At 34.3% G+C, this 72,089-nt stretch overlaps 4 protein-coding genes and 2 long non-coding RNA genes across 31 annotated transcripts; 3 read left to right on the top strand and 3 right to left on the bottom strand.

Annotated features, from left to right (window-relative positions):
• Nucleotides 1–23,191: 23,191 nt before the first annotated feature.
• On the top strand, nucleotides 23,192–29,106 carry LOC115971250. Of its 20 annotated transcripts, XR_004087277.1 has the most exons (11): nucleotides 23,194–23,479; nucleotides 23,573–23,712; nucleotides 24,252–24,326; nucleotides 24,477–24,601; nucleotides 24,982–25,076; nucleotides 25,277–25,420; nucleotides 25,531–25,611; nucleotides 26,746–26,856; nucleotides 27,168–27,334; nucleotides 27,476–27,531; nucleotides 28,622–29,106. It is a non-coding gene; the product is annotated as an uncharacterized LOC115971250 (long non-coding RNA). The 20 variants fall into 20 exon arrangements; XR_004087274.1 differs by having other exon boundaries at nucleotides 23,192–23,479; nucleotides 24,477–24,618; nucleotides 25,277–25,611; XR_004087288.1 differs by having other exon boundaries at nucleotides 23,193–23,479; nucleotides 24,255–24,317; nucleotides 25,277–25,611.
• Nucleotides 29,107–39,994: 10,888 nt separating this feature from the next.
• Nucleotides 39,995–41,499, bottom strand: LOC115970651. Its single transcript, XM_031090247.1, has 3 exons — nucleotides 41,058–41,499; nucleotides 40,475–40,829; nucleotides 39,995–40,307 (listed from the first exon to the last, which is right to left on the bottom strand). Exons 1-3 carry the CDS (start codon nucleotides 41,497–41,499, stop codon nucleotides 39,995–39,997), a joined length of 1,110 nt encoding a protein of 369 aa, XP_030946107.1.
• A 1,379-nt stretch (nucleotides 41,500–42,878) lies between these two features.
• Nucleotides 42,879–49,789, top strand: LOC115970056. 6 transcript variants are annotated; one of them, XR_004087108.1, is made up of 8 exons: nucleotides 42,879–43,224; nucleotides 44,504–44,592; nucleotides 44,749–44,784; nucleotides 45,173–45,223; nucleotides 45,325–45,396; nucleotides 46,237–46,277; nucleotides 47,300–48,186; nucleotides 49,532–49,789. XR_004087108.1 is itself a non-coding variant. In XM_031089723.1 (5 exons), the coding sequence occupies exons 2-5, from the start codon at nucleotides 44,490–44,492 to the stop codon at nucleotides 47,313–47,315; spliced, it is 255 nt and encodes an 84-aa protein (XP_030945583.1). In that variant the 5' UTR covers nucleotides 42,879–43,224; nucleotides 44,473–44,489; the 3' UTR covers nucleotides 47,316–48,385. The 6 variants fall into 6 exon arrangements, 1 of the variants encoding a protein (XP_030945583.1); XR_004087109.1 differs by lacking the exon at nucleotides 44,749–44,784 and having other exon boundaries at nucleotides 48,063–48,186; XR_004087110.1 differs by lacking the exon at nucleotides 44,749–44,784 and having other exon boundaries at nucleotides 48,047–48,186.
• A 956-nt stretch (nucleotides 49,790–50,745) lies between these two features.
• LOC115971728 (receptor-like protein kinase 7) lies at nucleotides 50,746–54,213 on the bottom strand. 2 transcript variants are annotated; one of them, XM_031091745.1, is made up of 2 exons: nucleotides 51,517–54,212; nucleotides 50,746–51,381 (listed from the first exon to the last, which is right to left on the bottom strand). In XM_031091745.1, the coding sequence occupies exons 1-2, from the start codon at nucleotides 54,065–54,067 to the stop codon at nucleotides 50,972–50,974; spliced, it is 2,961 nt and encodes a 986-aa protein (XP_030947605.1). In that variant the 5' UTR covers nucleotides 54,068–54,212; the 3' UTR covers nucleotides 50,746–50,971. The 2 variants fall into 2 exon arrangements, with proteins under 2 accessions (XP_030947605.1, XP_030947606.1); XM_031091746.1 differs by having other exon boundaries at nucleotides 51,314–51,381; nucleotides 51,551–54,213.
• A 2,007-nt stretch (nucleotides 54,214–56,220) lies between these two features.
• LOC115971006 lies at nucleotides 56,221–57,336 on the top strand. Its single transcript, XR_004087192.1, has 3 exons — nucleotides 56,221–56,364; nucleotides 56,764–56,887; nucleotides 57,177–57,336. It is a non-coding gene; the product is annotated as an uncharacterized LOC115971006 (long non-coding RNA).
• Nucleotides 57,337–58,867: 1,531 nt separating this feature from the next.
• LOC115971362 (receptor-like protein kinase 7) lies at nucleotides 58,868–62,413 on the bottom strand. Its single transcript, XM_031091241.1, has 2 exons — nucleotides 59,742–62,413; nucleotides 58,868–59,618 (listed from the first exon to the last, which is right to left on the bottom strand). Exons 1-2 carry the CDS (start codon nucleotides 62,290–62,292, stop codon nucleotides 59,209–59,211), a joined length of 2,961 nt encoding a protein of 986 aa, XP_030947101.1. The 5' UTR covers nucleotides 62,293–62,413; the 3' UTR covers nucleotides 58,868–59,208.
• Between the last annotated feature and the right edge of the window lie 9,676 nt (nucleotides 62,414–72,089).

Genomic DNA, 72,089 nt, shown 5'->3' with positions numbered 1-72,089 from the left:
AATTAGGTGTTGCCTTCAGCCACTCAATATCAACTATGCATTTTCACTAAAAATAGAAAATAACAAGCGTCTAGGCTCCAATAACTTCTTTATATGGAAACATTTACTTTTTTGTTGTTGTTGTTGTTGATAAGTATAAACAATTATATAGGACAAGAACTGAGCACTTGTCTTTGATTTCGACAAAAATGAAAATTGAAAGATTGGGTCAATAATATTTTTCTTTGTTCTGTGACGTAGATTTGAGGTCACATACAGCCCGAATGTCACGCATTATAATTTGATGTCACAGTGCAAATGTGTTTTCCTGAAATTCTTTTACACAATGGTGTCTATTCTAATTTCTAACATGCACCCAGCCTTTTTGTTTTTCCATGTTATATTCCATAAAATCAGGGGTACTTAAGTATATTACAATAGCTTCAACATATGCCATTAGAGTATCAATTAACAAATAGTGAAACCCATGACCAGTGCCCAGTTCTGCAAAACATATTAGGATGGGGACACATATTTAACTTTGGATACATTCATCGCTTAGCATGTCTAATAGAACTAGCTACTAAACACAAGTCATATCCATTAACAAAAGCATTATTTTACTTTTGTTTTTTTCCTAATTTCGTATATAGTAAAAATATGAGATAAGTGATAGTACTTGAAGATATCTAAGGCTCCAAGCATGTTTTGTTATTCTTTTTAGATTATTTATTTACACTTTACTCTTTCCCATATATGGACTATAGTTTTAATAAACAAGAAATGAAAAATGCTTCTCAATCTTCCGGGTGTGTCTAATTGCATATACAAGGGGCAAAGTTAGGATTGGTAATCAATCTTTCACCACGCACCCAAAACCCCAAGCCAAATATGGTTGGATCTGTCACCCTTGCAATCAAATGTTGGGTTTTAAAAAATAAAAATAAATAGGTAAAAAATAAATAATAATAATAATAAAAATAAATAAAAGGTGTTAAAAATTAGATGCCTATTTTTTTATTGAACTGATAGAGATATTACCGCAAAACAAAATTATAATCAAGGATAACATCAAATGGCAAAGCCTAGGGAAATCCAAAGGTGGTCATGGGCCATTGTGATTTGACTCATGAATAAGGACCATTTATTTGGCAGTACATTGACATTTTTATTTTTTAAGCAACAAACACATACATAAGGAAAAGGGATACCACAACTTCGCTAAAAATTAATGGTAACTTTAATGGAGAGTGAAGCACATTATACTATATTTAACACACTCTCTTAAATAACAATAAAGTGTATTCTTGAGATCCAGAGTTCGAATCTTCCCCCTCTAATCAACATTGACATAATTTGAATTGTAATAAAAATGACAATGACAACTTCCACTGGCGATAAAAAATGCACATTTTTTGTATTAAAATTTAAATTGAGTTAAAAAAAAAAAAACGAAACTCCACTGTGACTGTGGTTCTTCTAAACATCTAAAAATTTGAACTGTAAACAATAATTAGGTGTTGCTTTCAGCCACTCTATATCAACTATGCATTTTCACCAAAAATAGAAAATAACAAGCGTCTAGGCTTTTATAACTTCTTTATATTGAAACATTTACTTTTTTTTTTTTTTTTTTGTTTTATAAATATAAACAATTATATAAGGCAAGAGCAGAGCATTTGGATTAGATTTCGACAAAAATGAAAATTGAAAGTTTTGGTCAATAATGATTTTCTTTGTACTGCGACATTGATTTGATGTCAAGTATAGCCCGAATGTCACATACAATAATTTGATGTCACAGTGCAAATGTGTTTTCCTGAAATTCTTTTACACAATGGCGTCTATTCTAATTTCTATCATGTACCCAGCCTTTTTGTTTTTCCTTATTATTTTCCATAAAATCAGGGGTACTTAAGTCAATTACTATAGCTTTAACGTATGCCATTAGAGTATCAATCAACAAATAGTGAAACCCGTGACCAGTGGCCAGTTCTACTAAACATATTAGGATGTGGACACATATTTAACTTTGGATACATTCATCTTTTAGCGTGTCTAATAGAACTAGCTACTAAACACAAGTCATATCCACTAACAAAAGCATTATTTTACTTTTGTTTTTTTCCTAATTTTGTATATAGTAAAAATATAAGATAAGTGATAGTACTTGAAGATATCTAAGGCTCCAAGCAAGTTTTCTTATTCTTTTTAGATTATTTCTTTACACTTCACTCTTTCCTATATTTGACCTATAGTTTTAATAGACGAGAAATGAAAAATGCTTCTCAATCATCCTAGTGTGTCTAATAGCATATACAAGGGGCAAAGTTAGGATTGGTAATTAAACTTTCACCACGCACCCAAAACCCCCAGCCAAATATGGTTGGATCAGGCACCCTTGCAATCAAATGTTGGTTTTTCCTAAATAAAAATAAATTGGTAAAAAGTAAATAATAATAATAAAAAAAATAAATAAAAGGTGTCAAAAATTAGATGTCTATTTTTTTATTGAACTGAGACCGATATTACCACAAAACAAAATTATAATCAAGGATACCGTCAAATGGCAAAGACTAGGGAAATCCAAAGGTGGTGATGGGCCCTTGTGATTTAACTCATGACTAAGGACCATTTATTAGGCACTACATTGACATTTTTTTTTTAAGCAACAAACTCATACATAAGGAAAAGGGATACCGCAACTTCACTAAAAATTAATGGTAACTTTAATTGAGAGTGGAGCAAATTATACTATATTTAACACACTCTCTTAAATATCAAAAAAGTGTATTCTTGAGATCCAGAGTTTGAATCTTCCCCCTCTAATCAAGATTGACATAATTTTAATTGTATTCAAAAAGACAATGACAACTTGCATTGGCAATAAAAAATGCACATTGTTTGTATTAAAATTTAAATTGAGTTGAAAAAAATTGAAACTCCATTGTGACTGTGGTTCTTCTAAACATCTAAAAATTTGAACAGTAAACAATAATTAGATGATGCTTTCAGCCACTCATTATCAACAATGCATTTTCACTAAAAATAGATAATAACAAGTGTCTTGGCTTCTATAACTTCCTTATATGGAAACATTTACTTTTTTCTTTTTTTGCTTTTGTTGATAACTATAAACAATTATATAAGTCAAGAACTAAGCACTTGAATTTGATTTCGACAAAATTGAAAATTGAAAGTTTGGGTCAATAATGATTTTCTTTGTACTGTGACATAGATTTGATGTCACGTACAGCCCGAATGTCACACACTATAATTTGATGTCACAGTGCAAATGTGTTTTCCTGAAAATCTTTTACACAATGGTGTCTATTCTAATTTCTAACATGCACTTAGTCTTTTTGTTTTTCCATGTTATTTTCCATAAAATCAGGGGTACTTAAGTCAATTACTATAGCTTCAACATATGTCATTAGAGTATCAATCAACCAATAGTGAAACCCGTGACCAGTGGCCAGTTCTACTAAACATATTAGGGTGTGGACACATATTTAGCTTTGGATACATTCATCTCTTAGCGTGTCTAACAGAACTAGCTACTAAACACAAGTCATATCCATTAACAAAAGCATTATTTAACTTTTGTTTTTCCATAAATTTGTATACAGTAAAAATAGAAGATAAGTGATAGTACTTGAAGATATCTATGGCTCCAAGCATGTTTTGTTATTCTTTTTAGATTATTTCTTTACACTTTACTATTTCCTATATATGGGCTATAGTTTTAATAGACATGAAATGAAGAATGCTTCTCAATCTTCCTAGTGTGTATAATAGCATATACAAGGGGCAAAGTAAGGATTGGTAATCAAACTTTTACCACGCACCCAAAACCCCCAGCCATATATGGTTGGATCTGGCACCCTTGCAATCAAATGTTGGTTTTTCCTAAATAAAAATAAACAGATAAATAATAATAATAATAATAATAATAATAATAATAATAATAATAATAATAATAATAATAATAATAAAATAAATAAAAGCAGTCAAAAATTAGATGTCCATTTTTTTATTAAACTGAGAGAGATATTACCACAAAACAAAATTATAATCAAGGATAACATCAAATGGCAAAGCCCAGGGAAATCCAAAGGTGGTCATGGGCCCTTGTGATTTGACTCACTACCAAAGACCATTTATTAGGCAGTATATTGACATTTTTTTTTTTAAGCAACAAACACATACATAAGGAAAAGGGATACCGCAACTTCACTAAAAATTCATGGCAACTTTAATGGAGAGTGGAGCAAATTATACTATATTTAACACACTCTCTTAAATAACAAAAAAGTGTTGTCTTGAGATCCAGAGTTCGAATCTTCCCCCTCTAATCAACATTGACATAATTTGAATTGTATTTAAAAAGACAATGACAACTTGCACTGGCAATAAAAAATGCCCAATTTTTGCATTCAAATTTAAGTTGTGTTAAACAAAATTGAAACTCCACTGTGACTGTGGTTCTTCTAAACATCTAAAAATTTGAACAGTAAACAATAATTAGGTGTTTCTTTCAGCTACTCAATATCAACTATGCATTTTCACTAAAAATAGAAAATAACAAGCGTCTAGGCTTCTATAACTTCTTTATATGGAAACATTTACTTTTTTTTTTTGATAAGTATAAACAATTATATAAGACAAGAACTGAGCACTTGGATTAGATTTCGACAAAAATGAAAATTGAAAGTTTGGGTCAATAATCATTTTCTTTGTACAGTGACATAGGTTTGACATAACGTACAGCCCAAATGTCGCACACTATAATTTGATGTCACAATACAAATGTGTTTTCCAGATATTCTTTTACAGAATGGTGTCTATTCTAATTTCTAACATGCACCCAGCCTTTTATTTGTTCCATGTTATTTTCCATAAAATCAGGGGTACTTTAGTATATTACTATAGCTTCAACAGATGCCATTAGAGTATCAATCAACAAATAGTGAAACCCGTGACCAGTGGCCAATTCTACTAAACATATAAGGATGTGGACACATATTTAACTTTGGATACATTCATCTCTTAGCGTGTCTAATAGAACTAGCTACTAAACACAAGTCATATCCATTAACAAAAGCATTATTTTACTTTCTTTTTTTTCCTAATTTTGTATATAGTAAAAATAGAAGATAAGTGATAGTACTTGAAGATATCTAAGGCTCCAAGCATGTTTCGTTATTCTCTTTAAATTATTTCTTTACACTTTACTCTTTCCTATATATGGGCTATAGTTTTAATAGACAAGAAATGAAGAGTGCTTCTCAATATTCTTGGTGTGTCTAATAGCATATACAAGGGGCAAAGTTAGGATTGGTAATCAAACTTTCACCACGCACCGAAAACCCCCAGCCAAATATGGTTTGATCTGGCACCCTTGCAATCAAATGTTGGTTTTTCCTAAATAAAAATAAATAGGTAAAAAATAAATAATAATAATAATAATAATAATAATAATAATAATAATAATAATAAAAAAAAAATAAATAAAAGGTGTTAAAAATTTGATGTCTATTTTTTTATTAAACTGAGAGAGATATTACCACAAAACAAAATTATAATCAAGGATAACATCAAATGGCAAAGCCCAGGGAAATCCAAAGGTGGTCATGGGCCCTTGTGATTTGACTCACGACCAAAGACCATTTATTAGGCAGTACATTGACATTTTTTTTTTTTAAGCAACAAACACATACATAAGGAAAAGGGATACCGCAACTTCACTAAAAATTCATGGCAACTTTAATGGAGAGTGGAGCAAATTATACTATATTTAACACACTCTCTTAAATAACAAAAAAGTGTAGTCTTGACATCCAGAGTTCGAGTCTTCCCCCTCTAATCAACATTGACATAATTTGAATTGTATTTAAAAAGACAATGACAACTTGCACTGGCAACAAAAAATGCACAATTTTTGTATTCAAATTTTAGTTGTGTTAAACAAAATTGAAACTTCACTGTGACTGTGGTTCTTCTAAACATCTAAAAATTTGAACAGTAAACAATAATTCGGTGTTGCTTTCAGCTACTCAATATCAACTATGCATTTTCACTAAAAATAGAAAATAACATGCGTCTAGGCTTCTATAACTTCTTTATATGGAAACATTTACTTTTTTTTTTTTTTTTGATAAGTATAAACAATTATATAAGACAAGAACTGACCACTTGGATTAGATTTCGACAAAAATTAAAATTGAAAGTTTGGGTCAATAATCATTTTCTTTGTACAGTGACATAGGTTTGACGTAACGTACATCCCAAATGTCGCACACTATAATTTGATGTCACAATACAAATGTGTTTTCCTGATATTCTTTTACAGAATGGTGTCTATTCTAATTTCTAACATGCACCCAGCCTTTTATTTTTTCCATGTTATTTTCCATAAAATCAGGGGTACTTTAGTATAATGCTATAACTTCAACAGATGCCATTAGAGTATCAACCAACAAATAGTGAAACCAGTGACCAGTGGCCAGTTCTACTAAACATATAAGGATGTGGACACATATTTAACTTTGGATACATTCATCTCTTAGCGTGTCTAATAGAACTAGCTACTAAACACAAGTCATATCCATTAACAAATGCATTATTTTACTTTTTTTTTTTTTCCTAATTTTGTATATAGTAAAAATAGAAGATAAGTGATAGTACTTAAAGATATCTAAGGCTCCAAGCATGTTTGGTTATTCTTTTTAGATTATTTCTTTACACTTTACTCTTTCCTATATATGGGCTATAGTTTTAATAGACAAGAAATGAAGAATGCTTCTCAATCTTCCTCGTGTGTCTAGTAGCATATCCAAGGGGCAAAGTTAGGATTGGTAATCAAACTTTCTCCACGCACCCAAAACCCCCAGCCAAATATGGTTGGATCTGGCACCCTTGCAATCAAATGTTGGTTTTTCCTAAATGAAAATAAATAGGTAAAAAATAAATAATAATAATAAAATAAATAAATAAATAAAAGGTGTCAAAAATTAGATGTCTATTTTTTTATTAAACTGAGAGAGATATTACCACAAAATAAAATTATAATCAAGGGTAACATCAAATGGCAAAGCCTAGGGAAATCCAAAGGTGGTCATGGGCCCTTGTGATTTGACTCATGACTAAGGACCACTTATTAGGCAGTACATTGACATTTTTTTTTTAAGCAACAAACACATACATAAGGAAAAGGGATACTGCAACTTCACTAAATATTCATGGCAACTTTAATGGAGAGTGCAGCAAATTCTACTATATTTAACCCACTCTCTTAAATAATGAAAAAGTGTAGTCCTGAGATCCAGAGTTCGAATATTCCCCCTCTACTCAACATTGACGTAATTTGAATTGTATTTAAAAAGACAATGACAACTTGCACTGGCAATAAAAAATGCACATTTTTTGTATTAAAATTTAAATTGAGTTAAAAAAAATTGAAACTCCACTGTGACGATGGTTCTTCTAAACATCTAAAAATTTGAACGATAAACAAAATTAGAGGTTGCTTTCAACCACTCAATATCAACTTTGCATTTTCACTAAAAATAGAAAATAACAAGCGTCTAGGCTTCTATAACTTCTTTATATGGAAACATTTACTTTTTTTTTTTTTTGCTGTTGTTGATAAGTATAAACAATTTTATAAGACAAGAACTGACCACTTGAATTAGACTTCGACAAAAATGAAAATTTAAAGCTTGGGTCAATAATCATTTTCTTTGTACTGTGACATAGATTTGATGTCACGTACAGCCCGAATGTCACACACTAAAATTTGATGCCACAGTGCAAATGTGTTTTCCTGAAAATCTTTTACACAATGGTGTCAATCCTAATTTCTAACATGCACCCAGCCTTTTTGTTTTTTGATGTTGTGTTCCATAAAATCAGGGGTACTTAAGTATATTACTATAGCTTCAACAGATGCCATTAGAGTATCAATCAACAAATAGTGAAACCCGTGACCAGTGGCCATTTCTACTAAACATATAAGGATGTGAACACATATTTAACTTTGGATACATTCATCTCTTAGCGTGTCTAATAGAACTAGCTACTAAACACAAGTCATATCCATTAACAAAAGCATTATTTTACTTTTGTTTTTTTCCTAATTTTGTATATAGTAAAAATAGAAGATAAGTGATTGTACATGAAGATATCTAAGGCTCCAAGCATGTTTGGTTATTCTTTTTAGATTATTTCTTTACACTTTACTCTTTCCTATATATGGGCTATAGTTTTAATAGACAAGAAATGAAGAATGCTTCTCAATCTTCCTGGTGTGTCTAATAGCATATACAAGGGGCAAAGTTAGGATTGGTAATCAAACTTTCACCACGCACCCAAAACCCCCAGCCAAATATGGTTGGATCTGGCACCCTTGCAATCAAATGTTGGTTTTTCCTAAATAAAAATAAGTAGGTAAAAAATAAATAATAATAATAATAATAAAATAAATAAAAGGTGTCAAAAATTAGATGTCTATTTTTTTATTAAACTTTGAGAGATATTACCAGAAAACAAAATTATAGTCAAGGATAACATCAAATAGAAAAGCCTAGGGAAATCCAATGGTGGTCAGGGGCCCTTGTGATTTGACTCATGACTAAGGACCATTTATTCGGCAGTACATTGACATTTTTTTTTTAAGCAACAAAAACATACAAAAGGAAAAGGGATACCACAACTTCACTAAATATTCATGGCAACTTTAATAAAGAGTGCAGCAAATTATACTATATTTAACACACTCTCTTAAATAATAAAAAAGTGTAGTCTTGAGATCCAGAGTTCGAATATTCCCCCTCTACTCAACATTGACGTAATTTGAATTGTATTTAAAAAGACAATGACAACTTGCACTGGCAATAAAAAATGCACATTTTTTGTATTAAAATTTAAATTGAGTTAAAAAAAAATTGAAACTCCATTGTGACTGTGGTTCTTCTAAACATCTAAAAATTTGAACGGTAAACAAAATTAGGTGTTGCTTTTAGCCACTCAATATCAACTTTGCATTTTCACTAAAAATAGAAAATAACAAGCGTCTAGGCTTCTATAACTTCTTTATATGGAAACATTTACTTTTTTTTTTTTTTTTTGCTGTTGTTGATAAGTATAAACAATTATATAAGACAAGAACTGACCACTTGAATTAGACTTCGACAAAAATGAAAATTGAAAGTTTGGGTCAATAATCATTTTCTTTGTACAGTGACATAGATTTGACGTAACGTACAGCCTGAATGTCACACACTATAATTTGATGTAACAATACAAATGTGTTTTCCTGATATTCTTTTACAGAATGGTGTCTATTCTAATTTCTAACATGCACCCAGCCTTTTTGTTTTTCCATGTTTTTTTCCATAAAATCAGGGGTACTTTAGTATATTACTATAGCTTCAACAAATGCCATGAGAGTATCAATCAAGAAAGAGTGAAACCCGTGCCTAGTGACCAGTTCTACTAAACATATAAGGATGTGGAAACATATTTAACTTTTGATACATTCATCTCTTAGCGTGTCTAATAGAACTAGCTACTAAACACAAGTCATATCCATTAACAAAATCATTATTTTACTTTTGTTTTTTTCCTAATTTTGTATATAGTAAAAATAGAAGATAAGTGATAGTACTAGAAGATATCTAAGGCTCCAAGCATGTTTTGTTATTCTTTTTAGATTATTTCTTTACACTTTACTCTTTCCTATATATGGGCTATAGTTTTAATAGACAAGAAATGAAGAATGCTTCTCAATCTTCCTGGTGTGTCTAATAGCACATACAAGAGGCAAAGTTAGGATTGGTAATCAAACTTTCACCACGCACCCAAAACCCCCAGCCAAATATGGTTGGATCTGGCACCCTTGCAATCAAATGTTGGTTTTTCCTAAATAAAAATAAATAGGTTAAAAATAAATAATAATAATAATAATAAAATAAATAAAAGGTGTCAAAAATTAGACGTCTATTTTTTTATTAAACTGAGAGAGATATCACCACCAAACAAAATTATAATCAAGGATAACATCAAATGGCAAAGCCTAGGGAAATCCAACGGTGGTCATGGGCCCTTGTGATTTGACTCACGACCAAAGACAATTTATTAGGCAGTACATTGATATTTTTTTTTTTTTAAGCAACAAACACATACATAAGAAAAAGGGATACCGCAACTTCACTAAAAATTCATGGCAACTTTAATGGAGAGTGGAGCAAATTATACTATATTTAACACACTCTCTTAAATAACAAAAAAGTGTAGTCTTGAGATCCAGAGTTCGAATCTTCCCCCTCTAGTCAACATTGACATAATTTGAATTGTATTTAAAAAGACAATGACAACTTGCACTGGCAATAAAAAATGCACATTTTTTGTATTCCAAGAAATTTGGTAGCAGTTGTGAGTAGTGGGCTTCTTCCAACGTTTAGCATCAGTTAGTCTCCAGGTTTTTTTGCATTAAATGTTGGAGTCTTCCCCATGTCTTGTCACTTTAGCTTTCACGTTGACTAGTAAAAAAGGTTGGCCTAGATTGCTTCCCTTTTAGTTTGCTTAGACCGAAAAATAGAGAGAGTGAGTTAGAGAGAGACTCTTCTTCTTCATCTTCTTATTTTAGGCCAATGGTGAGAGAGAGCAACACATACATTTGGCCAAGGTAGAGAGAGAAACTGGGCTTTTGGCAAAGTAGGGAGAGAATCCAAGCTTTTTCTTCCTCTTTTTCTTGGCTTCAATAGAGAGTGAGAGAGCAACATGGAGTTTCAGCAAGGCAGAGAGAGAAATAGAGCATTTTCCCTTTCTTTCGGTATCTGATCGTCTTCGAGCCCCCAACTTTCGTTCTTGATTAATGAAAACATCCTTGGCAAATGCTTTCGCAGTTGTTCGTCTTTCATAAATCCAAGAATTTCACCTCTGACTATGAAATACGAATGCCCTTGACTGTCCCTGTTAATCATTACTCCGATCCCGAAGGCCAACAGAATAGGATTTCGAGCATCATGATTCTTGGGCTGTCCTAAAAAATCTGAACCATAATTCTTCTTTGCCTTGGCTTTGTGCGGGTGATTTTAATGAGATTTTAAGGTCTCATGAAAAGAAAGGTGGTAGAGCAAGACCGGAGGTGCAGATGCGGGATTTCTGTGAAACATTGGATGAATGTGGTTTTGCCGACTTGGGTTTTAGTGGTCAGAAATTCACTTGGTGCAAAAGGTTGGCAGGTGGTGTTATGGTTTGGGAGCATCTTGATAGGGCCGTGGCTAATCAAGAATGGATTTCTATGTTTCCGGGATACTCAGTAACTCATCTTGACACGGTCTTCTCGGATCATAAACCCTTAAGTATTCATATGGAGGGGTTTCAAATCCGAAATCAAAGACCATGGAGGTTTGAACAAGTTTGGTTGAACGATGAGGCGTGCCATTCTACGGTGGAAGCCGCTTGGGAGAGTCCTTTTTTCTCTTCCAATCCGATGTCTGTGGTGGAGACTAACGTGAAAAATTGTCAGAGGCAGTTAAAAAAATGGAGCAAAGAATCTTTTGGTAATATATCTCGGGCTATTGTGGAGAAAAAAAATCATATCAAAGTGGCCGAAGGGGAGGCGGTGAGAAGTGGAAATGGGGACCGGTTACATGTCTTGAAGGTTGAATTAAGGGAACTTCTTATTAAGGAAGAAAAGCTTTGGCAGCAGCGTTCTAAGTTGCATTGGCTTAAAGAAGGGGATCAAAATACACGTTACTTTCATGGCAAAGCTTCCCAGAGGTATAGGAAAAATTGCATCAAACGCCTAAGAAACAAAGATGGGGAGTGGGTTGATGGGGAAGACCAAATTGCTCAATTATTTATTGACTATTACAGTGAGCTTTTCACAACTTCAAATCCGTCTCAGTTGGCGGAGGTGTTGGAGAATATTCCGCAGGTTGTCTCAGATTCTATGAATGCGGATTTGGTGAAACCTTTTGTTAAGCAAGAGGTGGATGTGGCTCTTAAGCAGATGGCACCTCTGAAAGCGCCAGGCCCGGATGGCATGCCCCCCATTTTCTATCAACACTATTGGGACTCCATTGGTGATGACGTGTCTTGTGCTGTTCTTTCCTGCCTCAATTCAGGTTCTATCCCAGCTAGTCTTAATCATACTCATATCACCCTTATCCCCAAAATAAAAAATCCCGAAAGTGTTTCTGATTTTAGGCCTATATCTTTATGTAACATTTTGTATAAGTTAATTTCCAAGGTGTTGGCTAACCGTTTGAAAACTCTATTGCCATATGTTGTATCAGAATCCCAGAGTGCCTTTCAATCCGATAAGGCTATCTCGGATAATATTTTGGTGGCTTTTGAAACGTTACATCATATGAAGATCAAAAAAACGGGGAAGGAGGGGTTTATGGCTATGAAATTGGATATGAGTAAGGCTTACGATAGGGTTGAGTGGATTTTTTTGGAGAAGTTGATGCGGAAGTTGGGTTTCCATGAGAGATGGGTTGATATGGTTATGGCTACAATCAAATCCGTGTCTTACTCTTTTTTGATCAATGGGTTCCCTCGAGGTTTCATTAAGCCTACTAGGGGGATTCGTCAAGGCGACCCCCTATCCCCTTATCTTTTCTTGTTGTGCTCAGAAGGATTAAATGGGCTGCTTAATAAAGCCGTGGCTAGGGGTGATTTAAGGGGCTTCTCGCTTTGTAAGAATGGCCCACAAATCTCACACCTATTCTTTGCCGATGATAGCTTGATTTTTTGTCGGGCAAGGATGGGTGATGTGCAAGCAATTCAAGGGGTGCTATCCCTATATGAGAGAGCATCCGGGCAAAAAATAAATGGTTCAAAAACAAATCTTTTTTTTGGTAAATCTGTCCTTGCGAGCACCAAACTAGATTTGAAGAATTACCTAGGTGTGCCGGAGATTAAGGAGTATGAAAAGTACCTAGGATTGCCGGCTATGGTGGGTAGAAAGAAAAAGGAGAGTTTTATCTATATCAAGGAGAGGATATGGGGGAAACTTCAAGGGTGGAAGGAGAAACTTTTGTCACAAGCCGGTAGGGAGGTGTTATTGAAAGCTATTGTGCAAGCAATTCCTTCTTTTGCCATGAGTTGTTTTCTATTACCGGCGAACCTTTGCCATGAGATTGAGGTTATGATAAAAAAATTCTTTTGGGGTCAACGTGGAGAGAGAAGAAAGATTCATTGGAAAAATTGGGAGTCTTTGTGTATGCCAAAAAATGAAGGCGGAATGGGTTTCAAGGAGCTTAGAAAGTTCAACGAAGCCATGTTAGCTAAACAAGTTTGGCGGCTGGTTCATGACAAAAAATCTCTCTTTTATCGGGTTTTAAGGCAAAGTTTTTCCCTTCGGGTGATATTTTTTCAGCTCATGTCAAAACGGGGTCCTATGCTTGGCGGAGTATCCTTAAGGCACGACACATAATTGCTGAAGGTGCTAGATATAGGGTGGGGAATGGCCAATCTGTCCAGATTTATAAGGATTGCTGGCTGCCTGGTGATGGGTTAGGCAAGGTGATCTCTCCCCCCTCTTCGTTACCTGCTGATGCGAGAGTTGCAGATATTATTGATGCGGATTCGGGCTGGTGGAATTTGTATTTGTTGGAAAGAGCTTTTCTGCCGTTTGAGGCACAAAAAATAAAATCCATCCCTCTTTGTCTCATCCCACAGGAAGACATTTTGATTTGGCCAAAAACTAAGGATGGCCAGTACTCGGTGAAGCTTGGGTACCAACTGTTGTGTGCCAAGGAGCTCTCTGGTTCAGCGTCAGGATCATCAAATGAGGTGAATAGGAGGTTGTGGTCTGGTTTATGGAGAATGAAGGTTCCCAGCAAAGTCAAGACTTTTGCTTGGCGGGCTTGTTCGAAGTCCCTTCCTACGATGGTGAATTTGGCTAGGCGAAGAGTGGTTCTCTCAAGCAGCTGCACGGGGTGTAACAGGGGGCCTGAGACAGTGTTTCATGCTCTATGGGGGTGTGAGAAGGTGAAGGGGGCATGGGGTACTAACTTTGATGAGTTGCGGAGTGCAACAAATCAAAATTTATTTTTTGTTGATCTTTTCAGGTTGGCATTGCAGAATCCACGTGGAGCTGAAGCTTTCATCATGATCTGTTGGTCTATCTGGAATCGGCGCAACAAAATCAGAGTTAAGGAGGTAGCTGCTCCCTTTGAGAAGATCCCGGAGTTGGCACAGAAGCAGCTGATGGACTTCCAGCAACTGTGTGCAAAACCAGAACCAAAAACGGTGGCGCGGAAAGTCATCTGGAAGCCTCCGGATGCTGCTCTGCTGAAAACTAATTTCGACGGAGCGGTTTTCGACGATCTGGGAGCTGCCGGAATTGGTGTGGTGGTGCGAAATTCTCTGGGTGAGGTCTTGGCGGCACTATCTGAAGTTATCCCTCTGCCTTCATCCATCGTTGCTCTGGAAACTATGGCGGCAAGGCGGGCTGCCCTGTTTGTCCGTGAGCTTGGCTTCAGTGGTGCTATTTTTGAAGGGGATTCGGAAGAGTCTATTTTAGCAATTAAGAAGAAAAATTTTCAGCACCCAGCTGTGGGTCATTTAGTTCAAGACATTATGTCTTCAGTCAGTATGTTCCAATACTATTCTTTCTCTCATACGCGTCGGCATGGCAATGTTTTAGCACATGCGTTGGCTAGACGAGCAAGATTGTCTCTTCCTACTTTCGTTTGGAAGAATTCCGTTCCAGCGGATATTTATCGTTTTTTTGTATCTGACATTCCAGTAATAAAATAATTTTTTCGGCCTGGTCGGGCAGGCCTGATTCTAAAAAAAAAAAAAAAAATTTTAAGTTGAGTTAAACAAAATTGAAACTCCACTGTGACTGTGTTTCTTCTAAACATCTAAAAATTTGAACAGTAAACAATAATTAGGTGTTGCTTTCAGCTACTCAATATCAACTATGCATTTTCACTAAAAATAGAAAATAACAAGCGTCTAGGCTTCTATAACTTCTTTATATGGAAACATTTACTTTTTTTTTTTTTTTTTTGTTGATAAGTATAAACAATTATATAAGACAAGAACTGAGCACTTGGATTAGATTTCGACAAAAATGAAAATTAAAAGTTTGGGTCAATAATCATTTTCTTTGTACAGTGACATAGATTTGACGTAACATACAGCCTGAATGTCACACACTATAATTTGATGCAACAATACAAATGTGTTTTCCTGATATTCTTTTACAGAATGGTGTCTATTCTAATTTCTAACATGCACCCAACCTTTTTGTTTTTCCATGTTTTTTTTCCATAAAATCAGGGGTACTTTAGTATATTACTATAGCTTCAACAGATGCCATGAGAGTATCAATCAACAAATAGTGAAACCCGTGCCCAGTGGCCAGTTCTACTAAACATATAGGGATGTGGACACATATTTAACTTTTGATACATTCATGTCTTAGCGTTTCTAATAGAACTAGCTACTAAACACAAGTCATATCCATTAACAAAAGCATTATTTTACTTTTGTTTTTTTCCTAATTTTGTAAAGAAGTAAAAATAGAAGATAAGTGATAGTACTTGAAGATATCTAAGGCTCCAAGCATGTTTTGTTATTCTTTTTAGATTATTTCTTTACACTTTACTCTTTCCTATATATGGGCTATAGTTTTAATAGACAAGAAATGAAGAATGCTTCTCAATCTTCCTGGTGTGTCTAATAGCATATACAAGGGGCAAAGTTAGGATTGGTAATTAAACTTTCACCACGCACCCAAAACCCCCAGCCAAATATGGTTGGATCTGGCACCCTTGCAATCAAATGTTGGTTTTTCCTAAATAAAAATAAATTGGTTAAAAATATATAATAATAATAATAATAATAATAATAATAAAATAAATAAAAGGTGTCAAAAATTAGACGTCTATTTTTTTATTAAACTGAGAGAGATATCACCACAAAAAAAAATTATAATCAAGGATAACATCAAATGGCAAAGCCTAGGGAAATCCAAAGGTGGTCATGGGCCCTTGTGATTTGACTCATGACTAAGGACCATTTATTAGGCAATACATTGACATTTTTTTTTTTAAGCAACAAACACATACATAAGGAAAAGGGATACCGCAACTTCACTAAAAATTCATGGTAACTTTAGTGGAGAGTGGAGCAAATTATACTATATTTAACACACTCTCTTAAATAACAAGAAAGTGTATTCTTGAGATCTAGAGTTCGTATCTTCCCCCTCTACATAACATTGACATAATTTGAATTGTTTTTAAAAAGACAATGACAACTTGCACTGGCAATAATAAATGCACATTTTTTGTATTAAAATTAAGTTGAGTTAAACAAAATTGAAACTCCACTGTGACTGTGGTTCTTCCAAACATCTAAAAATTTGAACAGTAAACAATAATTAGGTGTTGCTTTCAGCGACTCAATATCAACTATGCATTTTCACTAAAAATAGAAAATAACAAGCGTCTAGGCTTCTATAACTTCTTTATATGGAAACATTTACTTTTTTTTTTTTTTTTTTTGTTTTTGATAAGTATAAACAATTATATAAGACAAGAACTGAGCACTTGGATTAGATTTTGACAAAAATGAAAATTGAAAGTTTGGGTCAATAATCATTTTCTTTGTACTGTGACATAGATTTGATGTAACGTACAACCCGAATGTCACACACTATAATTTTATGTCACAAAACAAACGTGTTTTCCTGAAATTCTTTTACACAGTGGTGTCTATTCTAATTTCTAACATGCACCCAGCCTTTTTGTTTTTTTATGTTATTTTCCATAAAATCAGGGGTACTTAAGTATATTACTATAGCTTCAACAGATGCCATTAGTGTAACAATCAACAAATAGTGAAACCCGTGACCAGTAGCCAGTTCTACTAAACATATAAGGATGTGGACACATATTTAACTTTTGATACATTCATCTCTTAGCGTGTCTAATAGAACTAGCTACTAAACACAAGTCATATCCATTAACAAAAGCATTATTTTACTTTCGTTTTTTTCCTGGTTTTGTATATAGTTAAAATAGAAGATAAGTGATAGTACTTGAAGATATCTAAGGCTCCAAGCATGTTTTGTTATTCTTTTTAGATTATTTCTTTACACTTTACTCTTTCCTATATATGGGCTATATTTTTAATAGACAAGAAATGAAGAATGCTTCTTAATCTTCCTGGTGTGTCTAATAGCATGTACAAGGGGCAAAGTTAGGATTGGTAATCAAACTTTTACCACGCACCCAAAACCCCCAGCCAAATATGGTTGGATCTGGCACCCTTGCAATGAAATGTTGGTTTTTCCTAAATAACAATAAATAGGTAAAAAGTAAATAATAATAAGACAAAAGAAATAAATCAAAGGTGTCAAAATTTAGATGTCTATTTTTTTATTGAACTGAGAGAGATATTAACACAAAACAAAATTATAATCAAGGATAACATCAAATGGCAAAGCCTAGGGAAATCCAAAGGTGGTCATGGGCCCTTGTGATTTGACTCACGACCAAAGACCATTTATTAGGCAGTACATTGACATTTTTTTTTTTTTAAGCAACAAACACATACATAAGAAAAAGGGATACCGCAACTTCACTAAAAATTCATGGCAACTTTAATGGAGAGTGGAGCAAATTATACTATATTTAACACACTCTCTTAAATAACAAAAAATGTGTAGTCTTGAGATCCAGAGTTCGAATCTTCCCCCTCTAATCAACATTGACATAATTTGAATTGTATTTAAAAAGACAATGACAACTTGCACTGGCAATAAAAAATGCACATTTTTTGAATTAAAATTTAAGTTGAGTTAAACAAAATTGAAACTCCACTGTGACTGTGTTTCTTCTAAACATCTAAAAATTTGAACAGTAAACAATAATTAGGTGTTGCTTTCAGCTACTCAATATCAACTATGCATTTTCACTAAAAATAGAAAATAACAAGCGTCTAGGCTTCTATAACTTCTTTATATGGAAACATTTACTTTTTTTTTTTTTTTTTTGTTGATAAGTATAAACAATTATATAAGACAAGAACTGAGCACTTGGATTAGATTTCGACAAAAATGAAAATTAAAAGTTTGGGTCAATAATCATTTTCTTTGTACAGTGACATAGATTTGACGTAACGTACAGCCTGAATGTCACACACTATAATTTGATGTAACAATACAAATGTGTTTTCCTGATATTCTTTTACAGAATGATGTCTATTCTAATTTCTAACATGCACCCAACCTTTTTGTTTTTCCATGTTTTTTTTCCATAAAATCAGGGGTAGTTTAGTAGATTACTATAACTTCAACGGATGCCATGAGAGTATCAATCAACAAATAGTGAAACCCGTGCCCAGTGGCCAGTTCTACTAAACATGTAAGGATGTGGACACATATTTAACTTTTGATACATTCATGTCTTAGCGTTTCTAATAGAACTAGCTACTAAACACAAGTCATATCCATTAACAAAAGCATTATTTTATTTTTGTTTTTTTCCTAATTTTGTAAAGAAGTAAAAATAGAAGATAAGTGATAGTACTTAAAGATATCTAAGGCTCCAAGCATGTTTTGTTATTCTTTTTAGATTATTTCTTTACACTTTACTCTTTCCTATATATGGGCTATAGTTTTAATAGACAAGAAATGAAGAATGCTTCTCAATCTTCCTGGTGTGTCTAATAGCATATACAAGGGGCAAAGTTAGGATTGGTAATCAAACTTTCACCACGCACCCAAAACCCCCAGCCAAATATGGTTGGATCTGGCTCCCTTGCAATCAAATGTTGGTTTTCCTAAATAAAAATAAATGGGTTAAAAATAAATAATAATAATAATAATAATAAAATAAATAAAAGGTGTCAAAAATTAGATGTCTATTTTTTTATTGGACTGAGAGAGATATTACCACAAAACAAAATTATAATCAAGGATAACATCAAATGGCAAAGCCTAGGGAAATCCAAAGGTGGTCATGGACCCTTGTGATTTGACTCATGACTAAGGACCATTTACTAGGCAGTACATTGACATTCTTTTTTTTAAGCAACAAACACATACATAAGGAAAAGGGATACCGCAACTTCACTAAAAATTCATGGTAACTTTAATGGAGAGTGGAGCAAATTATACTATATTTAACACACTCTCTTAAATAACAAAAAAGTGTATTCTTGAGATCCAGAGTTCGAATCTTCCCCCTCTAATCAACATTGACATAATTTGAATTGTATTTAAAGAGACAATGACTACTTGCACTGGCAATAAAAAGTGCTCATTTTTTGTATTAAAATTTAAATTGAGTTAAACAAAATTGAAACTCCACTGTGACTGTGGTTCTTCTAAACATTTAAAAATTTGAACAGTAAACAATAATTAGGTATTGCTGTCAGCCACTCAATATCAACTATGCATTTTCACTTAAAATAGAAAATAACAAGCGTCTAGGCTTCTATAACTTCTTTATATGGAAACATTTACTTTTTTTTTTTTTTTTTTTTTTGTTGTTGTTGTTGATAAGTATAAACAATTATATAAGACAAGAACTGAGCACTTGGATTAGATTTCGACAAAAATGAAAATTGAAAGTTTGGGTCAATAATCATTTTCTTTGTACTGTGACATAGATTTGATGTAACGTACAGCTCAAATGTCACACACTATAATTTGATGTCACAATACAAATGTGTTTTCCTAAAATTCTTTTACACAATGGTGTCTATTCTAATTTCTAACATGCACCCAGGCTTTTTTTTTTTTTCCATGTTATCTAATCTAATCTATATATATATATAAAACCGAAGCTTTTGAAGCTCTCACAGTTTTCCACATCAGCATTTAATTTATTTATTTATTTTTATTTTTAAAATTTCGATTTTTTTTCCCAGTATTTTATACGACTGACTCTCTCTAAGTTTCTAACCTATACGCATCCTCAAAACCCAAAACCCTAACCTCTGACTTTGAGCTCTCTCTCTCTTCGCTTTGTCTTGGGTCCTGCCGTTTCCCCTTTCTCTCTTTATTCCTCAAACCTCTCCCTTACAAGCCATCCCCCCATTCACTCATTCGCTCTTGCTTCGCTCGCTCTTCACCGATTTCAGCGTATTTTCAGGTAATTTATACGATTTCACATTAAATTTTCTGCTTTTTTTCATTAAAAAATATACAGATTGCATCAGATGGTTGAATTAGAACTTTGTTTCAGAAAATTAGGGTTCGTTTTCTTCTTCTTCTATTTCTTATTTTTTGAGATTTTCGATCAAAATCGCATAAAGCTGAATTTTTTTTTTCTTTATCAAACCTAGGGTTTGATTTGATTAATTAGCAATCAATTAATGCTGAGTACTTCGATTTGTGTGTGTGTGTGTGTGTGTGTGTTCGGATCTGTAAAACTATTTGTTGATTTGAGTAAAATCTTTATGGATTTTCAGTGGACTAGAAATTTAACTAGGGTTTTGTAAATTTTGTTCGGTTACTGATTTGCTACGATTTCACATTAAATTTTCTGCTTTTTTCATTAAAAAATATACAGATTGCATCAAATGGTTGAATTAGAACTTTGTTTCAGAAAATTAGGGTTCGTTTTCTTCTTCTTATATTTCTTATTTTTTGAGATTTTAGATCAAAATCGCATAAAGATGATTTTTTTTTCTTTATCAAACCTAGGGTTCGATTTGATTAATTAGCAATCAATTAATGCTGAGTACTTCGATTTGTGTGTGTGTGTGTGTGTGTGTGTGTGTGTGTGTGTGTGTTCGGATTTGTAAAACTATTTATTGATTTGAGTAAAATCTCTATGGATTTTCAGTGGACTAGAAATTTAACTAGGGTTTTGTAAATTTTGTTTGGTTACTGATTTGCTTGATTCTGATTTGATCATTATTTTTTTTGGTTGGATTTTTTTCGATGAAACGTTTGGTCTTCACTACTCATTTGATCTGTTGAGTTGATTTTGCTTTTGAGTCCGTTTGATCTGTATGTATATTTATGTTCTGTTTGTGTGTATATGTGTAAATACTATGTATGTATTTAAGCTTTGCTGAAATTAATGCTATGTGTTTCATATTGTTTTGTCGGGACTAGGTTTCTGTGTTTTTGTGGTTGGTTTCAATGTTTTGCTTAATGAAATGATTTGGGACATGATATTTTCTGAACTCTGTTTTTAGTTTTTAACTGCCTTGATTTAAAGCTTTGAGAACTTCTAATTTGTTCACTTGATTGTGGTTTACTTTTATGCCAAAATGAGTTGTGCTTAGAAAAGATGTATATTCTTTTGGGGAAAACAGATATTCTAATGTAAAGTTCACATCGTTTGTAAATTTATGTAAGCTGAAATTTTTATTTTAGTCTACCACCAATAGTATTTAAGTTTTTAGAAGTAGAAGTTATGGCAGAATGCTCAAGGTTTTTAATGTCAGAGCTCAAGCTCCAGGTATGTAGTTTTACGATGTTTTCATCACCATAGAGTAGCCAAGGTGTAGTGAGCCAACTCTATTTCCCTTTGAATTATCAAAAAAAAAAAAAAAGACTCTATTTCCCTTTGATTTGTATTCTTTGAAATGGGAGTGTATACATCTTTTAATTTTTCCTCTCTTTTCCTTTTCTAATAAAATTATTTACTTAAAAAAAACACTAACTTATAATTTGATACAAAAAATTATTTGCTAAGATGTAGAAGAATGGTAATAATTTGAAATACTTTAGGGGAAGTAAATTCATATGGTGTGTAATTTTATGGAACTTGCTATTTAAGTGAGTCTCTATTTTAATTTGTTTTAATAGTTGGGAGTTAAATTCAGTTCCAATTTATTATTATTATTATTTATTTGATTGAAAAGGTAGAAATTGTATTACTATCAAAAAGAAAGTTTGAAAAGTATAACATGGGAATGATACAAGCCAACGCAGTGGCTTAGGTTCCAAGAAAAAATATATATACAGGGAAATAAATAGTATGACCATGTCAACCAGTGGTTAGATGAACTCCAATATACATATATTTATATATTTCGTTTATATTCATATTTTTGATTGAAATGTGACTCTCAGGTTTGTGTTTTCCTATCAAATTGAGATAGATATTTACTTCTTCAGTACTTTCCACTCTTCTGACAATGGGCTCTTCCTCCTCATATAAATGGATAGTGTGTAGGCAATTTTTACATTTTGGTATAATAAGATTGGACACTTGCACTATTGCACATTCTGAGTCTAATAGAAATTCTTACTCTCCCATCCCATATTCCAATTTTACTGTTTATTTATTTTTTTATTAAATTGTTTGTCTTTCTTACAAATAAACAATATTGGATATGATATTGATAGTTTGCTATTTCAGTAAAGCACTGATTCATAGCTTTCATATATATGAATGCATGCTAATTATTGGATTAAATCTTAAATAATTGTTGATGCATTTGTGTCACTTGGATTGAAGGTTTAGAAAAGTACATTTTCAAGGTATGACTTCTTTGGGTGTAATATTTTAAATTTTTGAGAAGATAATCATGTTGACAGATTAATAAGAATATAATAGTAAGTGCATTTTTCCATAGAGGATTTATTATGTATATTGGAAGCTTCAAGGAGGCTGAAAATAATTATAAATGAATCATTACAATTCCATTAGTCAATTTGTGTTTACAAATCAATACATTTTTCAGGTGTTTGAGAAAATCATGATCTATGTTCAATTGAGATGAAGATTACGAATAAATTGAGCATCCCATTTTAGTAACTGTTTTCTATGGTATCAAAAAAAAGAAAAAAGGAAAAAAAAGAGAGTTACATATAGTCTTCAACTATGTTAATTAGAATTATTTAGAATTTAATAAAGAGATCCAAAACTAAATAAATTTTGAACAAATTAGGATTGATGTTATGTAAAAAAATTCTAACTAAATTAGGTAAACTGTTTTTTTTTTTACAAATAGTCCAATTTCATTTTTTATTTATTCATACTTATTAACTATCAATTATCTATAATTATATATTTTCACAACTAGCCCGTGCATTGCACGGGTTAGCGACTAGTACTATATATAATAACAGAAGCCTTTAACCACGTGCTGACATGTTAGCAAAAATGCTTATCTAAAAAACTGACACGTATAAAGTTTAAACTTTAAAAAATGACCCTTTTAAATTCTGCCACGTTTACAATTTATTCTTTAAAATACCGTACGGTGCGTTTGGAGAGTCATTGTCTTCATAAAAACACAAACCCAAACGATGTATTCCCAATTAAAAGTCAAACTCACTCTAACTTCAGTTTCTCCTCTTATGAATACTCTTAACACCGACGCTTGCGATATAGAGATAGAGAAGGAGGAAAAAAAAACCTTGCGATACAGAGAAGGAGACAGAGTTCGTACCCGCCACTGTCCGTTCCATTGCCAGAATTATACCAGTCAAACCGGCGCCGATAACCTAAAGGTGCACACAGGAATTGAGATACGGACATAGAGAGAACTACCACCGGTAAGTTTTTCTTTTTCTCATTCTTTCTTAGATCTGGGTATGGGTATGAAATATGATTTAGGTTTTGAGATTTCTGTTTCTTCTCTGCAACAGAGTGCAAACTTACCCACTTAGATTTCTGCCACCAAGTCAGTTTAGAGTCATAAGAGAACGATCGTTACATCGTTTGAAGATTCTTTTAATAACCGTTTGGAATAAGTTGATACAAAAGGAGAGAGGACGATAGAGAGACGGTAAGTCTGAATAATCAGTTCTGTCATAACCGTTAGGGCCTTCGCCCATAAGTTCTGTTTTTAATTTTACAAATTGGGGCTTTTTTTGGGAAAATCATTTGGGCATTATTTATGATTCGGGTATTTTGGTTTGATCAGTTATGATTTAGGTTTTTCGGTTAGGAGTAGTTTTGTTAAATTTATGTAAATAGACAGGTTAGATTTGGTTTTGATTAAGAGATTTTGGTTAGAAAAAAAGTATTTTACCAGGAACTATCGATATTAGACCATTCTTTCTTGGTAATTTTCAACTAATCTCTTACCCTATTGTCTTCAATTAGGTTTGCTGTCAATTTAGGGATTTGAAATCAGGGACACAACCTAGAAGATCTAATTCTAAATGATTTGTTATTAGGAATTTTTAGTTTCTGGGTTTTGTATCAAATTCTAACTAAATTGTTATTAGGAATTTTCAGTTTCTGGATTTTGTTACTTTGCTTTCATGAATTTTAGTTTCATATTTTGTTTTGTTTTGTGACTTGCTATCTGGATCATTAAAGAAGAAGAAGGATTATTATATAAGAAGAGAAAGCCAGTGGAGCATACACAGGTCAAGAAGGGAGAAGGTTTTTATGGTGATTGGCTTTTTAAATTGGCTTTTTGATTGGTATAACATGGGTTGATTTTTTTGTTTTTTACAGATCAATTTTTTCCCTTCCGTTTTTCAATTCCCCTCAAACTATTTGAAGATTGCCCCTTAATTCTGATATTGGTTTTGGTTTTAGTTGAGTGGAACCATGAAGGCAAGCGGATATAGAAGATGTCCATGAGACCAAATGTAAGAGAGAGTTTGAGAGACAATCAGCATGGCAAGCGTTGGAGATCTGTTGCCCATCCAAAGAGATTCAATGTAAGTCATTATTTTAGGTATGGTCTAAAATTTCAATCCACTCTATGTTTGGTTTCCCATAAGCACAAAAGTTCAGAAAAAGAAAAGTTAAAAGTTTCTTTTTGTTTTTCCTTTCCCCTACGCACCAACGCTAGAATGAATATGGTTGCTTGGAGTTTAAAGTATTTGTTTTGATTTTTAATTTTTTTTGGGTATAGCTGAATTTGATTTTGATTTTGCCTTTTATTTTATTTTTTGGGTGGAAATTGTAATTGGATTAATGTTGATGAGTTTGCATACATAATTGCGGATGATAACAAACATTATGGCATGACATGGGTTGTTTATTGCACCATTTCACTGTTGTAAAAGAAAAATCTATTTCACTGATCAATGTACAGAGAGAGAGTCTGTAATGCAATGAGAGAGAAATTTGATGGCCCTGCCACTGCCTTCTCGGTCTTCTGCCACTGCCATACTTTCAGAACCATTACCGGTAATTTTGTTCTATCTACTTATTTTTAAGTTAGGTGACAAATATGATATAGGAATTAATTTTGTTAGAGTTGCTTCTGTTTTTCATATTTGTGTCTAATTTAGTTTTGTTTTGGGTATGTCGGTTAAATTATTAATATCTTCTGTAACAAAAACTGAAATGACTTTTCAATTTGTAACATTTGGCTTGATCTGCAACAGAAAACTCCTTTTAGCCTATTTTTCCCCGAAACCAAACACCCAAAAACCTTGAACCAAAGAGAGCCATAATAGGAACAACTGGTCATGAGTCACAACCACAACCCATCCAAGCATCTACAATGTCAACAATGACAAGAATAGAAGGTATGATAATAAATGATTTTGTTCTTTTGATTAAATCTATAGAGCCCAAAAGTTTAATGTTTTCACCTTACATTACACTTTGTATTAATGAGCATCCCGCTTAATCCTAGATTTACAAGTTGAATGATGTCACTTCTCATTAGATGGGGAGTCCATATGCTTATAGGTGGGCTCGGTAGGAAGCCAAGAAGGTGAGCAGCTAGGTGGATTAAAATTGTTTCTTTTTGAAACATTGTTCAATGCTGTAGACAGTGAGGAATGCATACTTTAATGCTGCTATAGTCAAAAGATTTAAAAAAAAAAAAAAAAACCGTAATTCTTCTTTAGTTGAATTATTTTTAATTAGCCTTCTCTTATTATGATTTCCTGGGTATGTCATGTTTGTGTATTTTTAAAGCCATATTAAATGTTGTATGCACAGAATTGATGCTTGAAGTGTAGTTATTGGAAATGGTTGCTGAACTTTTAGTTCTTTTAATAGTGATGATCTATGTGTTTGGTTTGATTGAACAGGAATGGCCAAAGAAAAATATGTAGTTTCTTTTCCAAAAATTGTTGAAACATAGTGATGTGGGTACTTTTGGAATAATTACTAGCAAAAATGTTTTCTCTATGTCATGCAACCATGTCGTTAATACAATTTTTTTTTTTTTTAATTTCTTATAAAATCTTCATGAATAGTCTTTCAGTGGATTTTGTGTGTATATATATATATATATATATATATATTATATAGTCCAGTATTAACAAATTTGTTTTAATTTCCTATTTTGGTAGTTAACTTGGGACTGTTTTCAATTGACAAGTAGAACATTAACAAATTTGTTGTTTGTTCTTTATGAAGTGTATACATGTTAATTGTGATGTTTATGTTGCAGAAGCTTTCTTTATTTGCTGCAAATGACTAAAGCTGTTATGTTGTAAAACTTAAAATGATTTCTCTTTTGGCCGAAATTGTTAAATTACCTACAGATTATAATATATGCTAGATATAATTGGCCAATATAGTTTGCTTCTGTATTTGTTAATTTTTTTAATGCTTAAATGATCAAAGATTGTAATACATTACAAATTATTGAAGGAGGCATTAATTTTCACTCAGACATTTTTTAGGTCTATTGCCATTCTACAACACTACCTTAAAGTATGAATAAATGTAATCCTTCGCCAAGCCAATTGTGGGATTTATTACTTATCATACCATGCGCACCAAACGTGCTAGACTTTGTTATTTTGCATTTGATATCAAAAATGTGCTTGAAATGTATTTTTTTGGCTTTGAATTATTTAAAAGATATCTAACTTAAATCTATCTTAATATATAGAGATAAAAGCAGAAGCCTTTCCCTGCAATTAAGCCCATTGCAACATGTAGGAAGCATTTGGCAAGGGAAAGTGCTCACTTGGTTTTAAACAAAGCTCTCTCTCAATGCAAGGTGATTTTTTATTTTTTATTTTGGCTTTCTTTGTTTTTTGATTTTTTTTTTTTTATATAAATTTTTAGAAGAAAAACCAAAATCTTGCGATAACTATGATTTATGTTTGGCAGTTTAGGTATTTGCTTTGTTTTGATTTAGGCATTTTGGTCAAATTTCTATCTCCCTCTCTCTATGCTTTACCATTAGAATTTCTCTGCCTTTCTCATTTTTTTTCCTTTGTATAAAGTTTATTTACGGTTATGGGCTCTCTTTCTATGTTTTTTTTTTTTTAATATATAAAGAGTGGATTTGTGGGTTTTAATGATTAGGAGTGTAGATACTGAAAAATTATAGACAATAGAAATAGTATTTGGAGAAGATAAAGTATTCAAAGAGGATGATCAACATTGCTATGCTGAAACTTGGGAATATGGTGTTGCAGAGAAGAAACAGAACAAAGAACCCTCCCACCACTGACCTGCCAGAACTGCAAACAGTAAGTTTTCCTCTTTATTTTTCAATTTGTGCAGTAAATATTATCTTCTTTTTTCTATAATAGTTGGATTGGTTTGGATGTATATCAGTGGGTTATTTGTGGCTTTGATTAAGGTTTTTGCATTATGATGGTGGTGTTTAGGTTAAAACACATAGGAATGGAATTAAAGTCGGTGACGTGACTAGCATAAGAAGCAGGTACACTCTGCACCACTTAGCGGTGGCGCATCCCAAGTGGAAACTGCATCACATCTCTTTGACTCACCAAACCCTCCCTTCATCAAAGCCCCGCTGACTGCAATGCTTAATAGAAAACATTTTTAGCTAGAAGTCCAGTATTTCTTCTTTACTTGGTTTGGATGGAATTGGATTTTTTTGGTAGTTATGGTTGTGACTCCTATTTTGGTAGTTAACTTGGGACTGTTTTCAATTGACATGTAGAACAGTAACAAATTTGTTATTTGTTCTTTGTGAGATGTATACATGTTGATTGTGATTTTTATGTTGCAGAAGCCATTAAGAGTAGGAAAGAATCCTTAAAATTGCTTCTAATATTGCTGCATTTGGATGATTTAAAAGTTATATAGGCATGGCTTTATGCATAAACTTATTTTTTTGCTGCTTTTGCATGTTTGAGCTTTTGACATCTGATTTTTTGAGTGAAGATAATGGGATTTTTCTCCTCAGTCTATGTGTGTGTTTAATTGTAATATATGTGTTCCAATTTTGGTATTATTCAATTCTAATATATGGGCGTTGCATTGTGTTAATCTTATAGAGTCTAACACCAATCATCTTGAATGCCATTTGAATTTTTGGTACATGTTAGTCTATTGGTTAAATATTTTCGTATTTTTAGCTTCTATTGAGAGATGATGTCTTTAGGAAATGTCTTTGAAATTCCTATCCACAATCTATCTTTTTCTGAGTTAATTATTTTTTAAAGATGATGCTTATTCCTAAATCAGTTTATGATTCTTGATATGCAGAGTATTTACAAATAGAATGTGCTATATATATATATATATATATATATGTTATTCCAAATGCTTGCTGAACATTGAATTTACATTTTAAATTAGTTTAGTCTTGGTTCCATGAGCATTCAACGTTACAGGCATTCTTTTTTTGCTTATACCCAAAATTTTGTACATGCATGTGTTTGCTGCACCCATACCCAGTTAGTGACAAATATATTGAATGATTTATGTTAATAATAATCCTTTGAAGTTTATAGAGTGCATCATAGTGCACCATTCTCTAATTTATGTTGATGTTACTTTGTTAGGTCTTAATTGCTATTAAGAGCTGGAGAGTAGGAGAGTAGTTGAGAAACTGCCAGAGACAAATAAGGAAATGGCTATAAATGAAGTTAAGAAGAGGGCAAAAATTGTCAATATCCTTATGCACCAAGAAATTTATGGAAAAGGATTGCGCTAAAAGCATCAAGTAGATGTACATGGCTTAGGAAAGGGATCAGGTAGCTGCAAATTTCTCTATGAGATTTCATAAATTTAACTTTGATATAGTGCTACTATCTTTTATTTTTTAGAGGGCAGTACAGTGATTGGTATTGATAAAACTCTATAATATAACTTTTACAAGAGTTTTAGTTTTTTATTTTTTTCCTACCCTAAGATATATCTTTTGTCCAGTCTTTGTATTCTTGAAATTAATTGTCCTTTGTGTAGTTTAAATTGGATTGTTATAGTAAGAATCCTGTAATCGTGACAAACATAGTTTGTATAATTGAGGTTCTTTGTATTTTCCTTATTCAGTATGTCTTCATTTGACCATATTTAATGCATAAGCAGACCTTCAATTTTAAGGGAGTTTCTCATTTAAAATAATAATAATAATAATAATAATAATAATGATAAATATAAGAGGGAAGGTTTTTTTTTTCTTTAAAAAAATCAGTATACTTCTTTTAATTGTCTATGGAATTATCATAATATTTTTATGATATCATGATAATGTTTGATTGGCTAATGGAGTTAGCTACTAATAGAATTTTACTATGATTTTATATATTTTTCTGTGAATAATAAAAAAATTTGCCCGCGCATTGCGCGGGTCATGCACTAGTTTTCCATAAAATCAGGGGTACTTAAGTCAATTACTATTGCTTCAACAGATGCTATTAAAGTATCAGTCAACAAATAGTGAAACCCGTGACCAGTGGCCAGTTCTACTAAACATATTAGGATGTGGACACATTTAACTTTGGATACATTCATCTCTTAGCGTGTCTAATTGAACTAGCTACTAAACACAAGCCATATCCATTAACAAAAGCATTATTTTACTTTTGTTTTTTTCCTAATTTTGTATATAGTAAAAATATAAGATAAGTGATAGTACTTGAAGATATCTAACGCTCCTAGCATGTTTTGTTATTCTTTTTAAATTATTTTTTTACACTTTACTCTTTCCTATATATGGGCTATAGCTTTAATAGACATGAAATGAAGAATGCTTCTCAATCTTCCTAGTGTGTCTAATAGCATGTACAAGGGGCAAAGTTAGGATTGGTAATCAAACTTTCTGCACACACCCAAATCCCCCAGCCAAATATGGTTGGATTTGGCACCCTTGCAATCAAATGTTGGTTTTTCCTAAATAAAAATAAATAGGTAAATAAATAAATAAGAATAATAAAAAATAAATAAATAAAAGGAGTCAGAAATCAGATGTCTATTTTTTTACTGAATTGAGAGAGATATTACCTCAAAACAAAATTATAATCAAGGATAACATCAAATGGCAAAGCCTAGGGAAATCCAAAGGTGGTCATGGGCCCTTGTGATTTGACTCATGACTAAGGACCATTTATTAGGCAATACATTGGCATTTTGTTTTTTTTTTTTATGCAACAAACACATACATAAGGAAAAGGGATACCGCAACTTCACTAAAAATTCATGTTAACTTTAATGGAGAGTGGGACAAATTATACTATATACAACATACTCTCTTATATAACAAAAAAATGTATTCTTGAGTTCCAGAGTTCAAATCTTCCCCCTCTAATCAACATTGACATAATTTGAATTGTATTTAGCAAGACAATGACAACTTGCACTGGCAATAAACATTGCACATTTTTTTGTATTAAATTTTAAATTAAGTTAAACAAAATTGAAACTCCATTGTGACTGTGGTTCTTCTAAATATCTAAAAATTTGAACAGTAAACAATAATTAGGTGTTGCTTTCAGCCACTCAATATCAATTATGCATTTTCACTAAAAATAGAAAATAATAAGCGTCTAGGCTTCTATAACTTCTTTATATGGAAACATTTACTTTTGTTGTTGTTGTTGTTGTTGTTGTTGTAGATATGTATAAACAATTATATAAGTCAAGAACTGAGCACTTGGATTAGATTTTGACAAAAATGAAAATTTAAAGTTTGGGGCAATAATCATTTTCTTTGTACTGTGACATAGATTTGATGTCACGTACATCCCGAATGTCACACACTATAATTTGATGTCACAGTACAAATGTGTTTTCCTGAAATTCTTTTACACAATGGTGTAACTGGTGTTTGGGTTGAGTTTTAATTTAAATAACATTTTCCCGGTACAGTTTTAACATAGAAACACAACTTGAAGACCAATGTCTAAAAGAATTTCATTTGAACACTTTATGCAACATTTTTTCATGCATTTCAAACTCATTTATAAAAAATATGACTCAAAATAATTAACATATTTTTATAATTTATAAGCATATCAATTATAATAATTTTGGGCAAATACAATATATTCAAATTCAATTTCACAGTGACATCACTTAAAGTATTAATAGCATTCAATTTAAAAATTCTTATCTCAACACTAACAAATTTTCAGCAAAATTTAGAAATACATAAATTAAGAGAAAATGTAGTTTCTAAGTACGTTTGGTACTCTATGTAGTTCCATAATAATTTCGAGAAAAGACAGAGTTCCCCATTCGCTGAATGCATATACATAATGTGGAATCTTAGACCACGCATTATTTAAAATTTTTACAAATTATTTTAAGAATAAATTTTTTTGCTTTATTTATTTCCTAGAGAAAAAGAAAAAAAAATGATGGCACGTTGCTTGTTTGGCAAAGATGTGACAACATTGGAAAAAATTAAAAAATGTTACAAAGTTGAGGTGACTCATGAATCAGATCACACTCCAACTGCAATAAGCCAATAAGGGTATTCAACTACGTGTTGATCCAAATATGGTCCATTTAAAAATTATGTCAAAACTCATTAATCCTAACACGATTTATTTATGGTGAAAATACTATTTTGGTTTCTATATTTTGAAGTCACAATCAATTTGGTTCCTATATTTTGGTAGCAATCAATTTGGTTCTTATTATTTTCAACTTGTAGTCAATTTAGTCCCTATCATTTCAAGTCATGTTCATTGACACAATCATGATCCATATAAGTTTTCAACTCATTTAATAAACAAGTTATATTGGGTTGACACAAACATAGTCCATTTTAACCCATTTGAAAGATATGGACCAAAATTAGTAATATGATTTATATTTTGTAAGCATGCAAATCATAATGTATGCTAATTAATTATAAAATTTTACACTTCTATTCGGACCATATTGATTTTTTGGTTTAATTTTTTTTCCATTTAATTATTTTTTTAGAGGAATTATCATTGAATTCTATTATACTATTAGTACATATATTTTAAATATTAAAAGTTATCATTTTATATTAAAATTGTAGTCTTATTTTTTTAAATGCTAATTTTATTTAGAAGAATTCATTAGTTTACTTGAATCGAGCAAAAAGAACAATCATAAGAGACAGAACAAACAAAAACCTCTCTAAACTAATTGGTTTCCATCTAATGTCACCAAGAACAATCAAAGTAGAAGAATAGTATGGATTACCTCAATTGAGCAAAGAGACAAAGATGTCATATATTCTTTCAACCAAAACATTTTGCAAACCAATTGATCAAGCAAATATAATGGTCCGAAGTATTGCATAAGCAATTATTATTACCAACCACTAAGGTCTTTATCACCACTATTGTGGATTTCGTTTCATTTCGCTGTTTTGACTAAATGGTAGGAAAATACTATATCGGCAAGCAAACCGGAACAAGAGACCAACTCGTTCCACCTCGAGTTAAATTCTGATCCATTCCATGTCATTTTGGCCAATTACTATTTGTTTTGGTTCATTCGATCAAATTTTGGTTTGCTCCTTTTTATTGAAGTAATAAAAAATAAATAAAAAACTAAAACAATGTTGTTTTGCTTTGATTCTTATTATTTAATTAATAATGAGTAAATATGGGTTAATTATGTATTGTGTGTGCATTATGTTCCAATAGATAAACTAAAAGGGACACCAAAACATAATTGATATCATTGTTTGTTTCACATAGCCGCAATCAAATCCAAAATAGAATTGATATCATTGTTCATTTCTTCCATTTTTTAGATGAATAAATAATTTTGTGTTAAAATTAATTACCTGTTGTAATTATTTTTAAGAAATAAATAATGAAATTTTGAATTAATTAGTTTTAAGAAAGGAATAGTGGCAAATTGAATCTGGTGTAATAGTAATAAAAATTATCACATTTTTTAGGAAGTGAGATATTCACTAGAATTGTATTTCTCAATAAATTTGTCAAATGAATACCCAAAATTTCACAAATTTATAGGAATTTTAACAATTTTTATCCCAAATTTGTACATATAGAATGTAACAAACTAACAGTGTCATTGTTGTTAAAGCGTATTGAGAAGAAAATGTAAAGTAAAAACAATTAAAAACACCAATCACCTTAGCCAATGAAGTGAAAAATATACTGTTATTGTGGCGTTTATAACAATTTTGGTATCTGTGTTGTGGCCCTGTGGGAGGAGAAGGTATACCCCGTAAGAAGGTATATTTTTTCCTATGGGAGAAGCAACAACTATTGCAAAATGTTTCTTGTGCAATTTGTGATTGCAACACTCATTTTAATCAAAGTCTTGCAAGCAAAGATCCCATATGTATAATATGTATAAGATCCATCCACATAGATCCCATATATGTGTGTGTGAGCAATGTTATATTTATAGATGGTTTGTGTATGTTTGAGTTTAAGTCAATCTTATGGTTCTTAGTCCATTGTACTTAGGGATAAATTTTTTTACTCAAACCCATTAACCCATTCATTATCCACTTAATTTAGATAAGTCTTGATCCAACCCAATTAAACATTTGAGTTTAAATGAGTAAAGACCCATTAGGTAATTTAATTAAATGGGTCTTAATGGATAAATCTACTGGGTACTAGCGGGTTGCCCATTTACATTTATAAATAAAAACATAACAAAATCAAACCCTAACAAAGTCCCTAACATAGCCATCCTTTTTTTACTCAAACCCATTAACCCATTCATTTTCCCACCTTCTAAATTCCGAAATCCTTTCTCCCTTTATCTTATTTTCTTTTTCTTGTTGATTTTTTTAAGTTTTCCTCTCATTTTCCAACTTTCCAAATGCTGAGATCTTCTCTCTCTCTTTCTCCTTTTTCTTTTTGTTGTTGATTTTTCTTCCTACCAAATGTCAAGATCCACTCTTGCGTATGGCAACAAATTCAAGATTTTCCTTTCTTTCTCTCTCATCAATTTTCGATCTAGATCTAAATCTCACTGTTAATCTTGAAGAGAAAAAACTCTAAAGAGAAAAAAATCCAAAAAGCTGAGTGGTGAACCTTGGCTTAATATTAGTTTAATGTGGGAAAGGGCATCCAAAAACACTTCTACATAAGATTGATTATGAAAACCATTGTATGCTTTAGAAAGATTTCATAAACAAAAAAATAGAAATGAAGGAAACTTGTAAGAAATATTGAAGCAAAGTAGGATAAGAGTTTTGTTGCTGCACAAACATGTACATTGAAAAACAATTCAAGCCACGTCATAAAGCAAGGTTTTTTTTTTTGTTTTTTTTTTTTTTAAGATAGCTTCAACCTACAATGTCCGCTTTTAATGATAGGTTTTTATCGTCAAATCAAGACACTAATTAGTTTTTGGTATAGGCATGGATTGAACCCCAAATCTCTTATTTAACCATCAGAGACTTTACCAATTGAGTTAAGTGGAACCCACTATCATAGAGTGAGGCTGGGTGACAATAGTGCAAGGACGAATGACTTCCTATATATTAAAAGATTACAACACAAAAAAAGAGATGTGAAAAATTAGTGAAATTGTAATGCCAATCATCTATTGATGGAGATTAATTTATTTGAGTTTTTGCAATCAAATTTTATAATTCCTTGCAAATAATGTATCTTGATGGATTCAATAAGAATTAGTAAATTATTAGCATGGATTTGATGTACACTATCAACTTGTAAGCTTTTCTTAGTTGTGACAATTGATCATACTGCAACTAATGAATCATTAAAAAGTTTGGTACTTTTAATCGTAACTTTAAGAACCGGATCAGACAAGCCAATTCAACCGGTTCAGCAGGAAACCAGCACCAATTTGGTTCGATAAAAAGCCCTAAAATCAGGTAAAATTTGTCCGAGAGCAAAACCAATTCTTTAACCGTACTGATTTTTAAAACCATACTTTTAATGTAGTCTAGTTAGTAGGGGCAGCTAAGAGAGGGAAAAAAAATGGCAATGGAGAAAAGAAATTATTCGATATAGATAAATGGAAAATAGATGCAAAAAAATTTGATACCTTTTAACAATCTAACAATGCATTAATCATTATTTATTAGCTTGGATTATAAAAAGAAATTTTAAAACTCAAGATTCTAATGCACCAAGATATCAGTCTTGGAAGGTACAGGATGAGGGGGATTATCGGGGGTGTGGTAAGATGGCCCATGAGGGGGATCATTGAGGGTGTGGTAAAAGGGCCTGGATGGGAGCGTCCCAAAATTATCAGTCTTGGAAGGTACAGGATGAGGGGGATTATCGGGGGTGTGGTAAGATGGCCCATGAGGGGGATCATTGAGGGTGTGGTAAGAGGGCCTGGATGGGAGCGTCCCAAATTTATCAGTCTTGGAAGGTACATGATGAGGGAGATTATCGGGGGTGTGGTAAGATGGCCCATGAGGGGGATCATTGAGGGTGTGGTAAGAGGGCCTGGATGGGAGCATCCCAAAATTATCAGTCTTCGATGGTACAGGATGAGGGGGATTATCGGGGGTGTGGTAAGATGGCCCATGAGGGGGATCATTTAGGGTGTGGTAAGAGGGCCTGGATGGGAGTGTCCCAAAATTATCAATCTTCGATGGTACAGGATGAGGGGGATTATCGGGGGTGTGGTAAGATGGCCCATGAGGGGGATCATTGAGGGTGTGGTAAGAGGGCCTGGATGGGAGCGTCCCAAAATTATCAGTCTTCGATGGCACAGGATGAGGGGGATTATCGGGGGTGTGGTAAGACGGCCCAGATGGGAGCGTCCCAAAATTATCAGTCTTGGACAATTTTTTAGATGCTTCTAGTCTTCTTGCCTCTGTAGGGTAGGAGGACAAGCCCAGAACTAATGCAAGCATAAAGGCCATCCATAGCAAGTTTGTTCATGTTTTTACACTTAAGAGTTTAGTTTACCTTTAGAAAACTAGCTATCCCTTAAATAGGCAATGACTATCTTGTTCTCATTAATAGGCATTTATTCTGAGTTTTTTTTTTTTTTTTCATGAAATATTAAATATGAAATTTAATTATTATGTTCTTTATTAATAAGTATTTATTGTGATTGTATTTTTATATGAAATTATCAAATATATAATTATGATAATTATTAATTGATATTTATTAAGATTGTATTCTACTAAAAGTAATGCATTAATAGATATCTATTAAGATTGTATTCTACTAAAAGTAATGCTACCAACACAAACTATTTTACAACATTTTTTCAATCTATTGTTGTGACTAACTTCTTACTAGTTCTCATTTGAGCCCACCATTAACATCATTTTTTCATTTAGCAATAACCATTCGTCACATCAACCGTTTGTAAAAAAGTTTGTATTTTTATCAATTTCCTTCTACTAAGAGTAATGCTACAGACACAAACTATTTTACAACATTTTTACAAATTGTTGTTGTGGTCAACTTCTTACTGATTCTTATATGGGCACACCATTAATATTATTTTTTATTTACCAATAACCATTCGCCACATCAACAGTTTGTAAAAAACTTTGTATCTCTAACATTTTCCTTCTACTAATAGCAATGTTACAAGTACAAACTATTTTATAACACTTTTACAAACTGTTGTTGTTGCCAACTTCATATTAGTTCTCATATGAGCTCACCATTAACATCACTTTTTCTTTTTCTTTTCTACGAAATATATAGTATTGATAATTATTAATAGCTATTTATTATGATTACGTTAGTATTTATATTTTGAGTGAAAGATAATCATTTCATAGAAAAATGGATAAGCATTACAATGATTCCTTGGTTATAATGAAGGTTATCAAGATTGAGATCCTACACAGGATCGGTGAGTGGGTTTGGGGATCAGATCATTGGATCAGCACGAGGATCATAAGATCTTACTGATAAATATTAAATACTAACATAATTATATATCCATAATTATAACTCATAATAAATATTAAAAAACATTGAACAAAGATAATTTTTTACACAAATTACTAATAAAGGCAAATTACAAATATATAAACAAAATTCAAAGTTCAAAAGTTACAACTCAAAAATACTTTATTTTTATTAAAGAGAAAACTATAATAATGTCTGTATAGAGCCACGTAGTAGTTATTATTTTTATTAAACAAAAACCCATACTAATATTCATATAGAGTAATGTGAAAATTAGTATGATGCCTCATATATGTAATTTGAATTCTCACCATCTCCCACAATCTTTTAAAAAAAAAAGATAAAAATAAAAAATAAAAAAGGGTATTTTGTGTAAACTTATGTCATGTGATGGTAATAGATAATACTACGTGTACCACTTAAGCCTTGATGATGTTATCATAACGGAGAAGAGTCTCCCACTATCTACCTATAAAATAAATAAATAAAACCCCAATTTTTTATATAATATGATATTTATTAGATATATATGTGGTTTCAGGTTAGGCCTTAACTAATGATGAATGACAATCGAGCATCAATAAGTATAACCCACCTAAACAAGAAAATAAAAATCATGCAGCCTGCTATGTTTTGGACTATATCCCAAACAGTTTGGGCTCATTGGGAACAAACTGTTTGCAGGCCCACTTCAATGTTGTGGGCCTTAGGATATTAGGTGAAATTACAACACAAGAATTATGCTATTCTCACACACAGTCATACACACAAACCTGAAAAAATAAAAAAATAAAAAAAAAATTGTAATTTTACAAATAGCTTGATAGTTGATACCACATTCTTTAAGGAAAATGATCTTGTATAGATAAGTTACTCTCTCATAGTCTTCTAAAAAAAAAAAATTGTGGAGTATAGTCTTCTAATATCTTTTGCGTGCATGTTTCTTTTTAGTCCTACTCAAGACGAAGTCACAAGGATCAAATAAACTTAGGGCATATTTGGTAGACTGTAATAAACACTGTAATGTAATAGTTATTCCTATTGTTTAGTTATTCTTTAGTTTGGTTATATTTTTATTACAAGGAATAGTCATTCCTTATGAATAGCTATTCCTCAAAATGAGGAATAACTATTCCTTTTTAAAATGTTGTATTAGCTATTCTTTAGTAAGTGCAATAATTTCAAAACTTAATATATTTCCAAATAAACAAACTTTCCATATACATCTAACAATTATAAAAATAAAAAATCATAAAAAAATAACAAATATCTCTCTTAAATTTAAAAATAACAATTTTTAAGAAGATATAATTGTATGAGTAAGATATTTCCTAAAATAAATGTTAAGTTTCATTCTAATGTTATAACTCACAACCAAACTAATGAATATGTTTAGTTATTACATTACAACACACTTTATTACTAGTAATAAAGATTACAATTCATATTATAATCCCAATTTAATGTACCAAATGTACCCTTAGTGATACTACGGGTCACTCTACGGTATCTCAATTTTTTTTTTTTTTTTTAAATGTTATGGGTAGTATTAAATGCATCTAAAGGCACAAATCCCAATTCTGGAAAAATACAAACACAAGATAATTCAATTTTTTTAAATATATGAAAATCTCCTTATAAATATAACCAAGTAATATCATTAAATTTTAACTTTCTTTGAAAACATAATTAGGGACAAAGTTTATCAACAAAATTGGTTGTCACCCAAGGCAACAAAATTAATTGTCACCTAAGTTGTGGAAGAACATCCTCCATCCGCACCAAGAACTTGCTAACATGTCTCGCATTTCTAGCAATGTTATGAGCTGACTTGTTCACTTGTCTTGGCACGTACTAGAATTCCACTAAGTCCATCTGATTTACCACCTCCTTGGCTTCAACCAACAAATGACCATACTCATTCAGTGAAGAATTCTTGCTCTTTAGACCATCAATAGCAATCTTCGAGTCACCTTCAAGGATAATCGAAGATAGCCCAAGATCTTTGGTGAACTGAAGAGCCTTCTTTGCTGCAATCACCTTCACGACAGCAACTGAGGAAGGTAAGTGGAAGCTCTCTGCCATGGAAGCTATCACAGTACCTTCTACATTTCGGACAATGACACCCACCCCAACACGTTGATTCTCTCTAAACACGGATCCGTCGAAATTAACTTTAAGTTTCGACCATGGTGGTGACTTCCATATAGGCCAATGATCACTGTGAGGCGTCTGGTTTGGAGGGCAAGGTGGAATGGTTCGAACATATGATGATCTGGCCTTCTGAACTTCCGTATTAACCTGCTGAACTGGTATGTGCTTTCCGCTGGTTCTCATGGTGTTTCTTCAATACCATATTGCCCAAACCGTTGTGACAAAGCTGTTCAGGTCCTTCCCTTCCTCAATAATTGTTTCCACCAAGTCTTGGAAGCTTGAAAAATGCGGACTGGAGCCCATGCTTTCCCACGTACCATTCTGGGACCATACCTAAGAAATGGAGAAGCACGACCAAAGTGCATGGAGCACATCCTCAAACTCTCCATGACAATGATCACAGCAATCATCTGTTAGTACCATACGGCGCCTGAGATTGTGTTTTGTTGGAATTGAATTCCTAATGGTCCTCTACAGAAAGTTTCGGACCTTGGGCTGGACTTGCATTCCCCACACCTTTTTCCATAAGTTTGAAACTAAAACATTCCATGATGTTTGGAAATTAGAATACAACTCACAAGTTTGAAACTAAAACAAAATAAAAGATAATCAACAAGACAATCAAATACAACCATCATCATCTTCAAGATTAATAGCTCCACTTCGAACTTTACTTTCACTAGTGCTAACATTCCCAATAACCATGGCCTCCAACTCTGGCTCATCAAGTGTAAGGGCAGCATTCTCAAGAATTCGAGCTCCTCCATGTATGTCATTCTCATTCCAAGAATCTCCTGCAATATCCCACATCTTCGTTGCTGTATGTACATACTCCTCATTGCGCCTTGACAAGAGTCGAAGATTGGAATGCACATATACCAAATCTTCAGTGCGTGCAGGAGCCATTTTGTTTCTTTTTAAAGAATGAATGAATTTGTATGTGCTCTAATTCCTCTTAGCACATGAGGATGAATAAGGTTGTCCAAGAAGTTTAAGGACAAGGGTTTGAAGAGTTAGAAATGAGGAGCCATGGTATTGCCACCAAACCAAAGGTTGTAACGCCCACCTATCTGTCAAGGCATCTGGTGAAGGAAACCTCCATCTTGAAAATGTAGCAAACTCAACTTTTACCTCCCTTAAGTCATTCTCATCTTCAAAGTATCGATCCAAACACTTGCTCCTTTCCATAGAAATTTCATGATCCCGATGTGGAGAGATGCATTTTGGATCCTCTAAAAGCCATTCAATGGAGTAATACCTAGTTAAAGATTAAGAAATAAATATAGATGAAACGTGTGTTTTACTAGAAGGGGGAACTAAGGAAAATAAAAAATAAATGTACTTACTTAATTAGGATTTAAGGAATGAGCCAAGCAATGTAGTGGTGTACAATTTTTAATTCATCGATCAATGAGTATATCATACACCATACCCCAAAATGAGCTATACTCATCATCTTCGAAGCCTTCATGCCGATATATTGCTACCTTCACCTTCTCTATCATCGAATCCCACATCTCATACACAAGATGAAGACAATGCTTATCTATGTCGGCTACTCGTAGCATATCATAAATAGGTGTTGTGAATTCAAGGATATAATCAACAGTATCCCACCAAAGATCACTTAGAATCATATCTTTCACCTTTTGAGCATTTCCAACATCATCCTCCCTATAAGAAGCCCATTGGTCACTAATAGCCATGGCTTGAAGGCATCTTTTTATCAACTTCAACCTTTTTAGCATTACAACAACTGAAGCAAATCTAGTATCAGCAACTTGGAGCAGTTTTAATGGACCAAATTCATTAAACATTGCCAACCTCATTGAATGGTTCATGATAAAAACACGTATGAAGGATGCATCATCAGCAATTCATGTAATCCAATTACATTTCTCATATGTAACTTCATTCTTTTCAGTGTTTTTTGCTATACAAATATTCTTCAAAGCTAGATTGAGAGCATGGACAACACAGGGTGTCCAAAATATTTTAGGATACTCACCTTCAATAAAAGCTCCAACAGACTTCATCACACTAGCATTATCAGTGATGACTTGGACAACTTTTTCATGTCCACTCCCTTTTATAGCATCCTTCAACACCTTAGCAATATAATGTTTGTCTTTGAACTCACCTGACCCATCAATTGCCTTTATAAACACAAGACCCCCGTTTGATACAGCCATAATATTAATAAGAGCCCTCCTTTGTGGATTTGACCATCCATCAAAAATTATACTTACACCATTTTCAAGCCAAAAGTCCTTAATTGGTTTCAAAAGTCTTTCAAAATGAGCTCTTTCTTTTTGCAAAAGTGTTGTTCTCAAAGCATTGTATCCAGGAGGAACATAACCCTGAATGGTATAGGTAGCAGCATATGAATAGGAACTACGATAATATGGGTTCCTTGCAAAGTTATACGGAAGTCCACCAGTGTAAAACATCCTAACAATTCTACTATCCAATTCATGTCTAGCATTATTCTAGAATGCTCTCTCCAAAGGAGAATTCATAGTCACCTTCCTCCTCTTACCTTCAACCAGATTTGTACTATCACTCCCTTCTTGTCTCCAAAATGAGGGAATAGGTATAGGCCCATGGTTTGGGGGAGGTGGGGGTAAGGGAATTTGACTTCTCTGTCCTCTCTCTAACTTATCATTCTCAATCTGATCATGCATTCATTACATTTCCAGCCTATGGCTCGGTGTCACCTTAGGGCATGCTATAATACCTTATTAGGAATTTTTAATAAATGAGCCTTAACCCAAGAATAGGATCCCAAAAAAACTACACCACAATAGTTGCACTTAAAGTGTGTGTTTCCACTTGATTTAACAGTAGAGCCAGGTTGTTTTTTCTACTTTATTCACATACTGCCAAAGAGGAGCTTCATCATTTGGCACTTCTTCATTAGATGAAGGTGAAGTTTCTATGCTAGTAACTTCATCCATTGCAAATTCAATAGATTCAATTTAACCTACAAATAATAACTATTAACTAAATAATAAATTAACCCAAGTCACAACATTACAGCTTATATAAAAAATTAAAAAAATCAGATCACAGATTCAAAATGAGGAATAGTTAGAGGCTTAGAGCATGTGAGAGTATAATGAGGTTAAGATTGAAAAATTGAGATTGAAAGCTTTAATTAGTTTGATACCTGAGTTGAGAGTGGGTCGGTGAGGTGAGGTGAGGTGAGCTTGAGTGCGTTTGTGACTGAGTGCGTCTGTGAGAGAGGGGAGACGGAGAATAGAGAGTGAGAGAGAGCTGAAGATTGAAGTGAAGAACTGAGATAGTTTAGGGTTTGTTATTAAGTTCAAACGGTGTGTTTTGCACCCTTTTTTTTTTTTTTTTTGAATCTCGGCCTGAATCGGCCGGTTGGGTGTCGGTACCGATACCGGTGTGTTTCGGCAGTTTCGCCCGATACGGACCTATTTGGCCCAAGTCGGCGCGAATCGACTTGATTTGACACGAATTGGCGCAAGTCGAGAAATGTAAAAAAAAAAAAAAAAAAAAAAAAAAAAAAAACGCGGCACCAACACGCAGGCAGCAGCATCAAACGCGGGTGCAGCAGCTGTTTTGCTGCATCCTTGCATCCCAGCTTAAATGTGAGTACCACATGTATTGAGTTTTCAATAAAAAAATTGATGTGACAATCTATTATTAAACAGTGTAATGTTTTACATTCTATCCTTACCAAATTCGAACTTAAATTTCTATCCAAAAAAAAAAAAAAAATTCGAACTCAAGAATTATAGGTGATAAAATAGACTTGAGCGGATAAAATTGAAAAGACAAAGCAATGCTAGTACCGCAAAATTCTACACAAATTGCTACTTGGCAATCTGTAAGTAATTGATAAAAAATTGTGAGCTCATGTCGTTCCACGTCTCCACCAACTAACCGTGTAATACAATTTGTGTTACTAGCTAAATATAAATTATTAGTTTTTTTTTTTTTTTTTTTTCAAAAAAGAAGTTATTTGATTCCGCAATTAGAAGATGCTAAAGAGTGAAAGAAGGATAGGAAGTAAATGACGCAAGCAGATATGGCTTTTATTTTCTCGGTTTGGCTCAAAACGAGATAGGGGAAGAAAGAAATTGATGATAGAGGAAGATTTGCTTCCATTTTGTTTTTGAACCATCAATAGCTGCGGTTTCTTCAAGGTTAGCTGTTCAGCCTTTTTTTTTTTTTTTTTTTCCTTGGTTTTGCTTGCAATCTCTATTTTCTTTATTGCGGAGCAACTTCGAAAGGCTTTTCCAAGGTTCTTAGTTTTATTCTGCTGTAAAGTTTAATACTTTAAACCTATTTGCTTCCTACTAATTTTGATTACTAATGTGATTTCTTTCCATTTTTTTCTTTAATTTTGCTAATGCTTTATATGATATTCGTGTTAATTAAGTTTTACAGGTTACTATAAGGTTGAGATTAAAGTTATTTTATTTAATCATAACTTCATAAACCTTTAATTTGAAATCTGTTGTGTACAAAGTAGCATATCATTGTTTGTGAAAACGCCCAAATAGTTTTTTTATTTATTTAATTTTTTTTTTAATTATAACACTGACTATCTATTTCTTTGCTAACAATGCATACAAAGAAGGATATGAATTCATTGAATTGTTTCTGAAAATGCTCAAGAGGAAAGCATCCAAGTTCATTAATATTTTTTCCATAATTATATGTATTCTTATATCGTACTAATTTTATAAGGCCCCAGTTCCTTTTTTAAATTATGGGGGTGCAGGGTACTTCCTTTTCTATTTTTGTTCAATGGTCAGAATTGGATCAGATGATAGTGGTAGACTTTTCCTTGATTGGAATTGGATTTTGGATGGAACTTAAAGGCCCCAATTCCAGTTTTCTACTTAATGGGGCTTTTAGTTCCAATTTACAAATCCCTAAATCATTTTTTTTTTTTTTTGAATGCTTCACTGCAAATGTTTCCGTTTGAATTGGTCCCATTTCATGAAATTATTAGTCATGCAAGAATTTTGTATACTTTACTTTTTAATGTATGCCAGTTTTGTGCTAACTGTATTATTTTTGAGAATTAATTGAGTTAAGGTCTACTATAATCTCTGTGTTTGACATTAATATGTGTTGGTGTTGGCATGATCAAATTAAATGACAACCTGTAGTTATTGTACTTTAATTACATAACTCTGGGCCAAGTCTAAGTTGCATATATATTAATACTCTATGTCATATGATTCTTGCTTATCGAAATTCCTCTTAGTGAAGCATGATGAGGATAAATCATAACTATTTGGTGTGATATTTCTATGTTTGTAATGCCGATGGAATAAATAAAAGTTGTTTCCTTTTATTTTTTGTGGGGTGTGGTGAGGGGTAACATATGTGTGCTTGTATGTTGACGCATTTTTCTGTCTGGGAAACAAACTTGATAGCAGCATGATGTAAGATCTTAATGAAATTCTGCAGTGTTTGGGTTGCTCAAAGACCACCGGAATATCCATTTGTTGAGTTTGATGATCACAAGGATCCTCTCAATGCAATTCATACATTGGATGGTCAGTATGGTGCATCTGTAATTTGTTTATTTATTTGATCACTTTGGTGCCCTTAATTCATGCTAACGTAGTATTAATTTTAACTTGAGCAATGAACAGTTCATCGTATATCTCTTTGGTTAAATTTCATAACACTACTTTTGCTTGTTCATGTAGGATCAATTGTTTTCTTATATTGATACAAATACTTGAGTAAGAAACCTGATCTTTAACTTTAACTTAGTATAATTAAATGACTTCTTTTCGTGAATACTTCTCATTTTAGAGACGGGAAACTTTTGCTTTATTCATGTTAGCTTTGTGCCAATTTTAGATGTTGTTGTTGAATAGGTAAACTTCATGTTTGTGCACATCCCATATTACAAAAATTAAATACTAACCCAGCAGTGTTCAAGGAGTAGGAGTCTTGGGTTTGATTCTGCATATCTTAGCTTGTTGCAGTACAAGTGTCTCCCACTCTCTTTGTTTCTCTCTTAAATGCATGTGAACACACAAACACACACACACACTCTGTTTATGTTATTAATTTCGTTATTGGGTTGACACTTGACACAGGTTATTAAATTGAATGTTTTGACAGGCACTCAAGGAGAATCTGAAAGTTAAACTCTTTCAGTTTTCCCATGTCCCGGTATTTTGATTTGGACCAAAACTTTGTGTGCATATGAATTGAAATGTATATTTATCTGCATTGTATCTATCTGATTGAAAACACATTTTTTTTCCTGGCAGAAAATATCATCACTCCCGATGATGTACGCAACATGTGGCACATTGCTTTTAGTACATTAGCTCTCCTTAGATGTAAGTATTGAATACTTAATTACAGATGTCATAACAAAACAACTTTAAAAACCTATATTTTTCATTTTTTTTAACAAAATATATATAGCTTACATTGTTACTCTTATAGTCTTATGATTGTATGATGGCATCAAGGATATTGAAAGATTTGCCAACCTTTCTTCTAATGAAACATTTCTTATTTATCTAAGAGAAACAAGATTTGAAATCCAAGGAGAATCATGATACAGGTTCAACATTGTCCTTTTCCATTATCTATTAGAAGAAAAACAATGAAGGAACAATATGGGTTCAACATTGTCATTATAGTGAAAGATATCTGTTTTTGGAAATTATATTGAAGAAACAATTAGACATATGGATGAGGACTAATAGATAAATTATTAGTATATTGTGTCGCACTTTTGAGGACATTGAGAAATTTGCGGATTTTTTGAAGTCCTTGCTAGTTGGGACATTGTTTGGGTGGTCTCATACTTGGGGTTTTACACAATGTATTTCCATTTTTGATTTCATGCATTCTATCTCTATTTGATTTGTTTCTAGTACATTTTGTCCATCATCATGAACATGACGTACTTTTTTTAATGAAGATATCTATTACCTATCCAAAAAAAAAAGTGTATCAGTGTCTTAGTGTCTCCTATTTCCATTGTCACTGATCAATATTTTGTCTTCAAGAGTTCTTACATAAATTTGAATAAGTTAAGAGGAGATTTTTTATGGATATAGTCCGGGAGATAACCTAGAGATTATCTCTCTCTCTCTTTAGAGAATATATTCTGATTCCAAGGCTGATTTTTATTATGCTTCTAAATTCACCATTTATGTAAATTGCAGTTGAAGAAAGTGTTCTTGGAGCAGCCCAAAATTTTCCTTTGGTGAGATTTCACATTTTCTTTCAATTATAGCAATATCCATGCTCCTTTCTTTTCTTTGAAAATGTCAGAAAAAAAGAAAGAAAAAAAAAAAAAAAAAGATGAGTATTTGTGTGTGCTATGAGATGGGAGCAGCAAAGAGTGTGAGGTTTGGTTACGGAAAATAACTGCGCTTAATGGTTTTCTGAGGTCTGAATTATTTTTACATGTTTTATTAACAACTTTAGAATTTCTAAATTCGTGATTTCTGTCCTGTTTTGATCTGGGTGTCCTGCATTTTTTTATTTTCAATGTTTTGAGGGCATTGAAAGGTACTTTTCAATCTTTTTTCATTGTTTCATGACATATAATAATTGGGTCATCTTTAATTTTTGTGGTAATAATAAATTTACTTGACACCTCTGATTGTAGATGTGAGATAGATCTAAATTGTTATTTATAGTAATGGTGCAAGCTATATCAGTTTGATTTAGAAGTATAACTTATAAAAAAAAGAAATTCATTTAGAAGTATTTTAAAATGCAAAACTTTTCTTAGTATGTTGAATGTAGGATGCCTAGAGCCTTGTAGCTTAATTGGCAATTCCTAGTATTTCCAACAGAGCCATTCAAGGTTCAAATCACCCACCCCCAATTATCGATGTATAACAAAAATGTATGTTGAATGTAGGATATTATATAAAACTATTTCAAGTTTAGAGATTGCAAGGGCAGCTCAGGAGTCTATATGAAGTGTCTCTCCTTTGTAACAAGATCTAAAAAAGAAATGAATCGTCTGCAATGAACCTGAAAACTTGTCTAAAAAGAGAAGTAGGAATGAATCATCTTGAAAAAGAGAATATCTAATGATCATAGGAATTAATACTACTTTTAGTAGCTGGACAAGATGAGATTCAGTTTGCGTGACATAAATGTCACAAGGATCATAGACTGGTTTCCTGCTTTCTCTCTCTTAGTTTTTTTGCATTATTCTTATGCTATTCCAGTTGTTTATTTGGATTAGTTTGTTAATGTCCTTTGCTTCAGGAAACATGGTAAATAGGTGAGAAGAGAAGGAAGCTTCAGATAGAAGGGCATTATCATTTGTTCTGTCATTGGTCATGGTTCAGCATTTAATTTTCTTTTTGATGCTAATATGGAATAAGTGGACACAATTTATGCCTTATGCCTGCATATCTTTATTTTAAATTCAGATTTCGTGACTTTTTTCTAATAATACTGCAAACTATTTTTGGTAGCCCAATTATCATTTGATCCTCTTTTCTATTTCTTTTCATTTTTTCCACCACAAATTCTTAGCTGAATACTCTTATTTCTTAACAAGAAGATTATTCAATCATGAAGCATAATCATTTTTTTCCTGGAGACGGAAACATAAGTCAATCTCTTGGAGTCCTAAGTGAATCTCTGCTCACTTCTGTTTCAAGCACATTTTTTTTTTTTTCCTTGTGGGTTAGTTCTCAAAATTTTCATATGAGCTTGCAGCCCAGTCATGTTTATTCGCAAATGCCACTGTCTTTCCAATAACTGATATTCATTATGAATGCCTGAGAGTATAGACATAATGGATAATTAATTAAATATTTTCTTCTCATTTTTAATGCCTCATTAATTGGGTGTACTCTAGGGAGCTATTGAAGCAGAGGACATAATTTCATATTTTGCCATTCCGTTGTTGCCTACCTTAAACAGCTGCATGTATTATCACTTCAAAAACAAAAATGTTACTGTATCGATTTGGTAAATAGAAAATGCCATTTGACTTTACATTAGTGTTACTTGTGAGCAGGACCAAGTTGAAGGCTACCTAGAATTGTCTGCCTAAACAAAGATATATTTTTCGCCTGCTGATGCTATATGTGGGATGCAGAATTTCTATATTAAAGTTGATGATGTCTTCCATGTAAATATAAGTGAGTTATTCTTTGGCAAAACTATAATGTTGGTCCCTGAAGTTTACCCTATGTGCGCAATTGGTCCCTCAAGTTTGAAGCGAGCATAATTAGTCCCTTAAGTTTTAAAACTGAGTTGTGTTGGTCCTTTTACTAACTGTTGTTAACGGTGTTACTTACGTGGTTAAGGGAACAATGACTTGGCATTTTTTATTATTGATGTGGCATGTTTTTAATTAAAAAATTAAAAAAAAAATAGTTTCCGATGAAATTGAAAAATCATATTGACGGCAACCCCCACCTCCACCCCAACCACCACAATGGCAACCCACACCTCCACCACCATGAACCCACAAAAAAATCCAATCCAAAATCAGCATCTACCTTGCATTTGATCCAAAAAAAAAAACCCAATCAACAAGTGCAATTTACATGACCAAAGACCAAAAAAAAAAAAAAACCCAAATGAAATCACAAAGAGAAAACCCAAATGAAAACCCAGATGAAGACCCAGATGAAACCCAGCGATTGCCCCATCGGAACCCACCCTTCACTAGAGAGGGCCATTAGACAGAGAGGGAGGAGAGAGGGAGGCTGATTTTTGTCTTCGTCGGTGTAATACCTGAGATGGGAGGACGAACGCAGCTCAGTGATTGTGCGAAAGGAGGAGGGAGGCTGGCCAGTGGCTGCTAGGGCAGTGGCTGTCGTCGGCGACTGCTAGAGCTTGTGCTGTCGCCGGCGGCAGCTACGGCTTGGGCTCTTCCTTCTCTCCCTTTCTCTTTCGTTGTGGTTTTTACAACAGGTAGAAAATAAAATTTTTAATTTGGTACCGGTGATTTTTGTTTCTAACGTGTAAATTTAGTTTCTAATTTTTTAATTAAAAACATGCCAAGTCATTAAAAAAAAAAAAACCAAGTCATTGTTCTGTTAGCCACATAAGTAACACCGTTAATAATAATTAGTAAAAGGACCAAATCAACTCAGTTTTAAAACTTATGGGACTAATTGTGCTCGCTTCAAACTTGAGGGACCAATTGCGCACTCAGGGTAAACTTCAGGGACCAATAGTGTAGTTTCGCCTTATTCTTTTTTCCTTTACTATGAATACTCCATAAATAACTGAGTTATTTAAATTAGTATCTTTTTCATTTGAGAATTACAACTCAATATGATATTTAAAATCATTAATTCAAGCCCTCACCAAATTTGTCATGTTCAGCATTTGAGGGTTGTTCGTGCATTACTGGTATCAAAACACAACAATTTTATAAATTCTACATGCTCAATTAGCTACCTTTAAAATCTATATTTTTCATTGTGTTTACTAAAATATAGAAAGCTTACACGGTTACTTTTATGATTGTAGGATGGCGTCAAGGATATTGAAAGCACTGTTGTGCGTTCTTTTGATAGAATTTTTTTTTTTTTTTATCCCTCTTTGGGATCGATATTTGAATTCATGGAGATTCAAGAGATAGGTTCAACATCTTTGTTTACGATCCAACAGAACAAAAGAAATGAATATGTGGTTCAAGTTTAATACATTGGAAGACTCTATTTTTGTGAACTATATTGAACAAACAATTAGGCATATGAAGGAAGACAAACATATACATTTTTAGTATATTGTGTATCACTTTGTCTCATTCTATTGGCAGAAAAAAACAGGTCCCCTCTTGATCTACGATGAGGTTTTTATTTTTTATTTTTATTATTTTTGTGTTCTTTCTAGACACCATATTTGCTCAACTTTGTGATCTCATGTTTTCTAAGTACATATTATATTTAAAATATGTACTATGTGATTATAATCTATAAATTTCCATCCTAAATCGTAAAATTGATATCATTTTTTAAATATTTATTTTGTCTTACAAATAAATTTTATATTTTGTCATATATTACTATTTTTATGTAATGGCAAGCATGTGCCTTGCATGTGCGATCCAAACTGGTATAGTTAAAAAGCAAGGGGTTTATATCTCAAATATACAAAACAATATAAGATTGCAAATTAGATGGAACAATGTGATATGATGTACCATCAAGTTATTAAAAATGAGGATTTAGGGTTCATTTCATGTGATGTAGTTACTGCATTGTATATTCTTGTTAGATGTTACCATCCAAAGTGATTGCAAAATAAAGTAAACAAAAAAATCTGCTTTACACTTAGGTGCGGTTTGGATCCAGCATCGCTTCTGCGTTTTAAAATCATGTTTCGTTCTTTCTTTTTTTTCTTTTCAAGCCGCAACATTTGACTTTTCTTCCGTGAACAGTACATCTGTGCACTATTAATGGGTCCCACAAACTTCACTTTTTAACAACTTTTTCATTAAAAATGGGTCTCACGACACTATTAACACATTTAAAAATTATTTTGCTATAGTGTTTTCAGTTTTCAGTTTTAGCAAAATAAGTTTAATCCAAACGGACCCTTATTAGAGGCATATTTTAGTAGAGATTATTTTAATATCTATTATTCTATGTTGCCCTTCGGTTCCAGAATTACACCGCACCTCTCATTTGGGAAGCTATGGATGGGAACCAAAAGAAATCATGAACACAAATCCTAAAGAGAGTCACCGACCATAACTTTCTTTTTACTTACACTATTTTACAATGTTACATTCGCAAATTACAAACGTAAATATTCTCTTACACTATTTTACAGGCTCCAGCTAATATTGTAATATAATCTCAAAGTCTCACTCTCATCTACTACACAGTAATGCTACATGTTACAAGAAGCAGAAGGATGGGGATGACCAAAAATCTTGAACTCCAAATGACAAATTTTGGAAGCTTAAGAGTCTGGATTAAATTTCCCTGTACCCGTCACTCCGCTATTCTTACTACTCTTGCTAGCACCATCTTTGGTAATCGCAATCCCCAGCAATTTACCCGGCTCAGCATCCTCTAGCATTTGTACAACACTTCTCATTGTGGGTCGAAGAGTGTGAAGTGTTGCTGTGCAGAGAACTGAAATTTTCAGTACCTTAACAACGTCTTCCTTTAAAACCTCAGGAATTCTAGAGTCCACCACACTTAATACACTTTCCCTGGTCTTTATTTTGCTACTAACCCAACTCACAATGTCTTTGTTCTCACCGTATTCCGGATCTATTGGACATTTTCCGCTCACCAGCTCCATCAATACCACTCCAAAACTGTATACATCACTCTTCTCATTCACTTTGTATGTGTACCCATATTCTGCATAATCAACAGCTCATTAGAAAAATCATAACGAATAACGAATATTGAAAGAAAAAAAAAAAAACTAACATATTCAAATATAGCCTTAAAAATTTAAACACAAATGAAAATAAGGAGTGGATGTCCACTAACCAGGAGCAATGTAGCCATGTGTTCCCGCAATTACCTGGGTTGAATCCCTGCCACCATTGGCCTGAAGAGTCTTAGCAAGTCCAAAATCAGCAATCTTTGGCTTCATAGACTCATCCAGCAATATATTACTAGACTTGACATCCCTGTGAATCACGGGTTTCTCACACCCATGATGTAGATACTCCAACCCTCTGGCTGCTCCCACTGCAATCTCATACCTTGTATCCCAATCAAGCTCCATCTTCTGGCTTGAGTGCAGCCTATCCCACAAACTCCCATTTGGTAAATACTCATACACCAACAAGCTTGAGTCCTCACTGGTAATACTACAATACAACTTCACCACATTCATATGCCTTATTGAGCTCAAAGTCTGCACCTCAGCGTCAAATTGCTTTGACTTTCCGGCACGTTTAGAAAGCATCGGTGTGGTGCTCTGGCTCTTTTTGCCATCAGTATTCCATATGTGTTTCACCGCAAGTTCATTAGTACCGTTAGAGACTGCCACTTTATACACATTCCCTGACCCACCTGTTCCAATTAGATTCTCTTGCTTGATGGAATCAAGAATCTCATCCTCTGTGAAGCTCAACACATGGAACGACTTAAAGTCCCAAGATTCATCCTTTAACGAACGGTTTTGATGATCTTTTTCACTCTTCTTTAACTTGAAGCAGCATAACAAAGCCACAAGCAAGAGAGCCAAACCTATTGCTAAGCAAATGATTATTGTATGAACATACTTGGGCATATGTGAACCTGAGGGACACTTTGGGAAGGCGCTGATACGAAGGCTGCAGAGTCCTGAATTTCCGGCGAAGCTACCATTATAAGCTTCAATTGCAAGAGCTTGTGGTACAAGACCGGTTAGAGTGTTGTGAGAAAGATCGAGAAGGCTTAACCGAAGAGATGCCAAACTCCCTGGAATTTGACCGGAAAGTTTATTATATGACAGGTTCAGAGAGTTAAGAGTTGGTAGAGACCCCAATGAAGACGGAATATCACCGGAAAGTGAATTATTAGCAGTGTTTATATCAGAGAGAGAATAACAAGAACCAATTGTATCCGGGATTGAGCCAGATAGCCTGTTGTTTTGTAATTGAAGAGCGCCCAATTGCTTCAGATCACCAATATTGGTTGGAATATTGCCCGAAATTTGATTGTCATTCAATCGAATGGAAACCAAAGACGTGGCTTCTGAAATCTCCGCTGGCAATTCACCGTATAACCGATTGCTTGACGCAAATAACTGGCTAAGAGACTTGGCGTTCTTGATATCAGAAGTAATTGGACCTTCGATGTTATTCAATGTGATATCAATTATGTTCAAGTTCGGCAATCCCCAGATTCCAGCGGGAACAGTACCAGAAAGCGAGTTATTGTTGACTCTGAAACGACGTAGCGTGGGACAGTTTGCGTAGGTCGCCGGAATTTCACCGGTGAAATTGTTCTGAAGCATAAGAAGCCCTTTCATGGTACCTTGCTTGCACATATTTGGTGGAATTGGACCGGTAAATAAATTCTCAGACACGTCAATGAAATCGAATTTGGCCCAAGAGCCAAGGTTCTCAGGCAGGGGACCGGTGAAGCTGTTTCTATACAGAGAAAGGTTCACAAGGCTTTTGAACTCACCAAACTCGGCTGGGACTTGGCCAGAGAGACTGTTTTCATATAGTTGCAGAGACACCACGTTTGTCAAGAACTTCAACTCAGACAAATCGCCTTCAAGATAGTTTTGGGAAGCATCGAACTGCCGAAGCTTTGTGAGGTTTCTTAAACCGACAGGAAGTTTTCCATTGAAAGAGTTGTTGTAGATCTCAAGCCTCCAGAGGTTAACGAGGTTTCCAATCTCTGCTGGGATTTCGCCAGTCATGTTGTTGTCAGAAAGCTCAATACTAGTTAGCTGTTTAAGGTTTCCAATCCCAGTTGGAATCGTTCCTTGCATGTTGCAATGGGAGAGGTAAAGCACCGTCAGGTTTGTAAGCTGTAAAACCTCGTCTGGAAATTGAAAAGGTTCAAAAAAGTTGTCTCCAACGCTGAGCTCGATGAGACCGGTAACGTTGTGCAGTGATTTCCACGGGAAAGTCCCCGAAAAACCACTGTTGTTTAGATACAGATATTGTAATTGGCCCATAGTGGATATGTCTGGAATCGATGACCCTGAGAAGAAATTGTTGCCCAAATCCAGATACTTCAATTTGACACACTTTTTCAAGTCAGCCATAATTGGACCATTGAATTGGTTGAACCCGAGGGAAAGCTTTTCCAGTGATTGTAGCTGGCATATTGAATCAAGAGGAACAGCCCCTGTTAAATTTTGGTTTGACAGCTTGATTTCAGTAACGGAACCCCCTGAATTGCAGGTGATTCCAGTGAAATCTTTGCACATGGAATTGCTGGATTCCCAGGAATTGAAGACATTGGTGTTTGGTGTTTGAAGGGTGGATTTTAGTTTCATGAGAATTTGGAGGTCATCGGATTGGATCCCGGAGAGAAGGGAAAAGAAACAAAAAAGGAAACAGAAGTGGTAGAGATACGGCCGGGACGACATGTCATCCGGTGGACGGAATGGTGTTGACTTTTGTGGGTCTAGAAGTTCTTATCTTTATTTAGAGAAGAATGAGAAGCAACTCTGAAGCTGAAGATAGGTGCCATTTTAACTAACAGTATCGTGGGAAGTCTCACTTTTTCACTTAAAAAGTTGAAGAATTATAAAGGGACACAATTTTGGCAGGTAAGAGTCTGTCTTTATATGATCCACTTACATACCCTTACTAATCATAACTTGTCATATGATAAATTGTGATAAAAAATTATACCAAAAATTTTGTCCATAGTATAATTCAAAGTTGAAATCATTACGGATTTTTTGAAGTCTTTGCTTGGGACATTGTTTGGGTGGTCTCGTACTTGAGGTTTTACCCAATGTATTTCCATTTTTGATTTCGTGCATTCTATCCTTGTTTGATTTGTTTGGATTTGTTTTTAGTACATTCGGTCCATCATCGTGAATATGACATACATTTTTTAACGAAGATATCTATTACCTTAAAAAAAAAGTGTATCAGTGTCTCAGTGTCTCCTATTTCCATTGGCTTCTCATTCTTCTTCACGTCTCCTAAACACCCAATCCATTCCTTCCTATTTAGAAAATTTACCCCAAAAAAGCAGAAGATGAGAGACTTTTGAGAGCCACATAGTTTCTGCGTTTCATTAGTTATGCTCTTGTATTTCTCAATCCAAAATTCGTGAATCTGTTAAGTCTTTTTTATACTTTTCGTGTAGGGTTTTTTTTAACTTTTGTCACTAATCAATATTTTGTCTTCAAGAGTTCTTACATAAATTTGAATAAGTTAAGAGGAAATTTTTTATGGATATTGTCCGGGAGATAACCTTGAGATTATCTCTCTCCCCCTTCAGAGAATATATTTTGATTCCAAGGCTGATTTTTATTATGCTTCTAAATTCACCGTTTATGTAAATTGCAGTTGAAGAAAGTGTTATAGGAGCAGCCCAAAATTTTCCTTTGGTAAGATTTCACATTTTCTTTCAATTATAGCAATGTCCATGCTCCTTTCTTTTCTTTGAAAATGTCAGGAAAAAAAAGAAAAAAAGATGAGTATTTGTGTGTGTTATGAGATGGGAGCGGCGAAGAGTGTGAGATTTGGTTACTGAAAATAACTGTGCTTAATAGTTTTCTGAGGTTTGAATTATTTTTTACATGTTTTATTAACAACTTTAGAATTTCTAAATTCGTGATTTCTGTCCTGTTTTGATCTGGGTGTCCCACATTTTTTTATTTTCAATGTTTTGAGGACATTGAAAGGTACTTTTCAATCTTTTTTCATTGTTTCATGACATATAATAATTGGGTCTTCTTTAATTTTGTGGTAATAATAAATTTACTTGACACCTTTGATTGCAGATGTGAGATATATCTAAATTGTGATTTATAGTATGGGTGCAAGCTATATCAGTTTGATTTAGAAGTATAACTTATAAAAAAAGAGATTCATTTAGAAGTATTTTAAAATGCAACACTTATCCCAGTGTTTCCAACAGAGCCATTCAAGGTTCAAATCACCTACCCTGATTGTTGATGTATAACAAAAATGTATGTTGAATGTAGGACATTAGATAAAACTATTTCAAGTTTAGAGATTGCAAGGGCAGCTTAGGAGTCTATATGAAGCATCTCTCCTTTGTAACAAGATCTAAAAAAGAAATGAATCGTCTGTAATGAACCTGAAAACTTGTCTAAAAAGAGAAGAAGGAATGGATCATCTTGAAAAAGAGAGTATCTAATGATTTTAGGAATTAATACTACTTTTAGTAGCTGGACAAGATGAGATTCAGTTTGCGTGACATAAATGTCACAAGGATCATAGGTTGGTTTTCTGCTTTCTCTCTCTTAGTTTTTTTGCATTATTCTTATGCTATTCCAGTTGTTTATTTGGATTAGTTTTTTAATTTTCTTTGCTTCTGGAAACATGGTAAATAGGTAAGAAGAGAAGGAAGCTTCAGATAGAAGGGCATTATCATTTGTTCTGTCATTGGTCATGGTTCAGCATTTAATTTTCTTTTTGATGCTAATATTGAATAAGTGGACACAATTTATGCCTGCATATCTTTATTTAAATTCAGATCTCGTGACTTTTTTCTAATAATACTGCAAACTATTTTTGGTTGCCAATTATCATTTGATCCTCTTTTCTATTTCTTTTCATTTTTTCCACCACAAATTCTTAGCTGAATACTCTTATTTCTTAACAAGAAGATTATTCAATCATGAAGCATAATCATTTTTTCCTGGAGGCGGAAACATAAGTCAATCTCTTGGAGTCCTAAGTGAATCTCTGCTCATTTCTTTTTCAAGCACATTGGTTTTTTTTTTTTTTTTTTGGTGGGTTAGTTCTCAAAATTTTCATATGAGCTTGCAGCCCAGTCATGTTTATTCGCATATGCCACTGTCTTTCCAATAACTGATATTCATTATGAATGCCTGAGAGAATAGACATAATGGATAATTAATTAAACATTTTCTTCTCATTTTTAATGCCTCATTAATTGGGTGTACTCTAGGGAGCTATTGAAGCAGAGGACATAATTTCATATTTTGCCATTCCCTTGTTGCCTACCCTAAACAGCTGCATGTATTATCACTTCAAAAAAAAAAAAAAATTCACTGTATCAATTTGGTAAATAGAAAATGCCATTTGACTTTACATTAGTGTTACTTGTGAGCAGGACCAAGTTAAAGGCTACCTAGAATTGTCTGCCTAAACAAAGATATATTTTTCGCCAGCTGATGCTATATGTGGGATGCAGAATTTCTATATTAAAGTTGATGATGTCTTCCATGTAAATATAAGTGAGTTATTTTTTTCCTTTACTACGAATACTCCATAAATAACTGAGTTATTTAAATTAGTATCTTTTTTATTTGAGAATTACAACTCAATATGATATTTAAAATCATTAATTCAAGCCCTCACCAAATTTGTCATGTTCAGCATTTGAGGATTGTTCATGCATTACTGGTATCAAAACACAACAATTTTATAAATTCTACATGCTCAATTAGCTACATTTAAAATCTATATTTTTCATTGTGTTTACTAAAATATAGAAAGCTTACACGGTTACTTTTATGATTGTAGGATGGCGTCAAGGATATTGAAAACATTGTTGTGCGTTCTTTTGATAGAAAATTTTTTTTTTTTTAATCCCTCTAAGGGATCGATATTTGAATCCATGGAGACTCGAGAGATAAGTTCAACATCTTTGTTTACGATCCAACAGAACAAAAGAAATGAATATGTGGTTCAAGTTTAATATAATGGAAGACTCTATTTTTGTGAACTATATTGAACAAACGATTAGGCATATGAAGGAAGACAAACATATGCATTTTTAGTATATTGTGTATCACTTTGTCTCATTCTATTGGCAGAAAAAAAACAGGTCCCCTCTTGGTCTTCGATGAGGTTTTTATTTTTTACTTTTATTATTTTTGAGTTCTCTCTGGACACCATATTTGCTCAACTTTGTGATCTCATGTTTTCTAAGCACATGTTATATTTGAAATATGTATGTAGGGTCACGTTTTTCAGGTCATGCCCAAAATGAATGAAACTTTAGACCTGTGAGCCCAGTACAATGAATTTGTAGAGAGTGGACTAAAAAGGTAGGTTTTAGCGTATGAACAACGGTCATCATGGTACTGTTTACGATTAGGTTGAGGTGAACCGGATTCATCAGAGAGGATCGGTCCTTGCCATGGTCCGGGGAGCCTTTTCTTTTCGGTGCCTCTAGTGTGTTGGGGGGTCTCCGCCCCGCCCCTTCTGTCTCACTTTACTCCCTTTTTATAGTAGTTTCCTTCCTCCTGAATAGGGCCCCTAGGGTAGGTACTTGTCCCATCAGCCCTTCCTTCCAGTTGTTAGGAGTTGTTGTAAGGATAGAGAGGTATGGCCGTGTCAGGCACAAGGCACTGAATGTGATAATGATAGTCTTTCCTTTCAACACTTTCATTGTCCTTTTCTACTTTAGTAATTTTCCCGCTCCGGGAAATGATAGGGAGTGTCACTACCGGTGGCAGGTTACCTGCTCCATTCTCGGCTACATTGTGCCGAGGAGGACTCTCCCTACGGCCGAGGAGAGATTTTTCCCTTAGGCTGGGCCTTTGGCCCAATGTAGTCATCGACATAGGCCTACTGGTCTTTTACCCCACACAATGTACTATGTGATTATAATCTATAAATTTCCTTCCGAAATAGTAAAATTGATATCTTTTTTTAAATCCTTGTTTTGTCTTACGAATAAATTTTATATTTTATCATATATTAATGTTTTTATGTATTTTTATGTAATGGCCAGCATGTGCCTTGCACGTGCAATCCAAACTGGTATAGTTAAAAAGCAAGGGGTTTATATATTAAATATACGAAATAATAAAAGATTGCAAATTACCAACGGGGGTTGGTCCAAGTGGTAAGCAGCTTGGTATCGCTTAAGCAAGTTTGAGGGGCTCTCGAGTTCGAGCGCTTGTGTATGCAGAAAATCCCCGTTGGGAGACTCACCCACCAGGCCAGGTGTGCGACGAGGGTCGACCAACAGATTAGTCGGGGCGAAGCCCTGGATACTGTGGTAGGCAACCAAAAAAATAAAAGATTGCAAATTAGATGAAAAAATGTGATGTGATGTACCATCAAGTTATTAAAAGTGAGGACTTAGGGTTCATTTGATGTGATGTAGTTACTGCATTGTACATTCTTGTTAGTTGTTACCATCCAAAGTGATTACAAAATAAAGTAAACAAAAAAATCTGCTTTACACACTTATTAAAGGCATATTTTAGAAGAGGTTATTTTAATATCTATTAATCTATGTTGCCCTTCGGTTCCAGAATTACACCACACCTCTCATATGCGAAGCTATGGATGGGAACCAAAAGTAATCATGAACTAAAATCCTAAAGAGATTCACCAACCATCACTTTCTTTTTTCTTACACTATTTTACAATGTTACATTCGCAAATTACAAACGTAAAATGCTACAGGCTTCAGCTAATATTGTAATATAATCTCAAAGTCTCACTCTCATCTACTACACAGTAATGCTACATGTTACAAGAAGCAGAAGGATGGGGATGACCAAAAATCTTGAACCCCTAATGACAAATTTTGAAAGCTTTATAAGTCTGGATTAAATTTCCCTGTACCCGTCACTCCGCTATTCTTACTACTCTTGCTAGCACCATCTTTGGTAATCGCAATCCCCACCAATTTACCCGGCTCAGCATCCTCTAGCATTTGTACAACACTTCTCATTGTGGGTCGAAGAGTGGGAAGTGTTGCTGTGCAGAGAACTGCAATTTTCAGTACCTTAACAACGTCTTCCTTTAAAACCCCAGGAATTCTAGAGTCCACCACACTTAATACACTTTCCCTGGTCTTTATTTTGCTACTAACCCAACTCACAATGTCCTTGTTCTCACCGTATTCCGGATCTATTGGTCTTTTTCCGCTCACCAGCTCCATCAATACCACTCCAAAACTGTATACATCACTCTTCTCATTCACTTTGTATGTGTACCCATATTCTGCATAATCAACAGCTCATTAGAAAAATCATAACGAATATTGAAAAAAAAAAAACTAACATATTCAAATATAGCCTTAAAAATTTTAACCCAAATGAAAATAAGGAGTGGATGTCCACTAACCAGGAGCAATGTAGCCATGTGTTCCCGCAATTACATGGGTTGAATCCCTGCCACCATTGGCCTGAAGAGTCTTAGCAAGTCCAAAATCAGCAATCTTTGGCTTCATAGACTCATCCAGCAATATATTACTAGACTTGACATCCCTGTGAATCACGGGTTTCTCACACCCATGATGTAGATACTCCAACCCTCTGGCTGCTCCCACTGCAATCTCATACCTTGTATCCCAATCAAGCTCCATCTTCTGGCTTGAGTGCAGCCTATCCCACAAACTCCCATTTGGTAAATACTCATACACCAACAAGCTTGAGTCCTCACTGGTAATACTACAATACAACTTCACCACATTCATATGCCTTATTGAGCTCAAAGTCTGCACCTCAGCGTCAAATTGCTTTGAATTTCCGGCACGTTTAGAAAGCATCGGTGTGGTGCTCTGGCTCTTTTTGCCATCAGAATTCCATATGTGTTTCACCGCAAGTTCTTTAGTACCGTTAGAGACAGCGACTTTATACACATTCCCTGACCCACCTGTTCCAATTAGATTCTCTTGCTTGATGGAATCAAGAATCTCATCCTCTGTGAAGCTCAACACATGGAACGACTTAAAGTCCCAAGATTCATCCTTTAACGAACGGTTTTGATGATCTTTTTCACTCTTCTTTAACTTGAAGCAGCATAACAAAGCCACAAGCAAGAGAGCCAAACCTATTGCTAAGCAAATGATTATTGTATGAACATACTTGGGCATATGTGAACCTGAGGGACACTTTGGGAAGGCGCTGATACGAAGGCTGCAGAGTCCTGAATTTCCGGCGAAGCTACCATTATAAGCTTCAATTGCAAGAGCTTGTGGTACAAGACCGGTTAGAGTGTTGTGAGAAAGATCGAGAAGGCTTAACCGAAGAGATGCCAAACTCCCTGGAATTTGACCGGAAAGTTTATTATATGACAGGTTCAGAGAGTTAAGAGTTGGTAGAGACCCCAATGAAGACGGAATATCACCGGAAAGTGAATTATTAGCAGTGTTTATATCAGAGAGAGAATAACAAGAACCAATTGTATCCGGGATTGAGCCAGATAGCCTGTTGTTTTGTAATTGAAGAGCGCCCAATTGCTTCAGATCACCAATATTGGTTGGAATATTGCCCGAAATTTGATTGTCATTCAATTGAATGGAAACCAAAGACGTGGCTTCTGAAATCTCCGCTGGCAATTCACCGTATAACCGATTGCTTGACGCAAATAACTGGCCAAGAGACTTGGCATTCTTGATATCAGAAGTAATTGGACCTTCGATGTTATTCAATGTGATATCAATTATGTTCAAGTTCGGCAATCCCCAGATTCCAGCGGGAACAGTACCAGAAAGCGAGTTATTGTTGACTCTGAAACGACGTAGCGTGGGACAGTTTGCGTAAGTCGCCGGAATTTCACCAGTGAAATTGTTCTGAAGCATAAGAAGCATTCTCATGGTACCTTGCTTGCACATATTTGGTGGAATTGGACCGGTAAAAAAATTCTCAGACACGTCAATGAAATCGAAATTGGCCAAAGAGCCAAGGTTCTCAGGCAGGGGACCGGTGAAGCTGTTTCTATACAGAGAAAGGTTCACAAGGCTTTTGAACTCACCAAACTCGGCTGGGACTTGGCCAGAGAGACTGTTTTCAAATAGTTGCAGAGACACCACGTTTGTCAAGAACTTCAACTCAGACAAATCACCTTCAAGATCGTTCCTGGAAGCATCGAACTGCTGAAGCTTTGCGAGGTTTCTTAAACCGACAGGAAGTTTTCCATTGAAAGAGTTGTTGTAGATCTCAAGCCTCCAGAGGTTAACGAGGTTTCCAATCTCTTCAGGGATCTTGCCAGTCATGTTGTTGTCAGAAAGCTCCATACTGGTTAGCTGTTTAAGGTTTCCAATCCCAGTTGGAATCGTTCCTTGCATGTTGCAATGGGAGAGGTAAAGCACCGTCAGGTTTGTAAGCTGTAAAACCTCGTCTGGAAATTGAAAAGGTTCAAAAAAGTTGTCTCCAACGCTGAGCTCGATGAGACCGGTAACGTTGTGCAGTGATTTCCACGGAAAAGTCCCCGAAAAACTACTGTTGTTTAGATGCAGATATTGTAATTGGCCCAAAGTGGATATGTCTGGAATCGATGACCCTGAGAAGAAATTGTTGCCCAAATCCAGATACTTCAATTTGACACACTTTTTCAAGTCAGCCATAATTGGACCATTGAATTGGTTGAACCCGAGGGAAAGCTTTTCCAGTGATTGTAGCTGGCATATTGAATCAAGAGGAACAACCCCTGTTAAATTTTGGTTTGACAGCTCGATTTCAGTAACGGAACCCCCTGAATTGCAGGTGATTCCAGCGAAGTCTTTGCACATGGAATTTCTGGATTCCCAGGAATTGAAGACATTGGTGTTTGGTGTTTGAAGGGTGGATTTTAGTTTCATGATAATTTGGAGGTCATCGGATTGGATCCCGGAGAGAAGGGAAAAGAAACAAAAAAGGAAATAGAAATGGTAGAGATACGGCCGGGACGACATGTCGTGTGGTGGACGGAATGGTGTAGACTTTTGTGGGTCTAGAAGTTCTTATCTTTATTTAGAGAAGAATGAGAAGCAACTCCGAAGCTGAAGATAGGTGCCATTTTAACTGGCAGTATCGTGGGAAGTCTCACTTTTTCACTTAAAAAGTTGAAAAATGATGAAAGGGACACGATATTTGGCATAATTTTATGTCATAATTCGGTATGTGGTGTAATTGGTAAGAGTGTATTTTCATATGACTTACTATCATATTCTTATTAATTATAATCCGTTTTGTAGTAAATTGTATAAAATTGTGTCAAAAATTGTGTCATAGTATAATTTAAAGTTGAAATCATTGTCGTGAAATATACAAACTGACTGTATTTTGAACGGTTTGTACGGCTGTGATATGAGAGTAGGAAAAAGGTACTTCCTTTTTTAACGACCATGACTTGTATACATGAATTGTCTACGAGTATTTACTATTTAGTCATAGTCTATTTTACTACAAGAACATTCTTTTTCTATTTTTATTTAACTACTTTTCAAAACCGTTTATGTTTATAAGGTTATTGCAAGTCTGTAACTATATATTTTTACACAATTTTATATAATCTGGTATAGGTAGATTTAGTATACAATTTTGATAAGGAAATAATATTTTAATATTTGGGCCTATGTGGTTTTGTGTTGGCTGTGCAATGGCTCCATTTTCATATCCAAGTTTAGGTTGTTTGGTTACCTTTGATCTAGGTTTGTATGTTTATAGTTTGATATGGTTTATGGGTTTGATTTGTTTTTATGCATTTAGTTTGATTTGGTCTATGGGTTTGGACTGTTTGGTTTGATTTGATTTATGTTAATGGTTCGTAGTTTGATCAATGTTGTGTTTATTGATCTGAGTTTGCTAAAATTGATATGGGGAAGCTGTGATTTTTGGTAGAGAAAGAGACCGAGAGAGAGATGATTGGGAGGGTAATAAAAATTTGATAAAGAAATAATAGTTTAATAAAATATAATGTAAAATAGATAATATGATATGAAATGTTTTTCACAAACTAATACAAATGTTTCCTCACTCTTTATTAACAACATGTCACATCATCATTTATATCTATATACATCTAAAAGCTGAAGCATAGCATTTATTATTGCTACAATCCAGTTAAACCACATCAGCAACAACATCATTATCTTTTTTATTTCCAATTTCTCCAATATTTTTTTAAACATTTTCTCATTTAAGGTAACTTAAAAACTCCATTATTTAAAATTTAAAATATCGTTTAACCATTATTTTTATTATTAATTTTCCAAAACTCTCTCTCATTTTTTCCTTTTCATCTCTCCACTACTTTTTACCCTAATATCATTTTCTCTCTACCATTTTATCTTCTTTTATTTTGACTATTCTTATTCTCAACATCTTACTATAAATTTGACATTTTCTTTACTATTCTATATATATCTAAAAGTTAAAATGTTGAATTTATTGTTGCTATACTCCAGCTGAGCCACATTAGCAGTAACATCATTATCTTTTTTGTTTCCAATTTTTCCTATGTATTTTTTTTAAACATTTCTCATTTAAGGTAACTTAAAAACTCTACTATTTAAAAATTAAAATATCTTTTAACCATTATTTTTATTGTTAATTTTCCAAAACTCTCCTTCCATTTTTCATTTTCATCTCCTCACTACTTTCGACTTTAATATCACTCAATCTACCCTTTTGTCTTCTTTTGTTTTGACTAGGGGTGTTTGCAGTGCGGTTTTGGGCCATATTTAGCACTACACTTCGCAGTTCGGTTTAGCCAAAATTATAACCGCACCGCACCTCATTTTTGCAATCACATATGCAGTATGGTGTGGTGTAATGCAGTTTAGAGTTTAGCCAAAACCATAACTGCACCGCACCTTATTTTTGTGGTCACATGTGTAGTGCGATGTATAAGACACAATTTGAAACTGGTATATTTTTCAAATTTTGAGTTTTTCTTACTCAACCCAAAACTGATCTTTCCCTTTGTTTTGAGCCAAGTTTTAAACTATTGAGCTAGTTTTTCTATTTTGAGTTGGCTTTTCTAATCAATACTTACTTGGGTTATTAAACTTTTTTTGTTGAAAACGAGGGTTATTAAACTATTAATAATATATTTAATATTAAAAAAATAAATATATTAATATATAGAGAGGGTGTGGTGCGATGAAGTTTCTTTATTATAAAACCGCAAACTGTATAGTTGCAATGCGGTGCGGTGCGGTGCGGTTATACCATTTTGCGGGCGGTTTTGGTGTGGTTAGGGTGCAATTTGGTGAACACCCCTAATTTTGACCATTTTTATTCTCAACATCTTACTATAAATTTGACATTTTCTTTTCCATTCTATATATATCTAAAAGTTGAAGTGTAGCATTTATTGTTGCTACGTTCCAGTTGAGCCACATCAATAGTCACGTTATTATCTTTTTTGTTGCCAATTTTTCCCATATATTTTTTTAAACATTTTCTCATTTAAGATAACAAGTCAAGGGTTGGCGTGGTTATAAGGAATGATGAAGGGCATGTCATTGCCTCCTGTGCAAAGAAATTACCGGCAGCATACAACAGAGGTGAGGTTGAAACAATGGCAGTAGCTGTTTCTCTTTCATTGGCTTCAGAGATCAGCATTAAACGAGCCATTCTAAAGGGTGACTCATTGGTAGTGATAAAATCTTTAAGGGAGAATGTTAAAGCTTTATCTCCTACTGGTTTATTGTTAGAGGATGTTACAACTTTGTCTCAAAATTTTGATGAATTACTATACTCTCATACCAAGAGAGACGGTAATCAAGCAGTGCATGGTCTAGCTAGATCTGTAATAGGCATTCCAAATTTTTTAGTGTAGATGGAGGATGTTCTACCACAGATACACTTTATTTTACATGCCAATTTGAAAGGCTTACATCAATAAAATTTCCAGTTTTCCCCCTCCACCAAAAAAAAAAAGGTAACTTAAAATCTCCGTTATTTAAAAATTAAAATATCTTTTAACTATTATTTTTATTATTAATTTTCCAAAACTCTCCCTCCCTTTTTCCTTTTCATCTCCCCACTACTTTCTACCTTAATATCATTCTCTCTCTACCATTTTATCTTCTTTTATTTGACTATTTTTATTCTCAATATCTTACTATAAATTTGACATTTTCTTTTCCATTCTATGCATAGTTTTTTCACACCAAAAAAAAAAAAAAAATGTTACTTCTCTCTCTCTCTCTCTCTCTCTCTCTCTCTCTCTCTCTCTCTCTCTCTCTCAATTTATTTTTCATTTTTTGTTTGATTTTTTTCTTTTTATTGTATCCATACTTTAGGTTGATGAACTTTTGTGTTAATTAGAATTCTACTTTGAGTTGATGTGATTTAGTTTTGTGTTTTAAGTTATTTTTTATTCTCTTTGATTATTAAATATTATCCTACTACATTATACATATAGTATATAATAATATAATGCTCCTATTGTATTACATAGTATGACTTGGATAATTTGATGTTTATTGCTATATATTTTATTTTTACTCTTTTTTCTTCTCATCTTATTTTATTCAACATTTAAATTCAATCACATCATCCGTACTATTAAATTATGTAGCACAAATCAAGAAAATGACTAGATACACACCTGCCTTCCTTTAGGGAAATCAAAATATTTGTGTGATAAAGGGTCATATAGTTTAGATAGCACTCTTTGAATGATCTAGGCCTATAGATTGAGCAATTTGTAGACTTAAAAGGCTATTGAAAATGGACTTTTCGACTCAAGACTAAAAATATGGACTACTGTATATCATTTAGATAAAAACCTTTATCACATATATTAATATATATATATATATATATTATTTGCCACAAATTTAAATCACGCAATCTTAATAATTGTATATTATGTGTTAGCATCATCTCTGCTTCTTCTTCTTCTTCTCAAAAATATTGTGTATTATCTTTAAAGGATGCCAACAATATTGATCTTATGGGAAAAGTTACATTAAAAAAATTGAGAATTTTTTTTTTTTATAGTACAATCTACTAAAAATGTTTTTTAAATATTTAAACATTTTCTATTTTTTATATCACTGACGTATTTTATAGCTACTGTAGGGTGTAAAAGATTTATGGGCCAAGCCGAGGAGGATTATGGCCCAGGTTCAAAGAAATAGACTTTGGGTACCGCCGAGGGTAGTTCAGTCCTCGGCAGACCCAAAGTTCCCCCTCGTAAAGAAGGGTAAAAATGGTATAAAACTGAAACTCGGAAAAAAGATCTAAAATATCCAGGGAAAGCTGCCCTTACTGCCATTCAATGCTCTGAACCTGACAAAGCCGCATTCTTTGGCTTTTACAACCACCCCCAACGACTTTGAATATGGGCTGATGGGACAAGTATCAATCTAGGAAAGGTTGATCCAATACGTGGACGAAGGACAATGAACGCAGGCAAATATAAAAGGAAAAATAAGTAACCTAAAAAGGGGGGCTGGGAAAAATGGCCAAGAAACGAGAGCCTCCCAGCCCACCTCCATGAGAAGTACTCTAGGGGTGACGATCATTTAACCTTGTATGAACCCCCTGAAAAACCCACCGCCTATCGATCAAGGCCTAGCCTTTCAAACCCACGCTCTACAAATGATATTGTTAGGGCCGTTTTACGTGCGAACCCGACACTGTTACGGTCCGCCACGAATCGTGACCCTACAATTGGCGCCGTCTGTGGGGAAGGCTTGCGTGTTGGCGCAGGCGGTAGGTTGAAACACTTCCTCTGTTATTTCTAACCGTTGGTTATAGAGTTCAAGTATAAAATCTCACTAGGGGCTACGTTTCTTGACGAGGGGCTTAGCTGAAGAGCTGACTCCCCTAAAAGCTAAAGCTCCTCGTACAGAACAAGCTAGGCGCTTGGTAACGCTAACCGTATAGATAAACTCAAGGGGCTTGGCTGAAGAGCTAGCTCCCCTAGAGCTAAAGGCGAGCCAAGGCCCCATACAAAGAGAAAACTAGGTTTTGGACAGAACCAAGGCATTGCATGGTCCACCGAACTCAAGCCTCTGGGGAAACCAACTACCTGGATGTAATGAAAACTAGGTTTTGGACAGAACCAAGGCATGGCATGGTCCTCGGACTCAAGCCTCTGGGGAAACCAACTACCTGGATGTAATGAAAACTAGGTTTTTGACAGAACCAAGGCATTGCATGGTCCTCGGACCCAAGCCTCTGGGGAAACCAACTACCTGGATGTAATGAAAACTAGGTTTTGGACAGAACCAAGGCATTGCATGGTCCTCGGACCCAAGCCTCTGGGGAACAAACTACCTGGATTAATGAAACTAGGTTTTGGACAGAACAAGGATTGCATGGTCCTCGAACTCAAGCCTCTGGGGAAACCAACTCCTGGATGTATGAAAAACTAGGTTTTTAGACAGAACCAAGGCATTGCATGGTCCTCGACCAAGCCTCTGGGGAAACCCACTACTGGATGTAATGAACTAGTTTTGACAGAACCAAGGCATTGCAATGGTCCACCGGACTCAACCTCTGGGGAAACCAACTACCTGGATGTTAATGAAAACTAGGTTTTGGACAGAACCAAGGCATTGGCATGGTCCTCGGACCCAAGCCTGTGGAAAACCAACTACCTGGTGTGGAAAACTAGGTTTTGGACGACCAAGGCAATTGCATGGTCCTCGGACCCAAGCCTGTGGGAAAACCAACTACCTGGATGTGGAAAACTAGGTTTTGGACAGAACCAAGGCATTGCATAGTCCTCGGACTCAAGCCTATGGGAAAACCAACTACTTGGATGTGGAAAACTAGGTTTTGGACAGCACCAAGGCATTGCATAGTCCTCGGACTCAAGCCTATGGGAAAACCAACTACCTGGATGTGGAACCAACTATGGCACGTAAACCTCAAAATCCATCCAAGGAGGACTCCTAGTTCACAAATGGGTTAATACCTTGAATGCATAGATTCCACAATCTGCCCTCGAGTCCCTAGTGTCAAAAGGGTTAATCCGGTACGACGCAATTCATTGCCCAAAAACACAATCAAAGTCCCTCGCTACTTAGCTACCCTTTCAGACGAATTATTTAGAGATTATCGTTCTCAGACATTGGTCTAGCATGCATCGCGTAGTATTCAGCGCTTATCCCGGTTAGTTCCAAGAATTCAATTTATTGAAAGTTATCATTGTTATACTTGATAATATTTGTGAGTTTGAATTAGTAGGAACCTGTATTAAAGCATTTTTTCTGCTCGGAAAATCCTTAAGAGCAAGCTTGCATTTCATATTCATGCATAAAGTAGTTGTTACGGAGAAGAAAGATATGTATAGAGAAATGGACTCATGTTCTATTAAGAAAAAGGAACAGTACAGTGTACAATGAAAAGCTGAAATAAGTTTACACTAAAGCTGACTACATAAGTAAAGGAAAATACAAGCGAGTGGAGAGAAAGCCGTGGGGACAGCTCAGAGGAGAGGTTGGCTACTGCGCCAAGTTGTTGTCTAAGGAAACTATTCCTCGACACTTCTGCATGCCCATAACTCAGGTAGCCAAAGAACCTGACCTCAGGCTAACACCATCTACAGAAAAGGCGCAGGGAGCCGGAAGTTGGGAAGCCCCCACAAGAATTTGCCGGCTACAAGGTAGACAGTGCTGATGGTGGAAATTCCTTCTTCGGACATACCAAAAATTTGGCATGACCAGAACCTGCTTCAGATTTTGACTGAAAGGGGGGGAGACACCCTCCCCCCTCCGTAGAAGTGTAAATTTCTCTTAAGTTTATGCTTTCTTGGCCCGTGCATCACTCCTTCGAGTCTCGGGAGGACACGGCGCCTCCGCGATGGAGAAAGTTCTTTTTCCCTAACCCTCGCCTCAAACATGATTTCCTAAAGGAGGAAGCTGAAGGATTTGTGCGTAGGAAAAGTAACTTTCTCTCCTATTTATATCAAAAGATAAGATAGTAGCATTTAATTCACGCAGCGTCCCAAGGAACGCTACAGACAAAATGTCTCTGGCTCGATTTCCAACGTCGTCTGCAACCCTGAAGTTAGAGGAGTCTCGAGAAGGCGCACCTCGAATACTGGGACGCCCAGAAAATATCGCGTGGCCTGAGAATACGGAAATACCCCCTAATTTTGGGCCCAGTCAACTCACGGCCCAGGCCCGATTCAGCACAAAGGGCCCGGGGACAGAACCTAGGTCTTGAATGGTCCTCGGACTCAAGCCTATGGGAAACCAAGTACAAAAGATGAAAATTACAAGTGTCGGACAGAACCTATGTCTTGCATGGTCCTCGGACTCAAGCCTACGGGGAAACCAAATACTTGGGTAAGTAAAGGTTTGAATTTCGTAAGATGGGCTACTTGATAAAAACGTCAAGTCACTTCGTCTACGGCTTAAACACCATAGAAGGTTAAGGCCAATAAGGGGGTAAGGAAGGTGGTGGGACGCCCCAGCATTTAGTCGTATAAAAGGGCTATTCATTTGGCAGGGGATATGTCCTCGGACGGTTATTTCTCGCACGGCATCAAGCCTTCGGTTCTCTCCTCGGCTAGTTCCGGGTAAGTACTATTTTTTACGGGTCGGCCTTATTGTGCCAAGCACTTCTATTAAAGCTATGGCGACATCATTTTATTATCAAATATTTTGGTCTTAGTCGTCATTGATTTAGATGCTATATTATTGTGCCGAGCAGCGCTTGCAAATTTATGAAAACATAGAGACATAACATGCGAAATAAGGCAGACAACAATTTTTATTAATATAAAAAATTATTACAACATACAAAAAGGGGCTCAAGCGAGCCTATACAAAATGTAAACTGCCTAAGCAACCATTACATCTGTAGTACAGAAAAGTAAACTGTCAAGCGTCTTTTAAACTCGTCTTCAAAGTTTCTCCAATCTCTGCCTCATTGCTGCTCATACTAAGAAAGGGACTCACTTTAAAAAAGAAAATGGATGAATAAGAAGGAAATAGTAAGGAAGAAATCAATGACGAAGATGAAGGGGATGAATAAAGAAAATGGAGGACATGAGTAAAGAAGGAGCAAAAGAGGGAGAAGCAAAAGCACTTAGCCCCTGCCTCAGCCCTGACTCCTAACACGCCGGTGCCATATTAGGTACGCTCGTGAGGAGCCGGATGGTAACGGTCTTGGGTGTTCTCGACTCCATCACGTCGAAAGTTTGACGTGACGAGTCCCTGCTTCGGATTTTGACTGAAAGAAAGATGAGGTTGATTTTGAGTCTTCGCCATCCTTGTCCCGATCGAGCCATGATAAACTTTATCGGAACGTGGCGTTTTTGGGAGGGGTGGGGCTTTTGCATCCCTTGTTGTTATGGTAAAGTATTTTACGATTAAGCGTATAAACCAGCGAGTAAACCGAATCCTAAGGGAGGCTAAGTATTCCAGAGTCGCAGGGGGATGAAAAGGGATTTTTGGTAAAAACAATAACCTCCTCCTGTCCTACTTATACAGAGGGCGGAGCGGGAGGCATTTAATAGGTTCAGATCTCCAAAGGAATCAGCAAACCCAAACACGCCGGTTCCACTTCTCCACCCCATCAGAATAAATCGTCGAATTAAAGTAGTCTCGTAAATAGTGATTATTCAAAGCTCGTTTTGGATACCCCAAGCGATAAGAACGTCTCAAGCGCGAAATTAAAAACTATCTCGTAGACCGGTGAATCTCTTGGGCATATGAGGAACCGCCAGCGTGTTTAATAGGCCGAATGGATTGGGCCACAGGAAGAAGTTTGGCGTCACCAAAACCCCCCTGTCCAGCCCAGAGGTTGGACAGCCGGGTTTTGAGGGGCTAATGTAGGGTGTAAAAGATTTATGGGCCAAGCCGAGGAGGATTATGGCCCAGGTTCAACGAAATAGACTTTGGGTACCGCCGAGGGTAGTTCAGTCCTCGGCAGACCCAAAGTTCCCCCTCGTAAAGAAGGGTAAAAATGGTATAAAACTGAAACTCGGAAAAAAGATCTAAAATATCCAGGGAAAGCTGCCCTTACTGTCATTCAATGCTCTGAACCTGACAAAGCCGCATTCTTTGGCTTTTACAACCACCCCCAACGACTTTGAATATGGGCTGATGGGACAAGTATCAATCTAGGAAAGGTTGATCCAATACGTGGACGAAGGACAATGAACGCAGGCAAATATAAAAGGAAAAATAAGTAACCTAAAAAGGGGGGCTGGAAAAAATGGCCAAGAAACGAGAGCCTCCCAGCCCACCTCCATGAGAAGTACTCTAGGGGTGACGATCATTTAACCTTGTATGAACCCCCTGAAAAACCCACCGCCTATCGATCAAGGCCTAGCCTTTCAAACCCACGCTCTACAAATGATATTGTTAGGGCCGTTTTACGTGCAAACCCGACACTGTTCCGGTCCGCCACGAATCGTGACCCTACAGCTACCAAATGTGGTAACTTGAGTATTAACATTTTACGTTTTTTCTGCACAAAAAAAGAAAAAAAAAAGGTTATCACAATATTGATCTTTTTTTTTTTTGCAAAATGAAATTTCTATTCTATAAGACTACCAAACTTGATAATTTGCAAATGATGGAACCACTTGCAACAATATTTGCATAGTTATATAGTTCCAGTTAAAGCAATCAAGCATACTTTTAGTCTTCAAAAAACACATATCTACTAGTGGTTAAACATTCATCTTGGATAGTTTTAGCTTTACATATTCATCTATTTTATTAGATATTTCTATTGAAAAAACTTTAATTTAGATATTTATAAGTAAACAATGAAATAATGATTAATG

This window comes from Quercus lobata, chromosome 12 (assembly GCF_001633185.2).
Source record: "Quercus lobata isolate SW786 chromosome 12, ValleyOak3.0 Primary Assembly, whole genome shotgun sequence".
Lineage (NCBI taxonomy): Eukaryota > Viridiplantae > Streptophyta > Magnoliopsida > Fagales > Fagaceae > Quercus > Quercus lobata.
This window is presented reverse-complemented; position numbering and strand designations above follow the sequence as displayed.

Coding starts and splice junctions, on each gene's coding strand:
- LOC115970651 (XM_031090247.1), bottom strand. CDS start 41,499: ATGTTTTACACTGGTGGACTTCCGTATAACTTTGCAAGGAACCCATAT. Junction 40,830..41,057: donor TGTTGGAGCTTTTATTGAAG/GTGAGTATCCTA, acceptor AACTGCTCCAAG/TTGCTGATACTAGATTTGCT. Junction 40,308..40,474: donor AGCTCATTTTGGGGTATGGT/GTATGATATACT, acceptor ATCTTTAACTAG/GTATTACTCCATTGAATGGC.
- LOC115970056 (XM_031089723.1), top strand. CDS start 44,490: ATGAAATTCTGCAGTGTTTGGGTTGCTCAAAGACCACCGGAATATCCA. Junction 44,593..45,324: donor TGCAATTCATACATTGGATG/GTCAGTATGGTG, acceptor TTTTCCTGGCAG/AAAATATCATCACTCCCGAT. Junction 46,278..47,276: donor CAGCCCAAAATTTTCCTTTG/GTGAGATTTCAC, acceptor TATTTGGATTAG/TTTGTTAATGTCCTTTGCTT.
- LOC115971728 (XM_031091745.1), bottom strand. CDS start 54,067: ATGTCGTCCCGGCCGTATCTCTACCACTTCTGTTTCCTTTTTTGTTTC. Junction 51,382..51,516: donor ACATGGCTACATTGCTCCTG/GTTAGTGGACAT, acceptor TTGATTATGCAG/AATATGGGTACACATACAAA.
- LOC115971362 (XM_031091241.1), bottom strand. CDS start 62,292: ATGTCGTCCCGGCCGTATCTCTACCATTTCTATTTCCTTTTTTGTTTC. Junction 59,619..59,741: donor ACATGGCTACATTGCTCCTG/GTTAGTGGACAT, acceptor TTGATTATGCAG/AATATGGGTACACATACAAA.